General features: G+C 42.0%; 7 protein-coding genes, 1 long non-coding RNA gene and 1 pseudogene across 10 annotated transcripts in view; 5 read left to right on the top strand and 4 right to left on the bottom strand.

Annotated features, from left to right (window-relative positions):
- Window positions 1-8652: 8652 nt before the first annotated feature.
- LOC111974351 (cell division control protein 45 homolog) lies at window positions 8653-19322 on the bottom strand (annotated as a pseudogene).
- Window positions 19323-19547: 225 nt separating this feature from the next.
- On the top strand, window positions 19548-23382 carry LOC111974322 (ubiquitin recognition factor in ER-associated degradation protein 1). Its single transcript, XM_024002044.2, has 12 exons — window positions 19548-19716; window positions 20169-20301; window positions 20520-20552; window positions 20656-20777; window positions 21039-21169; window positions 21285-21357; window positions 21525-21593; window positions 21707-21775; window positions 21863-21913; window positions 22051-22139; window positions 22368-22452; window positions 22612-23382. Exons 1-12 carry the CDS (start codon window positions 19711-19713, stop codon window positions 22681-22683), a joined length of 933 nt encoding a protein of 310 aa, XP_023857812.1. The 5' UTR covers window positions 19548-19710; the 3' UTR covers window positions 22684-23382.
- Window positions 23383-23827: 445 nt separating this feature from the next.
- Window positions 23828-29299, top strand: lg15h22orf39 (linkage group 15 C22orf39 homolog). The gene is made up of 3 exons (XM_024002045.2): window positions 23828-23938; window positions 28075-28242; window positions 28464-29299. The coding sequence occupies exons 1-3, from the start codon at window positions 23909-23911 to the stop codon at window positions 28599-28601; spliced, it is 336 nt and encodes a 111-aa protein (XP_023857813.1). The 5' UTR covers window positions 23828-23908; the 3' UTR covers window positions 28602-29299.
- A 478-nt stretch (window positions 29300-29777) lies between these two features.
- LOC111974326 (uncharacterized) lies at window positions 29778-31063 on the bottom strand. The gene is made up of 3 exons (XR_002878699.2): window positions 30975-31063; window positions 30229-30310; window positions 29778-30045 (listed from the first exon to the last, which is right to left on the bottom strand). It is a non-coding gene; the product is annotated as an uncharacterized lncRNA (long non-coding RNA).
- Window positions 31064-31243: 180 nt separating this feature from the next.
- On the top strand, window positions 31244-35057 carry LOC111974321 (3-ketoacyl-CoA thiolase, mitochondrial). The gene is made up of 10 exons (XM_024002043.2): window positions 31244-31354; window positions 31980-32146; window positions 32239-32367; window positions 32848-32964; window positions 33106-33253; window positions 33454-33629; window positions 33836-33965; window positions 34094-34164; window positions 34374-34528; window positions 34764-35057. The coding sequence occupies exons 1-10, from the start codon at window positions 31339-31341 to the stop codon at window positions 34846-34848; spliced, it is 1194 nt and encodes a 397-aa protein (XP_023857811.1). The 5' UTR covers window positions 31244-31338; the 3' UTR covers window positions 34849-35057.
- A 1445-nt stretch (window positions 35058-36502) lies between these two features.
- LOC111973898 (large ribosomal subunit protein eL6) lies at window positions 36503-40721 on the top strand. The gene is made up of 7 exons (XM_024001345.2): window positions 36503-36578; window positions 37482-37631; window positions 37745-37843; window positions 38086-38229; window positions 39096-39144; window positions 39379-39563; window positions 40541-40721. The coding sequence occupies exons 2-7, from the start codon at window positions 37482-37484 to the stop codon at window positions 40691-40693; spliced, it is 780 nt and encodes a 259-aa protein (XP_023857113.1). The 5' UTR covers window positions 36503-36578; the 3' UTR covers window positions 40694-40721.
- A 1102-nt stretch (window positions 40722-41823) lies between these two features.
- Window positions 41824-48179, bottom strand: dynll1 (dynein, light chain, LC8-type 1). Its single transcript, XM_024001347.2, has 3 exons — window positions 48069-48179; window positions 42626-42764; window positions 41824-42202 (listed from the first exon to the last, which is right to left on the bottom strand). Exons 2-3 carry the CDS (start codon window positions 42755-42757, stop codon window positions 42065-42067), a joined length of 270 nt encoding a protein of 89 aa, XP_023857115.1. The 5' UTR covers window positions 42758-42764; window positions 48069-48179; the 3' UTR covers window positions 41824-42064.
- Window positions 48180-49816: 1637 nt separating this feature from the next.
- On the bottom strand, window positions 49817-57521 carry LOC111974593 (polymerase (DNA directed), beta). Its single transcript, XM_024002436.2, has 14 exons — window positions 57333-57521; window positions 56795-56852; window positions 56543-56609; window positions 56292-56366; window positions 56051-56109; window positions 55849-55898; window positions 54040-54091; window positions 53832-53886; window positions 53645-53717; window positions 53399-53469; window positions 52297-52383; window positions 51932-51999; window positions 51634-51773; window positions 49817-49925 (listed from the first exon to the last, which is right to left on the bottom strand). The coding sequence occupies exons 1-14, from the start codon at window positions 57391-57393 to the stop codon at window positions 49831-49833; spliced, it is 1011 nt and encodes a 336-aa protein (XP_023858204.1). The 5' UTR covers window positions 57394-57521; the 3' UTR covers window positions 49817-49830.
- A 5692-nt stretch (window positions 57522-63213) lies between these two features.
- The window catches only part of LOC111973756 (voltage-dependent anion-selective channel protein 2), a 13939-nt gene continuing 6109 nt past the window's right edge, over window positions 63214-71043 (top strand). The window contains exons 1-4 of one of the 3 annotated variants that reach the window (XM_024001146.2): window positions 63214-63323; window positions 68435-68550; window positions 70104-70175; window positions 70752-70801. In XM_024001146.2, the coding sequence (XP_023856914.1) occupies window positions 68439-68550; window positions 70104-70175; window positions 70752-70801 (234 nt within the window). In that variant the 5' untranslated portion in view covers window positions 63214-63323; window positions 68435-68438. The remainder of the gene's footprint in view (window positions 63324-68434; window positions 68551-70103; window positions 70176-70751; window positions 70802-71043) is intronic. The other 2 variants (XM_070447062.1, XM_070447061.1) reach the window with 2 other exon arrangements.

The following is a 71043-nucleotide window of genomic DNA, read 5'->3' on the forward strand; positions in this document are numbered from 1 at the left end:
TCCCACCCAAGACATTCCTGCTTTTGTCATCTAGATGGAACAACATGTTGTTCCTTTACACTAGAATAAGGAATCAAGTCTCCAGTGAGGAGGTTATCAATTGCATTACAAAATATTAACATAGAGTGAAAAGATTTTGAGAATGGGAGTTTTATCCAATTTTCCACTCCACCAATCATCCAGAATAGATTAACAGATTCTAAACACCAGTCTGCCTACTGTATAGTACACCAATACAACACCAGTCTGCCTACTGTATAGTACACCAATACAACACCAGTCTGCCTACTGTATAGTACACCAATACAGTCTGCCTACTGTATAGTACACCAATACAACAACATCAGGCCACAACACAAAAAACAACCCTGTTAAACACTGAAACAAACATGCCACAGAACAGACAACACATCCAAGAAACCACAAGGCAGCCGGACCAGACAAAGGCCTGACAGCTCTCTGCTGAGATGAAGGAGAGGGCCTGCAGGTTGTGGAATGTCAGAGTCGGCTCAGGAGACATTTTCTGAGTCTCTCTTCTTGTATGTCTGTCAACCTTTTCAGCTAAGAACCCACATTTGGGGGGAGGGGGGTTGTAGTGACCAATCAAGTAAACCAAACTATAACCCAGGAATTACATACAACACATCATTTGGAGAAACAGTGAGTGTCCTAAGGAAAGCTGCCCCTAACCCCTAAGGTGTGAGTGCATGCCATGCCAGCGGTCCTCTATCTACTCTGTCTACATTCGTTGCTGAAAGTTTTGAGAATGAGACAAATATTAATTTTCACAAAGTCTGCTGCCTCAGTTTGTATGATGGTAATTTGCTWATACTCCAGAATGTTATGAAGAGTGATCAGATGAATTGCAATTCATTGCAAAATCCCTCTTTGCCATGCAAATGAACTGAATCCCKAAAAACATTTCCACTGCATTATAGCCCTGCCACAAAAGGACCAGCTGACATCATGTCAGTGATTCTCTCGTTAACACAGGTGTGAGTGTTGATGAGGACAAGGCTGGAGATCACTCTGTCATGCTGATTGAGTTCGAATAACAGACTGGAAGCTTCAAAAGGAGGGTGGTGCTTGGAATCATTGTTCTTCCTCTGTCAACCAAGGTTACCTACAAGGAAACACGTGCTGTCATCATTACTTTGCACCAAAAGGGCTTCACAGGCAAGGATATTGCTGCCAGTAAGATTGCACCTAAATCAACAATTTATCGGATCATCAAGAACTTCAAGGAGAGCGGTTCAATTGTGGTGAAGAAGGCTTCAGGGCGCCCAAGAAAGTCCAMCAAGCGCCAGAACCGTCTCCTAAAGTTAATTCAGCTGCGGGATCGGGGCACCACCAGTACAGAGCTTGCTCAGGAATGGCAGCAGGCAGGTGTGAGTGCATCTGCACGCACAGTGAGGCGAAGACTTTTGGAGGATGGCCTGGTGTCAAGAAGGGCAGCAAAGAATCCCCTTCTCTCCAGGAAAAACATCAGGGACAGACTGATATTCTGCAAAAGGTACAGGGATTGGACTGCTGAGGACTGGGGTAAAGTAATTTTCTCTGATGAATCCCCTTTCTGATTGTTTGGGGCATCCGGAAAAAAGCTTGTCCAGAGAAGACAAGGTGAGCGCTACCATCAGTCCTGTGTCATGCCAACAGTAAAGCATCCTGAGACCATTCATGTTTGGGGTTGCTTCTCAGCCAAGGGAGTGGGCTCACTCACAATTTTGCCTAAGAACACAGCCATGATTAAAGAATGGTACCAACACATCCTCCGAGAGCAACTTCTCCCAGCCATCCAGGAACAGTTTGGTGACGAACAATGCCTTTTCCAGCATGATGGAGCACCTTGCCATAAGGCAAAAGTGATAACTAAGTGACTCGGGGAACAAAACATCAATATTTTGGGTCCATGGCCAGGAAACTCCCCAGACCTTAATCCCATTGAGAACTTGTGGTCAATCCTCAAGAGGTGGGTGGACAAACAAAACCCCACAAATTCTGACAAACTCCAAGCATTGATTATGCAAGAATGGGCTGCCATCAGTCAGGATGTGGCCCAGAAGTTAATTGACAGCATGCCAGGGTAGATTGCAGAGGTCTTGAAAAAGAAGGGTCAACACTGCAACTATTGACTCTTTACATCAACTTCATGTAATTGTCAATAAAAGCCTTTGACACTTATGAAATGCTTGTAATTATACTTCAGTATTCCATAGTAACATCTGACAAAATATCTAAAGACACTGAAGCAGCAAACTTTGTGGAAATTAATATTTGTGTCATTTTCAAAACTTTTGGCCACGACTGTAGTCAACCCAAGGTCTTTCTTATTAATGGACGAGGCTGGTTTTAGTATCAGCTGGGCCTGTTGGCCCACATATTTACATGGGAAATGGCAATCAGTACAAGGGTAAATAAACAAACAAGTTACAACACACACACACAGGATCCTGAGGAGAGCATTGTTTTGACACTAATTGCGTCTTGCAGGAAACTCTGTGTTGCTTATTCCAGGCACTGGTGTGGATTTTCTCTGTTGACTGATGCTCACAACAGCACAGCTTGGGAAAAATAAACAACAAACTATTTGTTTAGGATTAAATTAGTGTTGAGATAATTCCTATGAGTGTGTGAGCCCCTATCAAAGTTTATCTTGGTACTAAGTAGCAGAAACAGTATGGTTCGAAARCCTCCCACTGGGCACTGATGTCAGTTCATGTCTAGTTTTGATTTACATTTGGTTGAGTTGTCAACTAACGTGAAACCAACAAACAATGTCACCATGGCATTGGATATAGGTTATAAGTTGGGTGAAAATAAATATGAAATTCCCTTACGTTGATGACTTCTAAAAAATCCAATCAGTTTTCCACATTTTATTCAACGTCATCACATTTAATTTTGGGGTTGAAATGACATGGAAACAATGTTGACTCAACCAGTTTTGGCCCAGTGGATTCTGTTTTGAATACCCTCAGGACTGGACTAGGATAGTGTAAAGAATGTCCTTCCTTCTCTGTGAGGTTTCCAGGAAGTGCAGTGTGTCCCTTCTCATGAAAGGCTTTAATTGGCCTCAGGTCTGGCCTTCTGTGAGGCTGCCCAGTCATCTGAGACACTGGCCTCTCCATGCCGTGTATGTGTCTAWGCATTCGGTATAGTCACAGATCCATGACGGMGGATAGGTGGTTAGACTTTCAGAAAGCAGTGGCAGTGGTAGGTCCTTTGTTCCCAACATGGTCTGTAGTTCGATGGCATCTTGGTTTTAAGAAGGAAAGAATAAAAGCATGCACTGTAGTCAGGTTCATTGCTACAATACCAAATAAAAAATAAGAAAAATGCACATCAACATTTATACTCTGTTTCAAGTGCGTTTAGAAAGAGGGTAGTGATGCCAGCTTTCGAGGCTGAACCTATAACTGTGAGAGGTCAGAGGTCACTAGGATTAAGGGTCAAAATGTAAAGGGCATCTGTAGACCCCAGCTGAAGTTTTGGGGAGCTAGTGACGATTGGCTCAGTAAATCCAGCACTGTGGAAGGGCAACTTTTTTTGTGTGTGTGTGTGTGTGTGTGTGTAACCCACTCACCCTCCTCAGCAGTGACTCGGTGAGACGGGCGACAGGGAGTGGGAGTCAGCTGTGGGCTTTGGTCCCTGGTCGTCCAGCCTGGCTAATCCCATCAGGAATCTGGGATTGTTAAATCGAGAAAGAAAGAGGAAGAAAAATAGTGAAACGGCTTTAGATGGAGAGGGTTATGTGCGAGAAGTGATTGAGACATGCTGTAAATATGTATGTGCCTGAATGCTTCACAGCCACTGTAAAAAAACATTAAAGTAAACTGCCGAAGAGACCACAACTCATCTCCTTCACTCTGAAAGTGAGTTTGAGAGAATGTTCATCATTAAGCAACATTTTAAYTTTGAAAATGTTTTCCCTAAAACTTTCAAACATCTCTTTAAGTCTTTCTAACCAATAAACAAATATGTAATACTATATGAATAAAGAGGTAAAGAGCTGCAACGGTATTGACACAGTGACKCATACACACACTGGTACACAGTGCTCTTGGGTAAAGTAGTCACTGGGGTCCTTCTGTGAACAAAGTAGCTAAACCCTAAGGYGTAAAGGCAACACGAGTGTGTGAGACTGTAGGGTCATCTAATACCCTCTGTCCCACACCCTACCCCTCTCCTGCCACGTGTGTGTGTGTGTCGTGGCGATCCAACCAGGGGAGTGTGTCATAATCCTCTGGAACAGAGCAGCGGAAAGACCGATGGCTACACATCACTGGTGGTTGGATGGGTGGAAGATGGGAATCAATAAATATGGTGGGGTTTGAGGGGTGAGGTGGTTTGGTTTAAAGGTGGATTGAAATGATGGCGAGATGGAGATTGTTTGGAGATGAAGTAAAGATGGGTTAGGACTGGAGAGGTACAATTGAGGTTGCATCCCACGACACCCTATTCCCTATAAAGTGCACTATTGGACCCTGGTCAGATGTCAGGGGAAGCTCACCCGGGTAGAAACTTTGTCTTTACACAGAATTCTGCTAATTCCCAACTTTTGCAACAGAGACCACGAGTGACGTTTCCCCCGAAGAATGGCCAGTGGGAGGGATACCATAATTGACTGGATAGAATTCACAATCTCTTCACATTTCAATGGCATCTGAGAGATGTGACCTCTGTATAGATTGGGGTGAGGCTATGAGAAGGTAAAAGGGTATGGGGGTGTTGAGATGGGGCACAAACATGCTGTGACTTGGTGAAAAGGCAGACAGGAAAACCGCCAGAACGTTCCTTGATAAGGATGAAGTTCACAATGTAAAGGAATAGTGGAATAGCGAAACCAGACCCTGACCAGGGAAGTCATGGCTGTGAAGTCCCACATCACAGTGGCCAAGTTCAAGAGARAATCTTCTCCCAAAGTAGAAGTAAACAATAATTTGTCTCTGTAAGCTCACTTTAGGTAATAACATCACTAGAAAATAAACAGGTTCCACCCAGTAATTGGTGGGGTGGTGTGTGTGTGTGTGTATATACAGTTGAAGTCAGAAGTTAACATACACCTTAGCCAAATACATTTAAACTCAGTTTTTTACAATTCCTGACATTTAATCCTAGTAAAAAATCCCTGTTTTAGGTCAGTTAGGATCACGACTTTATTGTAAGAATGTGAAATGTCAGAATAATAGTAGAAATAATTATTTATTTCAGATTTGATTTCTTTCAACACATTCCCAGTGGGTCGGAAGATTACATACACTCAATTAGTATTTGGTAGCATTGCCTTTAAATTGTTTAACTTGGGTCAAACGTTTTGGGTAGCCCTCCACAAGCTTTCCACAATAAGTTGGGTGAATTTTGGCCCATTCCTCCTGACAGAGCTGGTGTAACTGAGTCAGGTTTGTAGGCCTCCTTGCTCACACACGCTTTTTCAGTTCTGCCCACAGATTTTATAGGATTGAGGTCAGGGCTTTGTGATGGCCACTCCAGTACATTGACTTTGTTGTCCTTAAGCCATTTTGCCAGAACTTTGGAAGTATGCTTGAGGTCCTTGTCCACTTGGAAGACCCATTTGAACCAAGCTTTACTTCCTGACTGATGTCTTGAAATGTTGCTTCAATTTATCCACATAATTGTCCTTCCTCATGACGCCATCTATTTTGTGTGCATTTTAAGTGCACCAGTCCCTCTGCAGCAAAGCACCCCCACAACTTGATGCGGCCACCCCCGTGCTTCATGGTTGGGATGGTGTTCTTCGGCTTGAAGCCTCCCCCTTTTTCCTCCAAACATAACGATGGTCATTATGGCCAACAGTTCTATTTTTGTTTCATCAGACCAGAGGACAGTTCTCCAAAAGTACGATCTTTGTCCCCATGTGCGGTTGCAAACTATAGTCTGGCTTTTTTATGGCAGTTTTGGAGCAGTGGCTTCTTCCTTGCTGAGCGGCCTTCAGGTTATGTCGATATAGGACTCGTTTTACTGTGGATATAGATACTTTTGTACCGTTTCAGCCAGAATCTTCACAAGGTCCTTTGCTGTTGTTTTGGGATTGATTTAAACTTTTCGCACCAAAGTATGTTAATCTCTAGGAAACAGAACGCGTCTCCTTCCTGAGCGGTATGACGGCTGCGTGTCCCATGGTGTTTATACTATTGTTTGTACAGATGACGCGTGGTACCTTCAGGCATTTGAAATTGCTCCCAAGGATGACCCAGACTTGTGGTGGTCTATAATTGTTTTTCTGAGGTCTTAAAGCTGATTTCTTTTGATTTCCCATGATGTCAAGCAAAGAGGCACTGAGTTTGAAGGTAGGCCTTGAAAAACATTCACAGGTCCACCTCCAATTGACGTCAATTAGCCTATCAGAAGCTTCTAAAGCCATGACATCATTTTCTGGAATTTTCCAAACTGTTTAAAAGGCACAGTCAACTTAGTGCATGTAGACTTCTGACCCACTGGAATTGTGATACAGTGAATTATAAGTGATAATCTGTCTGTAAACAATTGTTGGAAAATTTACTTGTGTCATGCACAAAGTAGATGTCTAACAGACTTGCCAAAACTATAGTTTGTTAACAAGAAATTTGTGGGGTGATTGAAAAACAGTTTTAATGACTCCAACCTAAGCATATGTAAACTTCCGACTTCAACTTTTATATACAGTCGTGGCCAAAAGTTTGAGAATGAACAAATATTAATTTTCACAAAGTCTGCTGCCTCAGTTTGTATGATGGCAATTTGCTATACTCCAGAATGTTATGAAGGTGATCAGATGAATTGCAATTCATTGCAAATTCTTTGCCATGCAATGAACTGAATCCCCAAAAACATTTCCACTGCATTTCAGCCCTGCCACAAAAGGACCAGCTGACATCATGTCAGTGATTCTCTCGTTAACACAGGTGTGAGTGTTGACGAGGACAAGGCTGGAGATCACTCTGTCATGCTGATTGAGTTCGAATAACAGACTGGAAGCTTCAAAAGGAGGGTGGTGCTTGGAATCTATTGTTCTTCCTCTGTCAACCAAGGTTACCTCAAGGAAACGCGTGCGTCATCATTGCTTTGCACAAAAAGGGCTTCACAGGCAAGGATATTGCTGCAGTAAGATTGCACCTAAATCAACAATTATCGGATATCAAGAACTTCAAGGAGAGCGGTTCATTTGTTGTGAAGGCTTCAGGCGCCCAAGAAAGTCCAGCAAGCGCCAGATCGTCTCCTAAAGTTGATTCAGCTGCGGGATCGGCCCCACCAGTACAGAGCTTGCTCAGGAATGGCAGCAGGCAGTGTGAGTGCATCTGCACGCACAGTGAGGCGAAGACTTTTGGAGGATGGCCTGGTGTCAAGAAGGGCAGCAAAAAGCCACTTCTCTCCAGGAAAAACATCAGGGACAGACTGATATTCTGCAAAAGGTACAGGATTGGACTGCTGAGGACTGGGGTAAGTATTTTCTCTGATTAATCCCCTTTCCGATTGTTTGGGGCATCTGTAAAAAAGCTTGTCCGGAGAAGAAGGTGAGCGCTACCATCAGTCCTGTGTCATGCCAACATAAAGCATCCTGAGACCATTATGTGTGGGGTTGCTTCTCAGCCAAGGGAGTGGGCTCACACAATTTTGCCTAAGAACAAACCATGAATAAAGAATGGTACCACACAATCCTCCGAGAGCAACTTCTCCACCATCCAGGAACAGTTTGGTGACAAACAATGCCTTTCCAGCATGATGGAGCACTTGCCATAAGGCAAAAGTTATAACTAAGTGCTCGGGAACAAAACATCATATTTTGGGTCCATGGCCAGGAAACTCCCAGACCTTAACCATTGAGAACTTGTGGTCAATCCTCAAGATGCGGGGGACAAACAAAACACAAATTCTGACAAACTCCAAGCATTGATTATGCAAGAATGGGCTGCCATCGTCAGGATGTGGCCCAGAGTTAATTGACAGCATGCCAGGGTAGATTGCAGAGGTCTTGAAAAAGAAGGGTCAACACTGCAACTATTGACTCTTCATCAACTTCATGTAATTGTCAATAAAAGCCTTTGACATACTTATGAAATGCTTGTAATTATACTTCAGTATTCCATAGTAACATCTGCAAAATATCTAAGAACACTGAAGCAGCAAACTTTGTGGAAATTAATATTTTGTCATTTCAAAACTTTTGGCCACGACTGTCACATGTGTGTTCAGAGAAATGAAATGCTAAACAATAGAACTATACACTTTCTAGCATTGAGTTGCACTGCACCAGAGCTCAGTAAGCAAGATGCTCCTTCTGGCATGTTTCATCTCTACTGTGGAGAGCAGATCAGCCTTTCCTGTGAAACCGCCAGCACCCTCTGCTCTGTGGGTCGTGGCTGCAGATTGATCAGAGAGAGATAAGGGGCTCACAGAGCGGGGCTTGTAGCACACCCATCCATCCAGCACAGTAATGACAAGCCCAAACTAAAACCAGGAAACTGGGGTTATATTCCGCTATGTGGGCTAACGTGTATTAACCCATGCTCCAGATCAATAGACTGGGGGAGAAGGTTTTAACCATCACAGTTTCTATGGTCCATATCACATACTGAAATGTTTTATTACACACCCTATTACAATGTTTCAAACGTATCCTTCCTTCTCCTAGTAGATGGTAGCTTCAACAATTATACGTGGCTAAAATATTATTTATTAAGTGTTACATAAAATTWWWAAAAACAAAGACAACAGAAGAAAAAAAACTATTTACATGAGATTAAAAACATTTACAAAAAAACTGTACAATATACACWTGGAATTGGCATCAAAGTGTCCAGAGCTGAATAGACAAAACATTGGAAATACTGTTCGCTGAATAAAAGAGGTGAAGCACACAATCGAGATCTTCATCACATTGGGCATGAATCTAATTGTAATGTCAGTCTCTTCCAGCATTGACAGCTTTCATCTTTCACTTTCAGGAACTTTACCCAAACATCAATGTGCCTTAGGACAGCAGGGTGATGAGGGCATTCAGAAACGTAGTCCTGTCCTCCATCTTTAGCTCAATGACTGCAAAGGGAAAACACAGGTAAGGATGTGTGTGTGTGTCTGTTTCCATGGGGAAATGGTTAACACCTGATGATGTAATGCTTACACCTGTAAGAATGACTTGAGGCATCTGATGAGATCCAAAATCAAGTATTGAACTGTGTGTAAGAAAAAAAAAAAAGTGTACAGGTTCCATCTGTAATGTGTCATGTCTGCTCTCTTGTGGCCAATATATACAATGACAAGAACATTTTACTTACTAAAGGTGTCGAAGTGGTTGTGGAGAGTTCTGGAGCTGGTGCTKTCTACTGCATTCTCAAACGCACGGCCAATGAAACTATTGGAGGGGGAGAGGGTGAGAGAAATTAGAGGCAGAGCAAATGAAAGGAAACAATTTGCAATGGTKATTTTTGGTTTTCCCACAAAACACAACCAAGAACATTCAAGTGCTGTAATCTTGCACACGACCGACGCACGTTATGGACTCACTTCTTCTTGTCGGATGTCTCAGACTCAAGTCAGATGCCCAGAACGATGACAGTTCCCTTCAACTCCCATGTGTGTGTACCTGGAGAGGAAGTCAAGGGCCTTGAGGAAGTTGTCGCCAGGGCTCTCATCCTTCTCAGTGTTCTCCAGCAGGGCGACAACAGCGTGCACCACATCATTGGCCAGGAAACGATTCTTGAAGCCAAAGTGAACGCCGAACGTCTGGATACAGATGTCCGTCATAGTGAAGGAACAGTGATAAAAGCATTTAAAATGATAGTTATTGGGTATATTAAGAGAGGAGAATATTGTATTCATCATATACAGTCAGACGGAGGATCCCAGAGTCATTGATACTGGGGATTATTTACAGATTSAGGTAACTGGCAAAATAAATTGACCACCAGCATAAAGTGTCTTTAATAGGCACTGGGCCACCACGTGCCAGAACAGCTTCAATGCACCTTGACATAGATTCTACAAGTTTCGGGAACTCTATTGGAGATGTGACACCATTCTTCCACGAGAAATTCCATAATTTGGTGTTATGTTGATGGAAAATGCTGTCTCAGGCGCCGCTCCAGAATCTCCCAMAAGCGTTCAATTGGGTTGAGGTCTGGTAACTGGGACGGCCATGGCATACATCGTTTTCATGTTCATCAAACCAATCAGTGACTACTCGTGTCCTGTGGAGAGGCATTGTCATCCTATGGGGATGTTTTTGCTCTCATAGCTTTGGTAGCCAAAWTAATGGTCTGCACAGGACTTTTATACACGACCCTAAGCTTGGGTTTTTACTGCTTAATTAACTCAGGAACCACACCTGTGTGGAAGCACCTGCTTTTAATACACTTTGTATCCCTCATTTACTCAAGTGTTTCCATATATTGATGCACTAGAACAGACACTCTTACCTGTATTTGTTGGACGATTCTTCTATGACTTCTCGCAGATTGTCTTTGATTGACATGTCCATGGAGTTCAACTTCTGCTTCACCTGCTTCAGGGGCAGGCTGGACAACACAAACAGAAAGAATCTTTAATAATCATTCAAACAACCCATTATCATCAATAAATCAATTGACAAACTGCTGCTCATTACTCTTGATGAAGTGACATTTGTCCTTCAGAGGCCACTGACTAATTGATTAGTAAATTATACTCAAGAATTTGAGTCCCGCATGTCCCTAGAGTGATAATTTGAATCAGATGATTCTAGTTGATAGTCAAAACTTGAGGATAGCATACCCCATGTCAGCAAGGAACTCTTGGAGTTTCTTCTGGCTGTGCATGGACCAGAGCTTGAAGTTGCAGGAGGTGTAAGAGGAGTTACATATACAGAAACCAGTGTTGGTACAGGGCCAGACGCAGACTGAGACAGTGTTTCAAGGGGTTAACACACAAAGAACGCAGGACAGAGAGCAGAGGGTGACAAGCAGGACAGCATACACACAACCAGCCACAAAAATGTGGCAACGCTTAAGGTGTCAGCATACAGTGCATTCGGAAAGTATCCAGGCCCCTTCACTTTTCCCACATTGTTACGTTAGCCTTATAAAATGTTCCTCAAACTACACATAATAGCCCATAACGGCAAAGCCAAAACATGTTCAGACATTTTAGCAAATGTGAAATGAAAAACAGGAAATACCTTATTTACATAAGTATTCAGACCCTTTGCTATGAAACTCAATTGAGCTCAGGTGCATTCTGTTTCCATAGAAACATCTCAAGGATGATCAACAATTTGGAGTCAACCTGTGGTAAATTAAATTGATTGGACATGATTTGGAAAGGTACACACCTGTCTAAATAAGGTCCCACAGTTGACAGTGCATGTCAGAGCAAAAACCAAGCCATGAGGTGGAGATGGGAGAACATTCCAGAAGGACAACCATCTCTGCAGCACTCGACCAATCAGGCTTTTAATGGTAGAGTGGCCAGATGGGCCTTTTACAGAGGAGCGGCTTCCATGAGAGCCCGCTTGGAGTTTGTCAAAAGGCACCTAAAGGACTCTCAGACCATAAGAAACAAGATTCTCTGGTCTGATGAAACCAAGCTTGAACTCTTTGGTCTGAATGCCAAGAGTCACATCTGGAAGAAACTAGGCAATGCTCATCACCTGGCCAATACCATCCCTACGTTGAAGCATGGTGGCAGCATCATGCTGTGGGAATGTTTTTCAGTGGCAGGGATTGGAAGACTATTCAAGATCGAGGGAAAGATGAACAGAGCAAAGTACAGAGAGATCCTTGATGAAAACCTGCTCCAGAGTGCACAGGACCTCAGACTGGGGCAAAGGTTCACCTTCCAATAGGACAATGACCCTTAGCACATAGCCAAGACAATGCAGGAGTCGCTTCGGGACAAGTCTCTGAATGTCCTTGAGTGGCCCAGATGTCCGTTTTTAATACATTTGCAAAAATGTCTAAACCTGTTTTTGCTTTGTCATTATGGGGTATTGTGTAGATTAATGAGGGGGAWWWWWRWWTTTTACCAATTTTAGAATAAGGCTGTAACGTAACAAAATGTGGAAAAAGTGAAGGAGTCCCAATACTTTCCGAATGCACTGTACATTCAGTTTGCTCCTAGCAAAACTAGGCAAGAAAAGACTGTGCTCGCATACTACCTTAAATACATTCGCTTGAAAAACAAGAAAAAAAGGCAGCAATATTACGGTTTGTCCCTCCTCAGACACTGTAAGCCAGTATACTTCCTCAAAATAGTCAGAATTCATCTAAAATAACTCAAGAAATCTGTAATTCATTTTGACGTTTTTGGTCTTAGTCGCGCAATTATACATCTAAGATGTTTGATGCAGTATCTCTCAATTGAAAAAAATGTGCATGAAAACTAGTCGTTGGCAGTTAAATGACAAACATTTAGTTGAAAAATCCCTACTGTTGACCAACTCACCGACGAAGGGGTGTAGACTTTGGGTACCGAACTAAGACTAGTCTAAAGAAAAAAATGCCGTGCTCGAACAGCCGAAAGAAGAAAAAAAAAAATGCAGAAAGCTATAGAATACCGAAACYAACAAACCCTCACAAAATGTAGTCATAATATATGCAAACTGTTTGTGTTGGAAAGCATTCGGTAAGCTTTAATAAAATCCTTGAAAAATAACACTTCTAACCAACAGAAAKAAACGAAACAAAAAAAATACCCAAAGGTCTCAAAAAGTAATGTCTCAAGTTCTCATGCACAAGTCTGAGCTCCCCTGGTCCTTGCTGTGTTTAGCCGGTGAAGGGAAAGGATACTCGTACTCGAAGGAGATCCTCACGCAATCGATGGAGGGAATTCTCCTCGTCCTCATTCCGGTGGTTGTGAAGAGAGACGTGGCGCTGCAGAGAAGTGATGTCTGTTACATACTTCATACTGGGAGGTAGAGCGAGAGGACAGGAACAATACAAGTTTAGTGTTAGTGTAACACAAAGCCAGCTTTGCACTTTTTGAAAACTTCCTAGATGTTGCATCAGATTTGAGGTGTCATAGAAAAAAGAGTGAAATATTCTTACTGAGTGATTTTATCATGAACCCATTGGTCAGTCAGCCCAATAATGGCCCACCTGTCAAAACATCAAAGTCAACATAATTGTAGTGTCATTGTCATCTTCTGTCCATGCAAATAAACAATTATAGAATTTCACATTTACAAAAGAAGCTGTCATATTTCTTACCACAGCATATCTTTAGTGTCCTTGGTCAGCACCCAAGCCAGCTCAAATATCACCACTGCAGCCTGACAAATTAAAAAGTTAAGTATTTGATTGCATTTTATCTACAGTATACTGAACAAAAATATAAAAAAGGCAGCATGCAACAATTTCAAAGATTTTACCCCCACCCCCCCGAACAATCCCGCAGATAAAGAGGATGGATGTGGAGGTCRTGGGCTGGTGTGGTTATAAGTGGTCTGCGGATGTGAGGCCGGTTGGACGTACTGACAAATTCCCTAAAATGACGTTGGAGGCAGCTTATGGTAGAGAAATGAACATCCAATTCTCTGGCAACAGCTCTCCTGGACATTCCGGCAGTCAGCATGCCAATTGCACACACCCTCAAAACTTGAGAACTTGAGATATCTGTGGCATTGTGTTGTGTGACAAAACTGAACATTTTAAAAAGTGGCCCACACAAGGTGCACCTGTGTAATGATCATGCTGTTTAATCATCCTCTTGATATGCTACACCTGTCAAGTGGATGGATTATTTTGGCAAAGGAGAAATGCCCACTAATAGGTATGTAAACAAATGTGTGCATGTATAGAACATTTGGGGAATTTTATTTCAGCGCATTAAACATGGGACAAACACTTTACATGTTAAGTTTATATTTTTGTTCAATATATTATTAAATTACACATACACAGTGCCTTCGGAAAGTATTCAAACCCCTTGACTTTTTCCATTTTGTTAAGTTACAGCCTTATTCTAAAATGTATTAAATACCCCCCTCCCCCCAATCTACACACAATACCCCATAATGACAAAGCTAAAACAGTTTATTTTTTATATTTACATAAGTATTCAGACCCTTCACTCAGTACTTTGTTGAAGCACCTTTGGCAGTGAATACAGCCTCGAGTCTTCTTGGGTATAACGCTACAAGCMTGGCACACCTGTATTTGAAGYGGTTTCTCCCATTCTTCTCTGCAGATCCTCTCAAGCTTTGTCAGGTTGGATGGGGAGCGTTGCTGCACAGCTTTTTTCAGGTCTCTCCAGAGATGTTCGATCAGGTTCAAGTCCAGGGCTCTGGCTGGAACACTCAAGGACATTCAGAGACTTGTCCCGAAGCCACTCCTGCTTTGTGCTTAGGGTCGTTGTCCTGTTGGAAGGTGAACCTTCACCCCAGTCTGGAGGTCCTAAGTGCTCTGGAGCAGGCTTATCAAGGAACTCTCTGTACTTTGCTGCATTCATCTTTCCCTCGATTCTGACTAGTCTCCCAATCCCTGAAAAACATCCCCATAGCATGATGCTGCCACCACCATYCTTCACAGTAGGGATAGTGCAAGGTTTCCTCCAGACGTGACACTTGGCATTCAGGCCAAAGAGTTAAACCGTGGTTTCATCAGACCAGAGAATCTTGTTTCCCATGGTCAGCGTCTTTAGGTGCCTTTTGGKAAACTCCAAGCGAGCTGTCATGTGCCTTTTAGTGAGGAATGGCTTCTGTCTGGCCACTCTACCACAAAGGCCTGATTAGTAGTGCTACAGAGATGGTTGTCCTTCTGAAAGATTCTCCCATCTCCAGAGGAACTCTAGAGCTCTGTCAGAGTGACCATTGTGTTTTTGGTCACCTCCCTGTCCAAGGCCCCTTCTTCCCCAATTGCTCAGTTTGGCCGGGCGGCCAGCTCTAGGAAGAGTCTTGGTGGTTTAAACTTCTACCATTCAAGAATGATGAAGGCCACTGTGTTCTTGGGGACCTTCAATGCTGCAGAAATGTTTTGGTACACTTCCCCAGATCTGTGCCTCAACACAATCCTGTCTCGAAGCACTACYGACAATTTCTTCAACCTTATAGCTTGGTTTTTGCTCTGACATAGACAGGTGTGTGCCTTTCCAAACATTGTCCAATCAATTGAATTTACTACAGGTTGACTCCAATCAAGTTGTAGAAACATGTCAAGGATGATCAATGGAAACAGGATGCACCTGAGCTCAATTTTGATTCTCATCGCAAAGGGTCTGAATACTTATGTAAATAAGGTATTTGTTTTTTATATTTAATACATTTGCAAAAAATTCTAAAAACCTGTTATAGCTGTGTCATTATGGGGTATTGTGTGTAGATTGCTGAGGATTTGTATTCTTTTTTAATCAATTTTGGGATAAGGCTGTAACTTAACAGAATGTTTAAAAAGTTAAGGGGTCTGAATACTTTCCCGAAGGCACTGTGTATGTGTGTGTAATATAGATACACAATACCAGTCAAAATTTGACACACCTACTCATTCAAGTAGTTTCTTCAAAGTAGCTACCCTTTGCCTTGACAGCGTCGCACACTCTTGGCATTCTCTCAACTAGCTTCATGAGGTAYTCTCCTGGAATGCATTTCAATTAACAGGTGTGCCTTGTTAAAAGTTAATTTGGGGAAATGATTTCCTTCTTAATGCGTTTGAGACAATCAGTTGTGACAAGGTAGGGATGGTATACAGAATATAGCCCTATTTGGTAAAATACCAAGTCCATATTATGGATAGAACAGCTCAAATAAGCAAAGAGAAATGACAGTCCAGTATTACTTCAAGACATGAAGGTCAGTCAATGCGATAAATGTCAAGAACTTGAAAGTTTCTTCAAGTGCAGTCGCAAAAATCATAAAGAGCTATGATGAAACTGGATCTAATGAGGACCGCCACAGGAATGGAAGACGCAGTTACCTCTGCTGCAGAGGATAAGTTAATTAGAGTTACGCGGCTCAGATTGCAACCTAAATAAATGCTTCAGAGTTCAAGTAACAGACATCTCAACATCAACTGTTCAGAGACTGCGTGAATCAGGCCTTCATGGTCGAATTGCTGCAAAGGAACAACTACTAAAGGACACCAATGAGAAGAAGAGACTTGCTTGGGCCAAGAAACACGAGCAATGGCCATTAGACCGGTGGAAATATGTCCTTTGGTCTGATGAGTCCAAATTTTCTATTTTTGGTTCCAACCGCCATGTCTTTGTGAGACGCAGAGTAGGTGAACRGATGATCTCTGCATGTGTGGTTCCCACCGTGAAGCATGGAGGAGGAGGTGTAATGGTGCTTTGCTGGTGACACTCAGTGATGATTTATTTAGAATTCAAGGCACTCTTAACCAGCATGGCTACCARAGCATTCTGCAGCGATACGCCACCCCATCTGGTTTGCGCTTAGTGGGACTATCATTTGTTATTCAACAGGACAATGACCCAACACACTTCCAGACTGTGGAAGTGCTATTTGACCAATAAGGAGAGTGGTGGAGTGCTGCATCAGATGACCTGGCCTGCACAATCACCTGACCTCAACCCAATTGAGACGGTTTGGAATGAGTTGGACCACAGAGTGAAGGAAAAGCAGCCAACAAGTGCTCTGCATATGTGGAAACTCCTTCAAGACTGCTGGYAAAGCATTCCAGGTGAAGCTGGTTGAGAGAATGCCAAGTGTGTAAGCTGTCATCAAGGCAAAGGGTGGCTACTTTGAATTATCTKAAATATATTTTGATTTGTTTAACACTTTTTTGGTTACTACATGATTCCATGTGTTATTTCATAGTTTTGATGTCTTCACCATTATTCTACAATATAGAAAATAGTAAATATAAAGAAAACCCCTTGAATGAGTAGGTGTGTCCAAACTTTTGACTGGTACTGTGAGGATTAGATAGAGAGGACCCAGTTTCAACATAATCAATATATAATCCATACTCACTGAAGTCCCACGGTATTCATATTGCTCATAGTCAAACAAGATCTCGCGTCTGAAATGAAAATGTTTCAATAGTCACAATCTGCAAACGACATCATTACTGTTTAAACTTTTAAAACTCTAAAGAACCATTCCCTTCGTGCCTCCCACTCTCTCTTTGCTCTATCCTTCTCTCCACTGCCCCCTAAAACATGGGAACATGTTGGTATAAATATCAATACATCACTGCAATATGATCGGCTTTGTCAACTATTTGTGGAATCATCATTGTCATACACACAAATCAAATTACACTGGACAATTTTRTTTAATAAGAACCATAAATATGAGAAAGATCCACCTTGGCTCAAAGGGTTATTTACGTAGAGMTGGGATGGGATCAATAGAGGGTATATTTTCTTTGTCATAACTTTTGTGACATCAATATGGTAATACCTCATCGTATCGTCTCCGTTTCCCAGAAGGCACTGAGCCTCCGTCGCTCTTATTCCCAGAGTCCTCGCTGCCTTCCTCTTCATCATCTTCATCGCGGAAGATGTCGTCGTAGGAGAGCACTCCAAGGCCATCATCCTGCTTTATCATCAGCTTCACCTTGGGGGGGTGGGGGGTTGTGGGAGATTGGGTTCAGAACACTGGTTGATGGTGGTTATGCCATCTGGACAACAACTTCTTTGCTCTTTAGCATTTCAAGGGTAGTATCCTCAAGGACTTTTCTCCTGTGAAGTCACCCAACTGCTGCCAAAGTCAATCAACCACTTGTGAAGGACTAGCCCAAACTTAGACCTCATTATTAATAATTTAATTTATTAATAATACAAGGTCTAATTGTATTCCAATAGCAAATGCTTTCGAGAACTCACAATCAAATTACTTCGTGTGTAGTGGCACATGTTCCACGTTGGAATGTATATCCATAGTCAGTAGACAGTTCTTAAAAATCCCTCCCTTACATGGCCACGCAGTGCACAAGAAACTATTAAATCCATTTGTTAGATGCTACCACCGCCCTCCAAATCAAAACCAAACATGCATTCCATGTTGTGTTCTCYCTTTGCGTGCACACCTGTCTGTTTCGCACACTGGTTTGTCCTAGCTAATCAGCCTTGCAATATAGGAGCCATGATGCCACAGACAAGAAGCAGAATGAGGCATGCACACACTGACATCAATGTTTTGTTTTGATTTGGAGGGGGTAGGGTCAACAATTGGATTTAATTATTTCCRGGGCACAACAAGGCGATGCAAACAATGCATTATGAATAGAATCCGTCCACCAAAGAGCCACAGACAAACGGCGGTAAATAAGCMGGCTAGTGTTATACGGCTAGACATAGAATATAATCTTGGTCTAGAAGCTGGGCTAGTAAAGGACCAGTGTACCCTAAATAACAGACCTTGACTATGTCRCAAATGGCACCCTATTCTCCACATAGTGCACTACTTTTGCACTTTTTACAAGAAAAGGTGTAATTTGGGAGATAGACATTGACTGCTCACCTGGGTGTCATTGTAGACATTGACTACATCCACAGGTCTGTGTGTGTCACAGATGAAGAAGATGGAGTCTTCCTCTGTCTGCAGGGGTTCCAGGAGATCAACATTTGCTCCACAGTTGATCAGGACAAAATAGTGGAACTGAAATTAGAGCAAATAACACACCTGTCATGGATGTTTGTGTTCTTGATAGTCATGTTTGACACCATAAGATTAACTCCTGGGCTATCAGGACTCGACAGGAGTCTCACACTACCTGCTCCTTGTGCTCTAGGAAGGCGGTACCAAGGTCTTGCCACCCTGTCACTGGCACCAAGGTGTACTGGACCTYGTCACAGTGAAACAGTGCCTGTGTAGAGGGTGGMGTAAGAAGCAATCAGAATACATTTGAATTACACAACTATGCAGCAGAACAGTTGACAACAAACAGTGCAGCTATGTCAGATAGTTAACTTATTTGACAGCAAACGAAAGGGCTCTAATTTACCTGTAATATCTTACAGGCGCAGAGTGCATCGATATCCGATGACACCAGGAGAGAAATTCTCTGAAAACAATGCAATGGAGGAACATAACAATTTTGAAGTCACAGAAGCTTGTAAAAGTAACATCGTATTCACTTGTTGCAAAATAGCAGGGAAATTAACGTTAGCCGACTGAAAAATAGTCCTCTCCTCTCTATTGTTAACTAAGTACGTTAACTAATTACAGTAGTCAACGTTATCTAACTAACTAGTTAGCATGCAGGAAGCTAATTTCAGTTTCAGAAGCTCTCACCTGGTTGACAACAATGTCGTAGAATTCCTTTCTTATGTCCGTAATAAACATTTCACACTATTTTCGTGAGGTTGCATAAAAATATAATATATAGCTATGCGCTATTTGTTCTTTGAGCTCAAGTTGCAACGCCAAGAGCTTTTTGTTGTATGCCCAACATTTCCTTGAGAAAATATCACGCCAAATTCGCACGTCAGCTGACGAAATTTAAACAGACAATAAAACTCCACTTTGTAGAYTTTGTGTAAAACTGAACAATAGAAATTGCATGCTGGTAGGTATCTAGCCATCCATCTCTTTGAGCCAATCGCGTAGGATGTGATCTTGTTTCGTGGATTATGATTGCTGTTCATGCTTTGTTTTGTGATATTCGTCACTTCCTGCTGTCATCGTGGCTAAGCGTAAAACAACATTGGAGTTTCAGCCAGCAACCAGTTTGCCGGAGCAGTAATAAGCTATTTAATAGAAGAAGAATAACAAACACGCTATTTATTATAGCTTTATTCAATACATTTTGATATATAACGTTTGGCGTACAGTAGCACATGATGGTAAGTACTCAATAACATTGGTTTTGACTGTTGCTTATGTCAAATAGTACCTACAATAACAACATCGCATTCGAAATTCACTAGCTAAGTTAACTACCGTTAGCGAGTAGGAAATAGGTAACGGTAGCTAGCTCGCTGGCTAGCCATTTAACTCAAATGATACATTGTCTCTATGCGATTTAAGACTAAATTAWTATCTCTACCTTGCTCAGATACTTGACTACTTTTCTTGTGAATCGTACTGCTTTAAAAAATCGTTATAAGGTGTCACTTGTCAGCTAGTTTTACATTACGCAGGCTAGCTAGTAGTTATGAAGATGTTTGAAATTAAAGATTGTTTTTTAAATAAATCAGGGTATGTTAGCTGCAGTAACCAGCTGGCTAWCTGTCTCAAAATAGCTTATTTTAACCTAACATCACTGCCTAATTGTTTTTCGAAATATATGTCACAGTTTTCCTTCAACATGTTTGATCACCCGATCCCACGGGCTTTCCAAAACCGTTTCTCCACTCAATACCGCTGCTACTCTGTGTCCATGCTGGCGGGTCCCAACGACCGGTCAGATGTGGAGAAAGGAGGAAAAAGTAAGTAATCTATGTGATGGCTGTTCTATGAATTATACATTCGAATATATCGTAACTATACAAGGAATGTATGGAGTTTAACACCTATGCTTTGCACCAGTTCCCCATACACAAGTGAGAGATTGCAGTTACCCTCATCATACTGTCAATGTAGTATTTATTATCCTGCTCTAAGTGTTCTTCAGTGCTCATATCACTGTAATTTTTTCTCCTTATAGTTATAATGCCGCCATCAGCACTTGATCAACTAAGTAAGTATACTCTTCCTACAATGTCCAGATTTAAACTCTAATCTACAAATGCCATTTACCCAGCAGATGTTTGTTTTTTACCCTTCACTCTTTTCCCCCAAAGGCAGACTTAACATTACCTACCCCATGTTGTTCAAACTGACCAACAAGAACTCAGACAGAATGACACACTGTGGTGTCTTGGAGTTTGTAGCAGATGAGGGTATTTGTTACCTGCCACACTGGGTGAGCAGGGTTGTTTTATTTCAACACTTATTTTTTATAAACTGGTGAGGTTTTAATAAACATATTCAMAGCCCCTGGCATATATCTAGTGCCATATTTCAGTTTTCTATCAAAGGATGTTTTAAATTAGGGACACACAGTGTAGGTTTATAAGTCACGCTCATTAAAATCTTTGCTCACATATAGCCAGCTCTCTGTGGTCATGACCCTTTTTGTGTAGTGTGTCTGTAGTGACATGGCTGTTTGTGTGTTTCGCTGTAGATGATGCAGAATCTCCTGCTGGAGGAAGGGGGCCTGGTCCAGGTGGAGAGCGTTAACCTCATGGTGGCAACATACTCCAAGTTCCAGCCTCAGAGCCCAGACTTCCTGGATATCACTAACCCCAAAGCAGTGTAGGTACAGTTATAGACTTATCTCTCTGCACATTTAAGTGCCATTGAAAATAGACACAAAAACMAACTAACTAACTCTAAAATTATTCTCACATTCTGCTTCTCTGTCTCATAGGTTGGAAAATGCCTTGAGAAACTTTGCCTGCTTAACCACAGGAGATGTTATTGCAATTAACTACAATGAAAAGGTAACAATTTAAAGTTATTGGTACGATGACTGGGTTACAATGCAAAACTGTAATGGAATTTGACTTTCCAGCAGAATGTTGCTTCTAAATTTAAGGTGTGGCATACAGTTGTGCCTGACCTGTATTATCTTTCTAACATCTGTTTTTTCTCTCTATACTGATTTCAGATCTATGAACTGCGAGTGATGGAGACTAAGCCAGACAAGGCAGTATCTATCATTGAATGTGATATGAATGTAAGATCCTCTGTACTATCTATCATACCATAAATGGAGACACAACACTGTAGCTTAGATTATGGTARCGAATAGCTCTACCTCACTCAGCCATACATGTTGTTGTCTCTCAGGTGGACTTTGATGCTCCGCTGGGTTACAAAGAACCAGAGAGACGTTACAAAGCACCAGAGGAGCCCACAGTAAGAACCACACATATTTAATATTTCTAATCTGGTCTCAGTGTTTATACTGTATGTTTGGATGACTCTAATCACTCCTCACAACAGGAAGAGGAAGGAGACCCCAGCACTTGGACTGACATGGACATGAGATTCAGAGTGAGTTTGCTTATATTTTTCTGACTTACTGCAGTTTATACACATACTGTATGGTTCACTTTCATTTATTTGTATGTCATACACAGTCATTTGCAATTTAACCCATGAATTAATCTATGAATACTTATTTTCTATAGGCCTTCACTGGTTCAGGCAATCGTCTGGATGGCAAAAAGAAAGGCATTGAGCCTAGCCCCGTCCCCATCGATCCCAGTGACATTAAAAGGTTGGGAGCTATGACCAGTCTAAAACCAACCCCTACTCCCTTTCCCCATATCCTGTCACTTTTGTATTTGCAGATCAGATCTGCAAATCTCCCTGAATGCACATGTGACTAGGGTTGCAAAATTCTGGGAACTTTTAAAGTTCCTGGAATTTTGCAACCCTACATGTGACATGCTATGATGACATCAGCTCTGATCTTAACCTTTAACCCCTCTCTGTCCCCATACAGAGGGATTCCTAACTACGAGTACAAGGTCGGAAGGATCACCTTCATCAGAAACTCCAGGCCTCAGCCCAGGAAAACAACAGAGGATGTAAGTACGATGGTCAAAAAAGTCAAATGTAATAAACCGCTCAATCCCTTTCCTGCAAAACTGAAATTCAGAAACGTATAAAAGCCATATTTAGACGGTTTGTATTGGATGTGCCAAATTTGAATGKATTAAGCTGAAGCTGGTCTTATTTATTTACAGGAGGATTCAGAATTCATCGCCTTTTCTGGTGAGGGACAGTCACTACGCAAGAAAGGTGGCAGAAAGCCTTGAYGCACTACAGTATTCAACTGCAGAGACTGACTGACTTACTGTAGACTCTACATACCCACACGCCTATCATAAGAAACCAATAAAAGCAAGTCATGAAAAGAGCTGGGTTAATTTTTCTGTCCCTTAGCAGGAATCAGCAAGGTTTTACTTTCCTTTGATGATATTGTAACGGTCTTTTCCATGGTCAGCATGTTAAAAGCTCTTCTAAAAAACGGAATGCTATTCGGACTGAGGTTAGTCAGTGGAGACTTCTGCGGGGAGAACGGCTCACAATAATGGCTGGAACGGAGCGAATGGAATGGCATCAAACCATGTCTTTGATGTATTTGATACCATTCAACTTGTTCCGTTCTAGCCATTACRGTCGTCCCCAATTATGGTGCCACCAACCTCCTGTGGTTAGAGTACAGGGTTGCTGGTCTGAGCCCAGCCAAAGCCAGCTACCCTTTCCTTTTGCTACAATATGATGAATATAAAAAAATTCTACCTTGTTTTCTCATAATGGGATTACCATTGTTGATAATGGAGTGGGCTAGATTTTTCTTTGAATATGTATCAAATTAATTAGGAAACGCTTCTGACATTGGAACCTGTTGAACTCYAACTTTGAGAGTGATGAGTGGCGGAGGCAGATAAGAGCCATTTCCTTTGTTTATTTATCAACTCTGAAATAAAGTACATCGTTTTGAATYAAGTGCACTCTGTATAAATCTCTGTTTATTTTTGTCTTTAAATAATTGTGTGTGGAATGATTTTAACWTTTTGGTTTATAGAGCCCAAAGTTAATGTGTATCAGCAGGTATTGAAATGGCTACATATTGTAATTCATACGTGTGTAATAAGCACAGTAAAGGGATAGAACAACTTAAACATAAATGTGAATAATTTTCTTTGCATGCAAATATCAGCTTCTTGTTCTCGAGTTCATTCATTACCGGAAGTGGGTGGGACTCCTGCTTTTGCAGTTTTCCATTAGTTACCACAGCCACAAAGTKATCGTACATTTTTTTATGAAAACAAAAATGTGATTTTTGCTCTTAATTTAGGGTTATGGATAAGGTTAGCACTGTGGTTAAGGTTAGGTTTAAAATAACATTTTAAGAAGCGGAATTACAGAAATAGGCGGGGTTTATGAATTTGTGGCTAAGGTAACTAGTGACGACCTTTTCACAGTTCTTGATTGGCTGTTTTCGTCCTCTTGTCAAAAGTCATAACAACGGAGGTGATGATGGCAGATTCTGGAGCAATGTGGAGGGTAATGTACCAAATTCATGTATTGTTTATGATAACGTAAGGTCACCGTATTTCACTAAAGGCCCTAGTCACCAATGTATCTCGTTTGTAGCTAGCTAACGTTAGCGTTACATGACTCGATAGTGTGCTCTGCTGTTCGAGGCTAAAGTGTAAATGTTAGCTAGCAAGCTAAAACCACATTGAAAGGGATAGCATGAATTTGAGCAAAGATTTTCTTCCCTTGCCTGATCCTCCGATTTGAGAGAATGTCGATGCTAGATAACCAACTAGCCATAGATTAGTTAGTATCTAGCAAATTGGCACTTTGATAGGTGTTGTTTAGTGGACGGTCAAGGCCTCACCATTATGTGCTTTTCTTGAACTCGGATTATACTGGAACGCCAGCTAGTCTTTCAGTTATCAAATGGCGATACAGCCCTAACACAATGTAATGCTGTCACATTCAGGAAATTTAGAACAATGCTCGAGGAATCGATTCATACGGTACATGTATCATCCTATGTACACTGAGCAAAAAGTAAAGAATGCAACAATTTCAAAGGTTTACTGAGTTACAGTTCATATAAGGAAATCAGTCAATTGAAATAAATTCATTAGGCCCGAATCTATGGATTTTACATGACTGGGAATACAGATATGCATCTGTTGGTCACAGATACCATTTTTAAAAAGGTAGGGGTGTGTGTTTATTTGGAATTTTAATGTTTGCTTTTCTTATAACCAATTTCTGTGTTCTTGCAAGTGGCTGACTCCAAATCACACCTATCAGTAGTTGCAATTTGGCAGTACGCCCAGAWGTTGTTTTGAGAATGAACTAAAMATATCTCAGTTTCAAMGTCTCAGRTTAGAGAGGTGTTGTTCGTCTGTCACATGTTATGAAACCGTATTGTTCGTCACATGAAACAAAATGGTAATGATTCATGAATTATGCTAAATTATGCAAATATTACTTGTCTGTATATAGCTGTATATAAGGCAACTGCTGGGTCTACCCAAGGAGAGCTCCTGATTGACATGTGTACTATGGTGTATTGAGTTGGTTGGAACCTCTCCAGCGTGCTGACAAACGATGATTCATTTAATATTGACTTCAAGTGTACCTGTGTAAGAATTGTTCCACAAAACGTGGAACAGAAAACCAGACCGTATCTGATGTGACCACCATTTGCCTCATGGAGCGCGACACATTGGAAGTTGCGAATGTAACTATGGTTCTACGAAGACCGTCAGTACGGTTGAAAGTATGGATTATATTCCTCGCGCTCTGTGCAGGTCGAGTAATAATAACAAAGTCATGCCGGTGACGTGACGGTGTGGGAGGACGTGCCCCGCGCGGTTCATATAAAACTGTATGTCAGACCACGCACCGTCTCAGAGAATCTTCTCGCCCAAAAGGTTCAGAGTGAAAGTTAAGTACTGACGGTCTTCCAGGTATTCGTAGAACCATAGTTACATTCGTAAGTTCCGTTCTACTTCATACTGTAGCGACCCGCACAGACAGCTGTGTGTTATGTGTTAGGCGAGTAGGTGGTTGTGTTGTACTGACCAGTACCCAGTGTTCGCGGGGTCCGACATGTCAATRAACCTGCTATCTGCCAATCACTGGAATGCCTGGAATGTTCTGATGCCGGGCATCCTGGCGGTTGGCGGAGTGGCGTGGAGGGGGGTTGGGCAGGGGGATGGAGCATTGGAAGTTAAGACCAGGTTTAGCCTTTGTTCTCTCTCTTTACGTCTGGGCTTCACAAGAGAAGGTCACGATTGGCTTGTGGGTTATCTGTCATTTATTTGGCGTGGGCTACGGCCAAACAGTAGCCTGTGTAAAGTTGGTTTAATAAACCGTCAATTCGCAAACTCAATCCTCTGTCTGGACAATTGTTCATTTATGATCTAGTCAGGTCATTACAATACCTTTCAGACCMTCAGTATGGTTGAAAGTATGGATGAKTCATACCAACAAGGTCACGAGGAATAGCACTACTAACTATGGTCATATAATCTAGGACTTATTTTTAACCAAATGTTGCAATTGCGATTTGACTTCCGAATTAGAGCAAAACTGTTAGAATCATGGAAACATAATGACCTTGTGCAGCGTTGCTAAGATCGGGGGGTTGGAGGGAAAGCATACAGTAGGCCCTGTGGCCACGTGTGAGCTAAAGCGTCCATGCCCAGGGGGTTCTTGGACTCTGCCAGAGAGAAACAGGGAGCCGGTTTCTGTCGTGACAAAAAATCTGCGACCTTGTTCACCTTGCTTGGGAGATGAATGGCTCGTAGGGAGGCTAGATATGGTAAGGCACATATCAAGAGTTGTTGGGCCGCCTGTAGGGACCGTTTGTGTCATTGTGTCACTTCTCTTGCGTTCAGTGCAAGCAGAGTCAGGCTATATGCAGCAGTTTGGGCCGCCTYTCTCGTTGCAAACWGTGTGAAGACCATTTCTTCKTAACAAAAAKCAMAATTAATTTGCCAGAATTTTACATAATTATGACAACAGTGAAGGTTGTGCAATGTAACAGCAATATTTAGACTTAGGGTTGCCACCCGTTCGATAAAATACCGAACTATTCCGTATTTCACTGAAAGAATAAACTTTTTGTTTTCGAAATTATAGTTTCCGGATTTGACCATATTAATGACCTAAGGCTCAAATGGTATAGAGAGAAATAGTCCTATAATAACTACAACCTAAAACTTCTTAACTGGGAATATTGAAGACTCATGTTAAAAAGAACCACCAGCTTTCATATGTTCTCATGTTCTGAGCAAGGAACTTAAACGTTAGCTTTTTTACATGGCACATATTGCACTTTTACTTTCTTCTCCTACACTGTGTTTTTGCATTATTTAAACCAAATTGAACATGTTTCATTATTTATTTGAGACTAAATWGATTTTATTGATGTATTATATTAAGTTAAAATAAGTGTTCATTCAGTATTGTTGTAATTGTCATTATTACAAATATATAAATAKAAATCGMCCGATTAATCGGTATCGGCTTTTTTTGGTCCTCCAATAATCGGTATCGGCGTTGAAAAATCATAATCGGTCGACCTCTAGACAAGACTGTAACTACCAATTGGATACCACGAAATAAGAGACAGTGCAAGGTCTGACGTAGTTTTATATGAACCGCCGCGGGGGCACGTCCTCCCATGCTGTCACGTCACCGGCTCGACCTGCGCAGAGTACGAGGGATATAATCTGTACTTTCAACCGTACTGACGTATGAAGTAGAACTTGCATAGTTTGTGGWTGTGCGAAGTTGCTGGATATTGGTGGGAACTGGAACATGTGATCGTACACGTCGATCCAGAGTATCCCAAACATGCTCAATGGGTGACGTGTCAGGTGAGTATGCAGGCCATGGAAGAACTGGGACATTTTCAGCTTCCAGGAATTGTGTACATGGGGCCGTGCAGTATGCTGAAACATGAGGTGATGGTGGCGAATGAATAGCACGACAATGGGCCTCAGGATCTTGTCACGGTATCTCTGTGCATTCAAATTACCATCGATAAAATGTAATTGTATTTGTTGTCTGTAGCTTATGTCTGCCSATACCATAACCCCACCACCACGTGGCACTCTGTTCACAACGTTGACATCCGCAAACCGCTCGACCAAACAACGCCATACACGTGGTCTGTGGTTGTGAGGCCGGTTGGACATACTGCCAAATTCTCTAAAACCACATTGGAGGTGGCTTATGGTAGAGAAATTAACATTAAATTATCTGGCAACAGCTCTGTTGGCCGTTCCTGCAGTCAGCATGCCAATTGCATGCTCCCTCAACTTGAGACATCTGTGGAATTGTGTTGTGACTAAACTGCACATTTTAAAGTGGCCTTTTATTGTCCCCAGCACAAGGTGCACCTGTTTAATGATCATGCTGTTTAATCAGCTTCTTGATATGCCACACCTGTCAGGTGGATGGATGATCTTGGCAAAGGAGAAATGCTCAATAACAGGGATGTAAACAAATTTGAGAGAAATAAGCTTTTTGTGCGTATGGAACATTTTTGGGATCTTACAACACATGTTGTTTATATTTTTGTTCAGTGTAAATATGGCAGAAGTATCAACCTCGATCACGTCATATGCTTATGTCTATTTACRTGTAATATGTGACCGCCATAGCCGCCCCGGACCTGTGATYACTACTGGAGCGAATTCAGACACTGCAAAAGCCTGTGGAACCGTTTCCATAACTACTATGCCCATGGCACATCCCCCTCCTGCGGACAGTGGAAAGAAGACTACTACTCATGTAGAGAGTGGGAGAAGAACCCAGGCCCAGAGACCAAGGTACAGTTTAGCACTCAATCATCACTTCTGCTGCGAGGGGAAATGGCCTAATCAACGTTGGAACAGCAATACTGTATTTACAGGGAAACTGCCAACAAGGTCCAGAAATGTTGTCTACAGTTTGCTTCTGTATAGGATACTACATTTGTGATATGTCTCAATTGTGAGAGATCAACCAACCAACTCGGTATGTTCTCTCTCTTATGCTGTCCCTACTGCAGGAGTCTTTACAGCAGAGTGAGAGGAACCGGGAGGCGGAGCAGAGGAAGTTCACCCCTGTGTGGGACCTGAGACGAGATCCYCCCAGAGACTGGCACATGCCCCTGCACCAGGGAAAGTCCCCAGATTCCCAGTCCTAACCATCCCCTGGGTCAATACTGCAATGGCCCTAAACATGGGCAGACCAAGGTCAATGTGGCATCTGAGATCTGTTTCACTACATAAACTTAACCAATTCTTCTGGCTTTAACTGTAGAGATTGTGGCTAGGGAGCCATGATCATGGGGTTATTCAGAGCAATCCATTGACATTAGAGCTAGAATTTTAAAGTACAAGTATTTTTGGAACAAGTCATAATTGTTCATGGCAGAATGTATGTTCTACACAATGTATTTTATCTTTATGTTCTTGAACTTTGCTGAATATGCCCCTTGCAGAGGGTGTGAAGGCTTTTGTCCCAGCTAATATGCTCTTAACCACCTGACTCTTATTGGTTCAGTTGAAACCATGTTTAGAAAGGTGTTTTAGTGCTAGGCTTGGCTGCTCTGCAGGAACAAAACCACTTTGGTGTAGATTTTTGTGTCCAATTCTCTTCACTGGTATTAGGGCGGTGTTCTCTACTGCTAGAAAGTTCTACTCTAATCAAAAACACAATTATTGATAGTGACAGAGTGCTGTGCATGCATTATACATATGTAAATGTGTGTATACTGGGAAATAATATTTTGGGGAACAGCTAAAAGAGACACTGGATTGGGAAAAGGGTAAGCGCACCATCCAGTATTCTGGCTTCCACGAGCGGTCTGACTGTTTTTGTCTAGTCATTGTGTAGAAAGAGYCTCAACTCTACCTATTGCAATTGAGGCCAGTGTTTCTGTAACACCGTTACACAGGATCTTTGCCTTTTATTATTTCACATGATACCTTATCTAGTGTTACATGCATACATAAAAATGCATTTCAAATAAAACAAATGTGAATCCTTTATTTCAACCCCCTGGTATGTTTTACTTACAGACTATTTAAACCTATGAGATCTATGAATGTAACATTACAGAGCACACACACTACAGAATGTGAATCACTTCATGAGTGTGAGTTGAAATTTGTGTATCCATGCTAGGGCAGTTGTCAATACGATGAACAGGTCATGGTCAGTAAGCAGTTAAATTACCCTTACTTTGAATGAGACATACACCCACTATTGGTGCCCGGGCCGTTGTTCTGAGCAAGCTTTAATGTCTCATCTTCTTTCATGAACATCCTCGTCAAATATTTAGTCTGTCRGTTCAAATCATGTAAAAACATGGATGTAACAACCATGTCAACACGTATWATGCCCACAATGTTAATATCCCCCACCCTCTCGCTGGGTGTAAACTTTGGTGATGTTGTATTTGCCCTCAAGTGCCTCATACTGGGCCTCGTGAAGCTGGATCCCTGGTGGTTGAAAGGGAAGAGCAGGGGGTTTGGCCTCAGTGATYCCTTGTAGAGCTCCCCTCACTGCAGCATCAGCTCCTCCAGAGCATCCCTCTTGGCCTCCACAGCCAGGCCTACTGCCTCCATCTCAACCCGGTGCTGGGTCTGCTCATAGAGGGGCAGGGTGGAAAGAAATTAAAATGTGGCACAGGAACTGGGTATAACAAAATTTCTGCAAAGAAGGTACTGTAAATTGTCTGCTCACTGTTTTTTTGCTTCTAAATAAGGATKATTAACAGGGCTGTGGTGATGAAGCTTCGACCAACATTGGCTTACAAGATCACATACCTGTTTGTAGCAGGACCACTCCTTCAGCAGTAGAGCCCGGCATTCACTCTCCTCAAAGGGAAGCCGAGGAACACAGCGCACCCTAGAGGAAATAAACAAATAGAGTAGGGACCTGTTCAGGTGTACATTAGGACAGAGCAATGCATTTGAATTGCACTAATAGTGCTCTTTACGAGGGTCCACTTTCTTCTTCTTTGGCTCCGCCCTGTAAAGGCACACATAGGCAGAATGAGTGAGAGTTGAGCCTGTAGTGCAATTATAACAAATGGTGCCTATAGCAAACAGAGTATACGACGACAACTAAAGTGCACCAGAGAACAAACTCTTTGTAGACAAGGACCTTGTCTGACTTGACCATTCACTCCAATCAAAGAGCTGTTCAGAACACAGCAAGTCAGAGGAAGGGGAGTACTAGTTCGCTAAATCTAGCCCCTGTAACAGCACTGCAGTGAATAGATAACTTAGCTAGCTAACTGGCTCAGGTGTTAGCATACAACTGGACGACAACCATGAGAGAATTAAATACAAAATGTAGCTACATGTGGAATAAAACATGTTCAACTGCTGTAACAACGTTCGCTTGCCTATACTAAACATTGCTAGCTATGCACACGGTGCATGCTACAACTCACATTGGCACTGCAGTCTGTCGGGACAATACCCTACACAGGGTACGCGATACAGCCAGATACGTGATTGCTATACTATATGACTCGTGTTTAAACACGTCAAATAACAGTTATTACCGTGTATCAACAAATGTTATCATTGTTGCCCCCTTGCTTGAAAATGGAGAGAATMAAGTACATTCATCTCGAGTTTCACATGGACACTTTCGGTAACATTGATCTGGTTACGTCAGAGATATAAAATTGGAAACATTAGAATAGACATAGCTACATCACTGAATAAATATTCTATCAGTAACCATTTAAAAATGTCCTTCCAGTACCATCTGAACATGAAACGTTCGTTGTATCGAATGTWGTTGTCTCAATGATTAGTTACACATTATTTAGGTAAAAGGTCAAGATTTGCCAGGGTTTGGCAGAAGGCGCCCTTAAATTCACACAGATTCACTGACCTTCGTGGACGTGAGGAGGAATCAATATGTCACTTATCAGAAGTAAGTTATATTTTGATATTTAGCATAAACCACGCACTSACAACGAAATGCATGCTTTTCTATGAACATGCTTTGCTTGCGCTGCAAAATAAAGGCAGCTATGCATACTGCGTGGCACACGTTAACATCTGTAAAATAATAACCAGGTGACTCCTGAAAATCGGTAAAGTTCAAGCTAGTGTTCATAGATTATCAAAACAATCAACTTAGAGCTGATTAATTTGTTCCTGTCTTTGGAGCTGTCGCTATTCAATGTACGAATGACAGCTGTCAGTCTGTCTCTACATGTAAACAAAGCTATTTAAGTGTTGTCTTGCCACATAGTTTAACAATTGTCAGTTATGCCTCTCTATCGTTACATTTCTATCGGCTAGGTGAGTTGGAGATGAATGTAGGGTAAAGGTGACAGTGACATTTCTTAGTTACATGATAATTACAATGGCACTGCAGTGGAGATTTATGATAGGACTCTAAAGCAGTGAATCTAGGCAAGGCAGCACTTTTCAAGTCAAATATTTGTATTGCTTTAGATATTCACATAGATTATGTCATCAACAACTCTAAAGCTGCAGTAAAGATGGATTAGTCACCTCACACCCAAACCCTCTTCTTTCTCTCCATCCAGGTGTGTTTATTGTGTCTGCTAAGCGGACCCCGTTTGGCACCTACGGCGGGGTTCTGAAAGACCACAGTGCAACAGACCTAGCAGAGCATGCCTCCAAGGCTGCTCTRGCCGCTGGGGGAGTGGCACCCGAGCTTGTCAACAGTGTCATCTTTGGAAACGTCATGCAGGTGTGCTTAAAACTCCAAAAAGCAAGGATAAACTCAAGGAAGGAAATGTTTGAGCTGACTATACCTCCCTCTCCCAATCTCCTTCCCTTCAGAGCTCTGCAGATGCTCCATACATCGCCCGTCACGTGGGCCTGAGGTGTGGGGTGCCCATCCCAGTGCCTGCTCTCACCGTAAACCGCCTGTGTGGGTCTGGCTTTCAGTCCATCATCAATGGAGCTCAGGTATAGTAGACATATAAACACTGAGACTACACCAGGGGTGTCAAACTCATTTTGCTACAGGTGCTGCATTAGGTCTTCAACAAGGTCCGGAGGGCTGCACTGAAAAAGGGTTTTATTTTCTTGCTSTCAAAATGTGTTAAACATAGTCCTCTATTGCTTTGGGAGTTTTCTATGCTRCCTGAGCTGAAGAGCCAAGAAACTTTGAATGTAGTTCCATTGACTGTGCACAGTGATAATTAGTGATCTGGACAGTCAATAAACGGTATGAATATAGGTCCATTATCATTTTGAGTTGTTTTTGTCATTTTAAAGTATATTGAGGTCACCCCACCCCCCCATGTGTTTTTTAATTTTTAAACTCAAACCACCATTTCATTGTTTGTAGGTCAATTGTAGGTGGATTGTTTCTGCCGATGGCATAGGAACATTAGCAGTCTTGTACTATTTGTCCTCTTTAAGACCCTGTCTGTGTCTCTGTAGGAAATCTGTCTGAAGGACTCAGAGGTGGTATTGTGTGGAGGCTCAGAGAGCATGAGCCAGGCGCCATATGCTGTCCGCAACATTCGCTTCGGAACAAAGTTCGGACTCGACCTCAAGGTATTGAATTAATAAATGAGGAGAGATAAAATACCAAATGGGTATAGATTTTGTCACTTTTGACCATAAGGGCCCTCTAACAGCTGCTCTGAACCAATGCCAAGGACTAAGCTAACGTGTTCTCTGTTGCCTTTGTCTCAGCTGGAGGATACTCTGTGGGCGGGACTTACTGACCTGCACATTAAGATCCCCATGGGCATCACAGCAGAGAACCTGGCAGTGAAATACGAGATCAGCAGAGACGACTGTGACAAATACGCACACCAGACACAGCAGAGGTGGAAGGCAGGTCAGAAGTCAACCCTTACCCTAACTAAGCTCACATGTTTACAATCTCTGCCTTGATTAATCAGGGATTCCTGATTATCTGCCCTCAGAAATATTATGACAGTGAACTGCATATTACCATGACAATAAACAGTTTTTCCAGATWTCCATCTGAATGCTGACCACATCCCTGAGTTTGTCTGTGTGCTCTCTAAACCTTAGCTCACGAGGCGGGCCACTACACGGCAGAGATCGCACCCATCGATGTGAAGGCTAAGAAGGGCAAGGTACCCATGACCCAGGACGAGCACCCTCGTCCCCAGACCACCCTGGAGCAGATGGCTAGGCTAACTCCTGTCTTCAAGAAGGAAGGAACGGTCACTGCTGCCAATGCATCAGTGAGTACTAAATAAGACTGATTCAATTCTGAACCCAAGCTCTTCCACCCAGTTCCTACCATCTTCTGCTAACAGAGTATCACATTCAATCTGTCCCCAAGCACACCGGTTTTAAATGGAGTGCAGATCATTTTAGTTTTCTGGGTGTAAATCCTGTGTGCTAGTTTTGAATGTACTCATCTTCATGTTCTGTTCCTATTCCACAGGGCGTGTCTGACGGAGCTGCTGCCGTGGTGATAGCCAGTGAGGAAGCTGTGAAAGAGCACAAGCTCACCCCATTGGCAAGAATAGTGGCATATCACGTCTCCGGATGTGACCCAAGCATTATGGGAATCGGTGGGTGACTGACAACAAATGGCTTATGTACTTGATGAAAACATATGATACATCCCAATATATAGGCCTTTCTAGCATGGCCATCTAGTGATTTCTGTTGGTAAGGTTCTGTCATTCTCCCCCATCAGGCCCAGTTCCAGCCATCACTGAAGCCCTGAAAAAAGCAGGTCTCACCCTCCAAGACATGGATCTGGTGGAGGTATACTCGTCTGTTTTATGTTCATAAATAGGAACTGATGCAGAAAGTGGCAGATATTTGGTTGCTCTGTTTTGGTTTACTCTGGGTCATGTAGCTTACCTGATAGAATTAACAACCTCCTTTTGTCTCCTTTTCACTTGCTCTGTCTCTCCCTCTCTTTCTCCTGCTCTTCTCCTGTCCTTCTCTCTATCCCCTCTGCTCTCTCTCAGGTGAATGAGGCGTTTGCTGCTCAGTACCTTGCGGTTTCCAAGGCTTTGGGTCTGGACCCAGAGAAGAGTAATACTGATGGGGGGGCCATTGCCATCGGTCACCCCCTGGGAGCCTCAGGAGCACGCATCACTGCGCACCTGGTSCACAAGCTCAGGTAACCCCACCACTCCAGTAGTCTTCTTACTACTCCGGATRACTTCTTATCACTCTGTAAATATGTAGACAAATATTGTCCAAAAAAATCAGAACAATTCATTGTTGTCTCATGTGAAGTAACAGGCAAATGCTTTTAACTAGAAAAAAATAAGACACAATTCAATGGCTGAGCAATTCATGTTATGTCACAGAGAAGTGGTTTAATGATTAATTTGTGTTTTTCTTTCTCTCAGGTCGATTGGGGGAAAGTATGCTGTGGGATCAGCCTGCATCGGTGGTGGACAGGGCATCGCCATCATCATAGAGAACACTCACTGAGGAAGAGACCAAACCATGCACACTCAGAAGCGTACTACTGTACCATCCCCACTCAAAAGTGTACTTTCAATACGATCCACACTCAAAAGTGTACTTTCAAATACCATCCACACTCGAAATACACCACACCCTACATACCCAATAGAGTACATGCCATATACACACTCGAATGCGACTTCAGATTTTTGTCCAATGTGGAGTTTAAACACCGAATTGCATCGACTTGAAATGTAAGAATATCCAACCCTCAATATTTTTGTATGTTTGATGCATACTTTGAAACATCCCAAGACTCTACCACCTACACTCGAAGAAATACACAAGATCTCGTCACTTGTCAATTACTCCAGAAAATGATTGCTGTTTACCTAAACACAGAAACAAGGGTGTTTTGTGTATTTAGTAACCCAAATGTCTGTGATAAACTCCCTCCTTGCATACTTCATATTCCTTTTACCTTTTCTAAATGTTTATYTCTGTATCTGCTTAAAGAGGCCTTGTGAATCTGAAGGGCTAAATCTGTTTTTTTTTGTAAGGGACTGTCTTTGTGTTTGCCTTGATGACAGTGCTAGCTCATTGGACATACTATTTACCTCTCGCTGTAGCATATTAACAATTGAGATGAGAAGTGTGGTTTGAGTTGGAGTGAAGTTGCTTTCTGTGGAAGGAGAGAAGRATCTCTGCCTCTTCCTTACAGCCTATCTCTTGCCTTGTGTTTTAATATGAATTATCACTCTGCAGGGATCACCATTGCCCTAGATATGTACGTGTGCTAACATGTAAACTGCAAGGTTGCATTTAAGATTTGTTAGATTTTTCAAAATAAAAAATTATCAATACATTTGTGTAGGATTGTTCACAATCTTTAAATAATATTATTTACTAGGCCTATTGCAATAATAGTCCCATTTTGGGATGTCATAATGCCTGGAGAAGTATTTTTCTCAGGAACCACATCAGTATAGCAATGTAGGTGACCTGGAACGCCACCGTAATCTGGGTCCTGGAAACTGACCCTTTGAGAAAAACTGATATGAGTCTCTACAGATTGGTATGGATACATACAGTATATTTTCAAAGGCAGCTCATTATTTTATCATGAGTGCTAAAAGCTAACCTAAAATGTAGATCTATAAATTACAAATAGGACTCAGTCATTAATAATTATTTTATCATACAAATAKAGCATTTACGTGTTTTAATTAAGCAATAAGGCTCAAGGAGGTGTGGTATATGGCCATATACCACGGCTAAGGGCTTTTCTTARGRACGACGCAAAGCGGAGTGCCTGGATACAGCTCTTAGCCGTGGTATATTAGCCATATATCACAAACCCTCGAGGTGCCTTATTGCTATTATAAACTGGTTACCAACATAAATAGAGCAGTAAAAATAAATGTTTTGTCATACTCGCGATATACCACGGCTGTCAGCCAAGCAGCYTTCATGTTCGATCCCTGAATGCTGATTGGCTGATATCAGACCGTATACCACGGGTATGACAAAACATGTATTCGTACTGCTCTAATTACGTTGGTAACCAGTTTATGATAGCAACTATTGCTTAAATATTTACTGATTACAAATTGTTGCATTTTATTGATTCTCTGAACTACAAGCCCCCAATAATTTTTGCGTCGTTTTTGCATCCTTACGTCGACGTGACATGCAACGTAGACMTATACGTATACGTAACTTCCCCGGATGTCGGTCTTTTTTTCATAGCAAAGGTAAGAATGGTTTCTCCCCACCCAACTGCATAAATAAAATCGGTGTTCATCTGTGCAAAATGGACTAAATAACAATTTCACATTCGCATGGGAATGTTATTTGTATCCTAAGCAGTTAATATGTATGACAATTGTTGTGTTTTGTGTGGTGACATGTAAATACATTGCTTTATGTTTTGGAAATTTAGGCCCACGGCTACATGCTAGCGCAACGCGTTGTAACTTGAGCAGATTTCACGTTTGACCAATATTACGTTTATGTACCCTAATTTATACGTTAGTGGCTTGTCKGCGGATATGACTTATCTATGTGTAATGGCATATTATAGAGAATTGCCGAAATAGTCAAAAGGTTAGCCAGCTAGGTTGCTAGATGTAGCTACCAGCTATGGTATAACGTTGTCATGCGTGCGTGTTCACTCCCAGGTTTGAGGTGTTTTGGCGAACTCTGGCTTATTGACAAGTCTGTCGTGCCTAACTAGTTAATTGACAGTTAAATTGTCAGAGTTTTACCTGCACGCTGGCATGTATTTGTTTATGTTATGCTAGCAAGTCGCAGATGGGATCTATCGAAATGTATATGGCAAACTAACTACTTAACAATGGCTAAAAGGCCACCTCCCAGTATGGGGCCTGTTGGTTATATTGTATTGGAATATGACAAACTAATATTTTGGTTACCTGTTATTGAATATCTGGAGCCACAAATCTGCCTAACTTAGTTTGCTAGCTCTCCTGACCTATGACCTGCAACCTCTGAGCATCATACCATCAAAGGATCTAGCTAGCCAGCATGATCAGTTCATGATTCACCAGTAATGCATCCAGTCATTCTATAAATATTGTTCTATACTAATTAATCCATGTGTTTTAACCCATTTGGGTCCCCTGGTCTGTCCCAAGATGGCAGAGGGAGACAAGAAGAAGGTGGCCAAGAAGGCTCATTGCAGTCGGAACCCTGTCCTGGCCAGGGGCATTGGTCGCTACTCCCGCACCGCCATGTACGCTCGCAGGGCCATGTACAAGAGGAAGACCAAGACCACTGAAACCAAGGTGAGAGAAGGGAGGCACYGTCTGGGGAAAGCCGTCCCCATGGTTCTCTACATTGGACCTGTTAGACTTCAAGTTTGTATGTGTAGTGTACTGAAGTTTCTTGCTTGTTTCAGATTGAGAAGAAGATGAAGGTCAAGACTCCATCCACAATCACCAAGACTGTTGGRGGAGACAAGAATGGAGGCACTCGTATTGTCAAGATGCGCAAGATGGTGAGTCATTGGCTCAAACAGTTTCCTTAATTGTAGTTGGTGTCATGTTGAGTTTGGATCGATGTAATTGCTCTTGGATCGACAGAATTGTCAGTGAGTTTTGCAGCTCACAATCATTCAGCAGATTACCTTTTCACCATTTCAATATACTGCAGTAAGGTCTGATTGCAAAACATGGCTGATGGTTTTAAATGGTTCTACACCTGTGAAGTAGTTTGATCCCCTGAGTCTGTGCCCCCCAGCCCCGTTACTACCCCACAGAGGATGTGCCTCGTAAGCTGAAGAACCATGGTAAGAAGGCTTTCAGCCAGCACAAGAGGAACCTGCGTGCCACCATCACCCCAGGAACCGTGCTTGTACTACTCACTGGGCGCCACCGTGGAAAGGTGAGATCACACATAGACTCGTGCGTGCACAAACGCACACATCCCCTCTGAAACAGACTCATGCACCACCCCCGGAAGAGTTCTTGTCCTGCTCACTGGACACCAGTGCAGGAAGGTGAACACTCGCATGGCTACTCATGACACTGCCATCACTCATAAATATACATTGCTTTCACATTCTCAAGCTAACTCACAGTAGCATTATTTATACGACCTATTATATTGCTGAGATGGCGTGCTGTGCACACTATTCTAAACCCTTGTTGCACTGCTACCCTCCTTAGAACTGTCGTTTGCTCTACATGCAATAAGCTGCACGGTACTCCCACACTACCAAATCAGTTTCCTTTTTTCCCACACTGAAAAACACACGTTCAAGCCTCACACAGGCATATTACGGTAYTGCCCACACACAGGACTGCGCCCACACACTGAATGCATGTAGCAGGGCCTGCTGCTATGGTTTCAGCTTTTAAGTGCTGCTCAATTGGCAGAGGACACTCACAGCGTTATATTGGAAGCACATAAATGTGTGAAGTGGAGAATTTRGAGTTGATAAACAATATCTGAACAGATTTGTTAGATTTATGTATGCGTTTCCCAATACATTTTAAATAGTCYGTGGTCTAGTACAATTTTGTTGTACTAGTGTTGTGGATATTTTTCTTACTGTAACAAGTAGATTGATCAGCTCTACATTCTAATGGAAGGCCAGCTTGTTTGGTTTCGGCTATGGCACTATTACCATTGGTTTTTCGAAGTCTTCATAGTTTTTCAGAACCAGGATTGGTTATCACATCAGTAGCATGTTCATGTGGTAGATGTTGCCCTGTGCAATGCAGTAACTGACTCTTCTCTCCCCTCAGCGTGTTGTGTTCCTGAAGCAGCTCTCCAGTGGTCTCCTGCTTGTAACTGGTAAGAACAACCAGTGCTTTGAAACATTCCTATTAATCAGTGAATTGGCCAAACAAGTGTCGCATAGAGTAGTTCTGGTCAGAATGTCCAGTGAGATTTTATAACTCACATTCACGTCTGTGCAGCTGCAGTACCCCATCAGGTAGCCTTATCTTGGTGTGATGTTTTGAAAAGTATGCTGTTCTTGCGTTTGAGTTGTAACTCAATCACCCTCTTGCTTTCTCCATCCTCTAGGTCCCCTGGCCCTGAACCGTGTTCCCCTGCGCCGGGCACACCAGAAGTTTGTCATTGCCACAGCAACCAAGGTCGACATCTCTGGCATGAAGATCCCCAAGACTCTGTCAGATGCCTACTTCAAGAAGAAGAGGCTGAGGAGACCCCGCCACCAGGAAGGAGAGATCTTTGACACAGAGAAAGAGGTCAACCCCAGACTACTAGATATACACAAGCTATACACACTTCAAAACCCTCCTGGGATTTAGAATAGTGGGGGGGGGGGGAGTAATGGTTACTATTGAGTGCTGTTATTGGACAAGTAACATAAAAACCATGGTGCATTAATCCTACATTCCTTAGAATGTTATTTGGAGAATGCAGTCATTAACCACCTTTCCATCCACTAGAAAAGTCATACCATATATTTAAAAAAGGAATCATACAAAATCYGGACTGCTGTGATAGGAAACAGGAAGTGTCGGCACAATTTTATAAATGCCAACGTTTGTTCGACATGGTGGGATCATTTTGATGGTAAAATGATGCGAGCAATGGCACAAATATTTATATAATAACATGTCGAAGTAAACTGAGTCACGCGATGACATGGTGTGTGGTCCTCCCACTACGACTCYGTTAGGCTACAGATAAATGTCGATGGTCCTATTCTGGTGACATGATCGATGCTTGACAGCCGTCTGACAAGAAAAATATTCTCGCTCTTATCCATAATAATCTCGTGTTGTAGACTAACCTACCTGTATCTGTCTGTGAGCTGTTGGCTAGAGTGTACGTGCCAAGACTGGAGTAGGCACATTTGCTATTTAACGCAAGCAATTGTTTGGTAGAGTTGAAAATGCGATGGAAACGCATTGAACATTACATTTTTATTCGGTACGGGAAAACTGAAGTGAAAAGGTATGTTTTGTGTACACTCATCACGCACTGATTTTTATCCGCCGCAATTCKGTTTGGTGGAAAGACCACTGGTGGGAGAATGTGCATAATTTATGCAGATTTTTGAATATTCACATTAATCTGTCCCAATTGGTTGGAAATCTAGCTAYTGTCCTGACTGCTCAAATCTTTTGATTGGGAGTGGGTCTTTTGCTTAATATAGCATGCTTTTAACTGGGATGTCACATGCTATCTGAAACTCTTACCTCTCCCCCCTCTACAGAAGTACCAGTTGACAGTGCAGAGGAAGGAGGACCAGAAGGCTGTGGACTCTCAGCTTCTACCCCTCATTAAGAAGGTTCCCCAGCTGAAGGGCTACTTGCGATCCTCTTTCTGCCTCTCCAATGGGGTCTACCCTCACAAACTGGTTTTCTAAATGTATTGTAATAAAGAGTACCACCACAGTCCTGTCTCACCTTGTGATTGTGTGTAAATGGGCTGATTGCGTTTCAAATACACAAAGCATTTGGGGACTTCGTTGTAGTTCAGTAGCTCCCCTTAATGGGGTTCTATTGCAGCCTGTGCTGTCAAAGGCATTCAGGACACATTKGGTGTTTGGTTGCTGCTATTGTATTGACAAATCAGTTTCCTATTGGCTCACATCCACCCCTACACTTACAGAATGAGTCTGTCTTCACTGACATTTAAGCTTTAAGCCATTCGGCTTGTATTTACGATGGAACAGTTTGGTAGGTTGTGCTAGACTAGTCATACGACGTTGCCAGTTGCATGAAAATGCTCAGCATACAGCTGCATTGACAGTAAGTTACTATCTTTTGTAGTAGAAAGGGGGGCCATTTTTAGCATGGGCCAGACCATAGATTTATGATCCCTGGACCAGTTTTTTTTTCATCAAATAAAGGGGTCACTACCGGTCACTTGGCTGCATTGCCTAAAGTACTTTAATTTTCCACTACATTCCAAAAGAAAATGTACTTTTGGGTGTCAGGGATGTGTTCCATTGACAAATTCACACTTAATATCCCTGGTCATCCCAACTGCTTCTGATCTGGCRGACRCACGAGTGTGRCCCTGGCTATCAGTCTTATGGTGCASTCTGGTTTGCTTAATATAAGGAACTTTTACTTGATACTTAAGTACATTTGAGCAATTCCATTTACTTTTTGACTTTCTCTTACCATTTGGAGTCATTTTCTATTAATGTATCTTTACTTTTACTCAAGTATGCCAGCTGGGTACTTTTCACCACTGCCCACAAGTCCTGTTTGCCGTTCTAGCTATAATTGACWCATGCCATCTAAAGTTTTGGCAATGTGAATTATTTGGACGATTATCACCTTTTCATTGTGACCAATATTTACCTGGGCTAATGTAATTCATTTTCAAGTGGGATGAGAATATATTTAAAGCCTGGTCCCACACGCAGTTTCTGGTTATCACAATCAGTGCTGTCATTCAATACATTTGGATGATGGACCTCAAGATGCTTCATAGTAGGTGAACACAAATAGCTAAAATAAACTACAACYGGTAAACCCAGAAAGCTAAATGATATCGCTTTTATTTAAAATCAAATTAGTGACAATCTACTGCAATAGAAAACATAAATACAAGTGTTTCATTTCTCTCACATGGCCAGGTATTTTCTTTAAACAAAGAGGAACAAAATGGTAGAAAGCAGCACAGAAAGGCGGTTCCCGTTGACCAGGAATGATAGAGCCTTTCTGTCGAGTCAGTCAATATTTAATGGTCAGTTGATGTTAAAGGGGCTGGGGCGGCTGGCTCCTCAGCCAGACTTGAAGAGCAGGATGGCCACCTGGCCCAAGTAGAAGTAGATGAAATGCTTGGTCTCATGGGTCACGTAGCTGCCAAAGTTCCTCCCTACAATGCAATGCCAGGTGGGGTTGTACTTCTTGTCAAACTCCTGGGAGGGGCGGAGACAGGAATGCATGATTAACAGGGATCAACAAGACAGCAGTGTTKATTTTTTACAATCCAGTGACCCTGCACCACTGTAGTAAATGTCATACAATTTGACTTAGATTTATAGTTAACCYGTAAATCAGGTAGCTAACATTATTTAGAATGAAGGTCGGACTACTTGAACTCAATGTTATACCAAAGCCTGGGGATAACATSCCTTTCCCCATGTATGCAATTCAACAAATCGTTTGAGCATTGAACGATATTTTAGACAATCSTAAAATATGGATAGCCACAGAATGAATCAATCCCCCCAGAGAGTAACTTTTGGCAAGAGTCACACTGCTCTGTATGGGGAATAGGCAGGGAGTCATTCAGCCACAGACCATGATAGTTATTGAATAGGTAAGTCTCGGGTGGGTACCTTCTTGATGTATGCGGCGATGTCTTTCTCGATGTTGTACTTCTCCAGAGCCTGCGTGGCGCACTCCACTGCATCCTGCTGCATCTCCTCTGACATGTCGGCATTTTTTATGACTGCTTTTCTGTCAGACATGGTTGCCCTAGGAAACGAAAACATCACGGTATTAACCAACAGCACAGAATGATAGGGTTCAACCTGGGCTCACCCAGCATTTTAAACGCTACTCACTAAACACTTCTAGAAAGAACTTGGCGTGTTAAGACTCATCATCCACTAGCTAACATCTTCAGATCAGCGCTTAACACACCAAGCAATAGCCAGAATAGATTCCGAACCCCACGCTTGCTTACTGGGGCCAGCAAGACACCGCAGAGCAGGATATGGCTCGGAAAACATACCTCACTCAACCCAGGGGTGAGAAATTAGGTGTACTCCGAATTGTCCCATTACTCCAACTGTTACACAGAAGATAAAACGACTGCTAGAGTAGCATTCATTCAATCTTCTCGGTGTAACAGTGAATTGGACAAATCGGAGTACACCGCATTTCGCATCCCTGGATTGAGGTACGTTTTCCGAGCCATGTCTTGAGCCAGCTCCGCGGTGTCTTAATCTAAACATGCAGCCTGTCCGAACCTTAGCGCAGCTGTAAGCAAGAGTAGGGTCGGAATTCATTCTGGCTAACCAACCGTGGCTTACTGCTGTGCAAATACCAGTTAAATAATGACTGGCACATGGCATGGCAACCGCGCTCTGTGTAGTTTCTATGGATACACTTCTAATAGAGTGGTGAGGAGGAAGGGGAGCTCTGGACCCTTAGTGTCCGGAAGTAATTTAGCCATTCATTGTAGTAAATGCGATCTGCATAGTTTATATATTTTCTCGAGATCTCATGTCAATTAACTCGTGACATTTCTYGATTACTCATTAATAAATGTCAGATTTAATCAACAAATACAATGGTAAGTTGAAAAAAGGTTACAAGTACAAGACTGTACACATCTGGCTGTGTCGGCAAAGCAATGATATCTTTCGCTACTGTTGTCTTAGGACATTTATCTCAAAACAGTCATGACTATTCAACAAAACAATATATAATTGTAAAGTTTCTTTCCAGGTAATTTCTTAATTACATGATCGTATAACTACCAAAGGAGTTTTGAAGTTGAGGGTGCAGCATTTATGAAGTTTGACAATGAGGATGAAAACTAGCAGAGTTCAGCAAGCCAGCTAGTTTAGCCAGGGAAAACGAGCTCGGGCGTAGTGCACATGTGAGCAGTAGGCTAATCAGGAGCTGGTTGCAAAATGTTTGATTAAACAATTCAGAGTCTAAWACGAATAAATCAGATGACACACACGTATATATTATATATACATAAACATATAGTATATGGACACCCCTTCAAATTAGTGGATTCATCCATTTCAGCCACACCCGTTGCRGACCGGTGTATAAAATCGAGCACACAGCCATGCAATCTCCATAGCKAAACATTGGCAGTAGAATGGCCTTACTGAAGCTCTCAGTGARTTTCACCATGGCATCGTCATAGGATGCCACCTTTCCAGAAAGTCAGTTGGTCAAATTTCTGCACCGCTAGAGCTGCCCCAGTCAACTGTAGTGCTGTTATTGTGACGTGGAAACATATAGGAGCKACAACGGCTCAGCCACAAAGTGGCAGGCCACACAAGCCCACAGAACAGGACCGCAGAGTGCTGAAGCGCATAAAAATAGTATGTCCTCGGTTGCAACACTCACTACCGAGTTCAAACTTGCCTCTGGAAGCAACATCAACAAAACAACAGTTCCTCGAGAGCTTCATGAAATGGGTTTCCATGGCCGAGCAGCCACACACAAGCCTAAGATCACCACGCGCAATGCCAAGCGTCGGCTGTGGTTGGTGGAAACGCGTTCTCTGGAGTGATTAATCACGCTTCACTATCTGGGTTTGGCACATGCCAGGAGAACCCTACCTGCCCCAATGCATAGTGCCTACTGTAACGTTTGGTGGAGAAACAGTAATGTTCTAGGGCTTTTTCATGGTTCGGGCTAGGCCCCTTAGTTCCAGTGAAGAGAAATCTTATTGCTACAGCATACAATTACATTCTAAACYATTCTGTGTATCCAATTTTGTGGCAACAGTTTGAGGAAGGCTCTTTCCTGTTTCAGCATGTCAATGTCCCCGATCACAAAGCGTGGTCCATGCAGAAATGGTTTGTCAAGATCGGTGTGGAAGAACTTCACTGGCCTGCACAGAGCCCTGACCTCAACCCCATCAAACACCTTTGGGATGAATTGGAACGCCAACTGCGAGCCAGGCCTAAATCGCCCAACATCAGTGCCAGACCTTTCTAACGCTCGTGCCTGAATGGAAGCAAGTCCCCGCAGCAATGTTCCAACTAGAGGTCGACCGATTATGATTTTTCAACGCCGATACCGATTATTGGAGGACCAAAAAAGCCGATACCGATTAATCGGCCGATTTTTTAAAATGTATTTGTAATAATGACAATTACAACAATACTGAATGAACACTTAATATAATACATCAATAAAAACAATTTAGCCTCAAATAAATAATGAAACATATTCAATTTGGTTAAAATAATGCAAAAACAAAGTATTGGAGAAGAAAGTAAAAGTGCAATATGTGCCATGTAAGAAAGCTAACGTTTAAGTTCCTTGCTCAGAACATGAGAACATATGAAAGCTGGTGGTTCCTTTTAACATGAGTCTTCAATATTCCCAGGTAAGAAGTTTTAGGTTGTAGTTATTATAGGAATTATAGGACTATTTCTCTCTATACCATTTGTATTTCATTAACCTTTGACTATTGGATGTTCTTATAGGCACTTTAGTATTGCCAGTGTAACAGTATAGCTTCCATCCCTCTCCTCGCTCCTACTTGGGCTCGAACCAGGAACACAACGACAACAGCCACCCTCGAAGCAGCGTTACCCATGCAGAGCAAGGGGAATAACTACTCCAAGTCTCAGAGCGAGTGACGTTTGAAACGCTATTAGCACGCACCCCGCTAACTAGCTAGCCATTTCACATCGGTTACACCAGCCTAATCTCGGGAGTTGATAGGCTTGAAGCACAGCGAAGAGCTTCTGGCAAAACGCAGGAAAGTGCTGTTTGAATGAATGCTTACGAGCCTGCTGCTGCCTACCACCGCTCAGTCAGACTGCTCTATCAAATCATAGACTTAGTTATAACATAATAACACACAGAAATACGAGCCTTAGGTCATTAATATGGTCGAATCCGGAAACTATCATCTCGAAAACACGACGTTTATTCTTTCAGTGAAATACGGAACCGTTCCGTATTTTATCTAACGGGTGGCATCCATAAGTCTGTTACATTGCACAACCTTCAATGTTATGTCATAATTATGTAAAATTCTGGCAAATTAGGCGGCCCAAACTGTTGCATATACACTGACTCTGCGTGCAATGAACGCAAGAGAAGTGACACAATTTCACCTGGTTAATATTGCCTGCCAACCTAGCATTTCTTTTAGCTAAATATGCAGGTTTAAAAATATATACTTCTGTGTATTGATTTTAAGAAAGGCATTGATGTTTATGGGTAGGTACACATTGGAGCAACGATACGCACCGCATCGATTATATGCAACGCAGGACACGCTAGATAAACTAGTAATATCATCAACCATGTGTAGTTAACTAGTGATTATGATTGATTGATTGTTTTTTATAAGATAGGTTTAATGCTAGCTAGCAACTTACCTTGGCTTCTACTGCATTCGCGTAGAAGGCAGGCTCCTCGCGGAGTGCAATGTAATCAGGTGGTTAGAGCGTTGGACTAGTTAACTGTAATGTTTCAAGATTGAATCCCCCGAGCTGACATGGTAAAAATCTGTCGTTCTGCCCCTGAACGAGGCAGTAAACCCACCGTTCCTAGGCCGTCATTGAAAATAAGAATGTGTTCTTAACTGACTTGCCTAGTTAAATAAAGATTAAATAAAGGTGTAAAACAATATATATATATATATATATTTTTTTTAAATCGGCCAAATCGGCGTCCAAAAACACAGATTTCCGATTGTTATGAAAAGTTGAAAATCGGCCCTAATTAAATCGGCCATTCCGATTAATCGGTCGACCTCTAGTTCCAACATCTAGTGGAAAGCCTTCCCAAAAGAGCAGAGGCTGTTAAAGCAGCAAAAGGGGACCAACTCCATATGAATGCCCATGATTTTGGAATGAGATGATAGACAAGCAGGTGTCCACATACTTTTGGTCATGTTGTGTATTTAATTAAGGAYAGCAAATCTATATACAATCTCGAAATCAGCTGTTACTCTCAATCGTAAAACGATGTTTGAGTGTACCCTGAATAGAGAAAATMAATGGTGAAATCGCATCCGGACACGGTAGACTCCTCCTCACCACTATTGTGTAGCTAGAATTCTCATCTTCTCCAATCTATTCAAGTTGTCAAGCAACATTTTTGCTATTTCAAACGAAACAAAAACCATAACTCACCATTTCCCGAAATTAGTCAAGTTAAAATTAGRATAATAATTTACACTTTGCAAGCTGCAAACAGCAATGTTTTCCTTTYAATTCGTAAGACAGGTGCTATCATAAAATTAGGAATTACAATACTAGAAATGGGCTTTAACCGTCTTATGATGGGCTAAAAGTCAGTCATTTTGGTCAGGGAGTTGCTAACTGGTTGCACATGGCAAGTGTATATGTACATGCAGTTAGCAAGTTGGACATTTGAGTTTCCGAGATCCAACTAGCATATGAAAGCAGCACTGGACAAGTTGTAAAATAATGCAACAAGTACTGGTGTTGTATCATAATAAACACACACCTTTCTAAGAAGACAAATGTATCCATTTATGGTCTGTCGATAGACATACACACACAAAGTGTAGATATAAAACCTGTATGATTTTTCTATTAACTTACAATATTTTAGGTTGACACATTTTATTACACAATTTATATCGCATGCTTTACTTTTATTTTCCTGCATAAGTAAAAGCAGGAGGATTATGCCTCTGCCATTCATTACAATTAGACTGGMTTTGATTTCTCCCTGACCAATATGGCTGCCATTTTTCAACACATTCTGGAACTTCTTGGGATTCACATGCCCCCTCTAGTAATTTAATAGGATCTCCATGGMTGCCACCTTGCAAACAAGTCATTAATGATATTATGTTAGATGTRGTAATGTAACTTGATATCGGGCTGGCAATCTAACATGAACTAGCTAGCTGCCGTTAGTGGGCTAGCTTGTAGAAGATTAATTAATGACGCCTGTTGTGTGCCACTCAGACGCAAATAGCTAGCGGGTTCAACTGTACTTATCAAACCAGATCGCAAATTATTCTTAGACCACCTACACTAACTAAAAAAATTAAGGAGAGTTCATAATAGCCTAGCATTTTTTTTTTACCTTATTATCCAACGCCGGTTGTCTCCGCTATATGGACGCTTGATTTCACAGCTACAACTCCCGCTAAGTGGTGGACAAAAAGTAATGTGGGTGTGTAACTGACAGAAGACACGATCGCACATATCTCTTATTGGCTAACCGTTATGCACACGGTGTAGTTATTGGTCAATCTCTCGCAGCTTTTGCTGGTATTTCTTGCTGCATTTTATTTCAGCCCATCATGCRTTGCGGTTCACACGTCGTTGGTTTCCCTGGCAACCGCTGTGTAATTGTAAACAACATTAGCAAAGACAGTACTATTATGCTTCTGCTAATGCTTAGCAGTACAGAGTCAAAGGCATGTAGCTAGCTAGTTAAATAGAAGCCTTTTTTTATTTGTATTACTCATAATATGGATTTATTACACACAAACCGGAATATACGTTTTGTACGTCCATTGTGGCTGGCCTGAAAAAGTGTGCCCAGTCTTCAGTTGTCCAGACCTATCGAAATAGATAATATTTTTTATGCACAGACAGACCCAGGTACCCATTTAGTAAATTGCCTATCTCCTTTACTCAAATAAAGGTAATTTACTTTGACAGGGTGATCTTTTAATGAGTCCTGGAGAGGAAAATATACATTTTCTGTAAATGTCTTTATTTCACTCACCCATCATTATAAACAATGGAACACATTACTTAAATACATCTAAGTATCTATACCTATAGTGACAGGATCATCATAACATATACAACACATGCACCATTCTCTTGATTTCTAACATGGGTTACTAAAAACACAAAAGAAATAGTTTGCTGTTAGCTAGCAGTACCAATAACACCTTTCTCGAAAATCTTCAGGTTTGGGGGGGGATTCCACAAGGGTAGTTACTTTACCTTTCCATGTCCAGCTTTACTCAGAATAATAGTACAAAAGTTAGGCCATCTCGACATGTTTATGGGCACCATTTATTCCCTAGAAATCATGAGGATAGAGCTCAATTACAAACAGTGTTACATTTCCACCCATAAAATTAATTTTAAAAATCTGGACTCCAACTGCTCACGGGTACGTCTGGTTCTAAAAAGACAGAACTATATGTAACATAATATCCATTAATCACTCCAAGTGTTTTCATCTTGGAAGTAACTTCATCTCAAAAGCATGATTCATGTCTCCCAGACATAATACATATACAACTTGACAGTGAGTGAAGGAAACATCAATGTACAAAAGATGCRGCAGGAGTGACTAGTCAGGCATACTAAAAGATCTGGTATTGTCAWAACAGTAGCCCTATGCTTTAGCCTGGTAGCCAGTCTATTGCTGCAGTCAAGGTAACATTGTTGCCTAGCTAGCCAAACAAGACAGTGACAAAGCAGTAACAGACTGCYTTGCTGTTCGATACACAAATGATTTTAGCACAATAAAAATATATTTGGATGAGTCTGCTGACAGACAGCAATGTAAACAAATAATTCTGTCTTGGCATTGTCAGAGAGTAGAAATCTCTYGTGATGTCGTCAAAAAAAACAGATCACGCATATCACAAGAGTTAGAGTGTTTGCAAGTATATTTTAAGTAGACATGTTCTGTCAATCTATGGGAGAAACCAACTTCAAAAAGACCAACAAGGTTGTGCTATTTTTACCTCCTGGGAAAACAGACACCAAAATAAAAAMAAAACCTAAGACACATAGATAAACACAAACATACACAATTTTCAGCCTTGTTGGCAGTTAAATCACGTGGGGATAAAAAGTGTCTTTCATCCCTTCTTTCACTCGCTGCGTTCTTTGGGCTCTCTGTATTTCCATTGGATGTAGTCAAAGACATCCTTCTCACTGTCCACCATCAGAGGTTCCCCGGCCATACCTACAACCACAGAAACACAGACATGAACTAACCTTGCTGTTTAAACTGACTTTACACAGTTGGCTAACCCAACTGTGACAGTGAGATGGATACATTGCTGAAGTTCAGTAAATAAGATACAGATGCCTAATCATTTTTTTAAATATATATTAAAAAAAAATCAACCTCCAGACACTTTGATCTGAAGGATTCATTGCATGCCTTCCGAAAGTATTCACTGGCATAGACACAATACCCCATAATGTCAAAGTGGAATTATGTTTTTAGAACATTTTCCAAATTAAATGAAAATGAAAATCTGAAATGTCTTGAGTCAATAAGTATTCAACCCCTTTGTTATGGCAAGCCTAAATAAGTTCAGGAGTAAAAATGTGCTTAACAAGTCACTATTACATGCCGCGTGCAATAGTGTTTAACATGATTTTATGACTACCTCATCTCTGTACCCCACACATACAAATATCTGGAAGGTCACTCAGTCGAGCAGTACATTTCAAACACTGATTCAACCACAAAGACCAGGAAGTTTACAATGCCTGGCAAAGAAGGGCACCTATTGGTAGATGGGTAAAAATAAAAAAAGCAGACATTGAATATCCCTTTGAGCATGGTGAAGTTATTAATGACCCTTCGGATGGTGTATCAATACACCCAGTCGCTACAAAGATACAGGTGTCTTTCCTAAGTAGGTTGCCGGTTGCCGGAGAGGAAGGAAACTGCTCAGGGATTTCACCATGAGGCCAATGGTGATTTTAAAACAGTTAAYAGTTAAATGGCTGTGATAGGAAAAAACTGAGGATGGATCAACAACATAGTAGTCACTCCACAACACTAACCTAAATGACAGAGTAAAAAGAAGGAGGCCTGTACATAATACAAATATTTCAAAACATGCATCCGGTTTGCAAAAAGACACACACACAAAACAAAAGTCTACAATAAGACACTAAAAAACTGCAAAAAATGTGTCTAAGAAATGAACGCTRTGTATTCTGAACATAGTTATGTTTGGAGCAAATCCAACACATCACTGAGTACACCACTTCATATTTTCAAGCATGGTGGTGGTTGCATCATGTTATTGGTATGCTTTTCATCATTTCCAACAGACACTGGGAGGCAAATTCACCTTTCAGCAGGGAATAACCTAAAACACAAGGCCAAATATATACTGGAGTTGCTTACCAAGATGACATTGAATGTTCCTGAGTGGCCTAGTTAAAGTTGACAACAAAAAATTGTCTTGAAAATCTTTGGCATGACTTGAAAATGGCTGTCTAYCAATGAACAACCAACTTGACAGAGCTTTAAGAATTTAAAAWAGAATAATGTGCAAATATTGTACAATCCAGGTGTGTAAAGCTCATGGAGACTTACCCAAAAAGACTCACAGCTGTAATCACTGCCAAAGATGGTTCTAACATGTACTCAGGGGTGTGAATACTTACGTAAATTAGATATTTATGCATTTCATTCTGTATTCACCGAGGTCCATAGGGCCGCACAATTGTTTTTAAAGATTTCCTCACCGTCAAAATGTGTAAATATTTTCCCCCCAAAATGATTTTGATTATATCTAGATTACATTTTTTTTACTAAAAACGTGAGTCACATTGAATRGGCTCACGGGCCCGTATGTTTGACACCCTGGTCTAGGAATAGGGGCAAGGGGTTGATTTTGAACTGCTGATATTTTAGCGTGACTCACCAGTGACCCCCACTGGACGGATGGTGTACTCGTTGAGGGTGAAGCCTTTCTCCAGAGCGTGAGTTCTCATGTTCTTATTGAAGATGTCACTGCCAGTGAAATACAGCACACCACAGTAATACTGGTCCTTAGGAATTAACCTGCAGTGAGATAAGGGAAATTGTATTTCTGTTATAGCAAGGTGAAGGAAAAGATAATCAAATGTCGTTGAAAGTGCTCTATCTGACCATCCTCCAGGCAACAGAGTCATAAGAACCACGTGATTAGGTGCGTTTATGGAGGGTAACTAGCTACCCACCTGATATCAATGCGTCTGTGAAGATATTCCTCCTCGTCTTCATCATTCCGCTGCAGRTGGCAGACTCCCTAGAAACATATTAATGACCATGTGGTAGAGGGGTAGGACACTTTTATAGCTAAATAAAGACTGAATAGATAAACTTTCTGACTGATGAAACTAATTCTGCTGACAGACCTCCTAGAGAGAGAGCAACAATCACATAAATAACCAGTGAGCCATCTGCTTGAATGGTTGCTTCCGATTTAGTAAAGTATAGACCCTCCCTGCACAAAATACATCACCAATGACAACATAAAACATCTTAGTTACTAGACAGATTAAGCAACATTCCTTGCAGCTTGCTAGCCACAAAAGGTCCTCACCATGTATTTGGTGTCTCCCTTGGACAGTGTGTCTGTAATGAACCCAATGGATTCAAAATGCTCCACCACGGCATGGAGAAGTTTGGGCTGGAAGAGGAAGAGCAAAGAATTATGTTATGAGCATATGCGAGTCATAACAGTTATCTTCTGTTGAATGCAATGATGTTGGAACATTGCTGCGGGGACTTGCTTCCATTCAGCAACAAGAGTATTAGTGAGGTRGGCGATTAGGCCTGGCACGCAGCCGGGAATTCCAATTCATCCCAACGGTGTTAGATGGAGTTAAGGTCAGGGCTCTGTGCCGGCCAGTCAACTTCTTCCACAACGATCTCGACAAACCATTTCTGTATGGACCTCACTTTCTGCACAGGGGCATTGTCATGCCGAAACAGGAAAGGTCCTTCCCCAAACTGTTGCCACAAAGTTGGAAGCACAGAATCGTCTAGAATGTCATTGTYTGCTGTAGCGTTAATATTTCCCTTCACTGGAACTAAGGGGCCTAGAACGAACCATGAAAAACAGCCCCAGACCAWTATTCCTCCTCCACCAAACTATGCATTCTCCTGGCATCCGCCAAAACTTTTGAATCAACTACTCACCACATTTTATGCACTACAGTGCTAGCAAARTGTAGCTTATGCTTTCAGTACTAGATTCATTCTCTGATCCTTTGATTGGGTGGACAACACGTCAGTTCATGCTGCAAGAGCTCTAATAGGTTGGAGGATGTCCTCCAGAAGTTGTCACAATTACTGTGTAAGTCTATGGAAGAGGGTGAGAACCATGAGCATCCTAGGTTTTGTACTGAAGTCAATGTACCCAGAGGAGGGCGGAAGCTAGCTGTCCTCCGTCTAAACACCATGGTTCTACCCTACAGAGTGCTGTTGAGGCTACTGCAGACCTTCATTGCAAAACTGTGTGTTTAATCAATTATTTGGTGACATTAATATATTTTGAATAGTTTTATCTAAAAAGGATACATTTTTAAATGTTTCACTGTTTTTATGAAATTGACTGAGGAGGATGGTCCTCCCCTGCTTAATATATATTAAATCAATACAGTGCCAAAGCAGCAGTTGGCATTGTGGAGTTTGGTGGTTACCTGTTTCTCATCCACAGAGGTGTAGTTTGGGTGGGTCAGTAAGATATCAATATCCCCACTGGATTCAGCACCTGCAGGAGGGAATGCAGGAACAGTTAAATAATGAAGAAATTACCTAAAGAAATTATGACATGCATAAAAATCTGTCTTCCAGTGCAATCACTTCCTTGATACAACATGACATTGCAAATATAAACACTACACAGTTAGTAATAGTAAAAACCACCAAGTACATGGTGGACTCACCTCTCCTGTAGCTTCCACAGATTGTCCCAATGTACTCAGTATCCACCAACTCCAGCTCCTGCAGAATGAGAGTCTGGACAAACACACAAGAAGCATAAGACAGAGGTAAGAGTAAATACATGCCATTCTAACCACTTTAAAAAAATTACATCCGAATTATCTCTCTCACAATAGTAATTTCACTCACCTCCATCTTCGTCATCTCAGTTCGTGGAATCCTCTTCTCAAACTCCTCAAAGTACCTACAGCGGGCACAGGGCAGCGCCACCAAGCATGCAAAGGAAACTTACATTGGAATGTATGAGTCACCAACCAATGATGCACATACAACATTYGCAAAACACTTACATTGGTGCATGCTGACTGAGCCACTGACATAGGAAATTCATACTTACTTGAGTCCAATCTGCTGATGATGATTGAGCTTGTGTTCGATTTTCTTCAGATCTAAAAGCACAACAGTGTTGATGTAGTCTAATAACAATTGAAGTTACTTTTGAAATTGTATGGCATTCCTACATACAGTGGGGCAAAAAAGTATTTAGTCAGCCACCAATTGTGCAAGTTCTCCCACTTAAAAAGATAGAGAGGCCTGTAATTTTCATCATAGGTACACTTCAACTATGACAGACAAAACGAGAAAAGAAAATCCAGAAAATCACCATTGTAGGATTTTTAATGAATTTATTTTGCAAATTATGGTGGGAAAAAAGTATTTGGTCAATAAAAACGTTTCTCAATACTTTGTTATATACCCTTTGTTGGCAATGACAGAGGTCAAACGTTTTCTGTAAGTCTTCACAAGGTTTTTCACACACTGTTTCTGGTATTTTGGCCCATTCCTCCATGCAGATCTCCTCCAGAGCAGTGATTGTTTGGGGCTGTTGCTGGGCAACACGGACATTCAACTCCCTCCAAAGATTTTCTATGGGTTGAGATCTGGAGACTGGCTAGGCCACTCCAGGACCTTGAAATGCTTCTTACGAAGCCACTCCTTCGTTGCGGGCGGTGTGTTTGGGATCATTGTCATGCTGAAAGACCCAGCCACGTTTCATCTTCAATGCCCTTGCTGATGGAAGGAGGTTTTCACTCAAAATCTCACGATACATGGCCCCATTCATTCTTTCCTTTACACGGATCAGTCGTCCTGGTCCCTTTGCAGAAAAACAGCCCCAAAGCATGATGTTTCCACCCCCATGCTTCACAGTAGGTATGGTGTTCTTTGGATGCAACTCAGCATTCTTTGTCCTCCAAACACGACGAGTTGAGTTTTTTACAAAAAGTTATATTTTGGTTTCATCTGACCATAGACATTCTCCCAATCTTCTTCTGGATCATCCAAATGCTCTCTAGCAAACTTCAGACGGGGCTGACATGTACTGGCTTAAGCAGGGGACACGTCTGGCACTGCAGGATTTGAGTCCCTGGCGGCGTAGTGTGTACTGATGTAGGCTTTGTTACTTTGTTCCCAGCTCTCTGCAGGTCATTCACTAGGTCCCCCGTGTGGTTCTGGGATTTTTGCTCACCGTTCTTGTGATCATTTTGACCCCACGGGGTGAGATCTTGCGTGGAGCCCCAGATCGAGGGAGATTATCAGTGGTCTTGTTGTCTTCCATTTCCTAATAATTGCTTCCACAGTTGATTTCTTCAAACCAAGCTGCTTACCTATTGCAGATTCAGTCTTCCCAGCCTGGTGCAGGTCTACAATTTTGTTTCTGGTGTCCTTTGACAGCTCTTTGGTCTTGGCCATAGTGGAGTTTGGAGTGTGACTGTTTGAGGTTGTGGACAGGTGTCTTTTATACTGATAACAAGTTCAAACAGGTGCCATTAATACAGGTAACGAGTGGAGGACAGAGGAACCTCTTAAAGAAGAAGTTTACAGGTCTGTGAGAGCCAGAAATCTTGCTTGTTTGTAGGTGACCAAATACTTATTTTCCACCATAATTTGCAAATAAATTCATTAAAAATCCTACAATGTGATTTTCTGGATTTTCTTTTCTCGTTTTGTCTGTCATAGTTGAAGTGTACCTATGATGAAAATTACAGGCCTCTCTCATCTTTTTAAGTGGGAGAACTTGCACAATTGGTGGCTGACTAAATACTTTTTTGCCCCACTGTATACTCAACCCTTCACCATATGCACTGCAGGCTACTCTGGTATCTTCTTCTAAATGTAAAAAAATWGCTTTAAAAGCTGAGCAAACCTTCCAGAGTCTTCACTCCCTCATCAAAGAACTTTCTGGCAGCAGCAGGACTAGCGGAGGAGAAAGAAAGAGTTAACTGCTCAGGTGTCTTAAAGAAGGGCTGGAACAAAATCATGCAGAACAGTAGCTCTCCACGAGAAGGGTTTGCCACCCAGGGGCTAGGGTCAGGGATTGGGTTTAACAAACAATGCAGAAGACATACCCAATACCAGTGACTCTGGTAAGGAAATTGATGGAGGAGCTGGTGTCATCATTACGAATCTGGGAAGATAAACACAATCCATTAGCCTGCATCAAACTGAGTGAAATTAATAATATAATTATCAACTTTAAAAAGGTTATTTGTGCATTTTGTATTGTGGTCACAGGGGACAAAGAAGTGACAGACTGCAGAGCTCACTGTCCTTGCGTTAAGTTTTACATGTCATCCCTCAAACACTTACCTTTTCTAACTTCTTAAGTGTTCCTGTTTGTAAAAACTCATCTATCTTCTTAGCGATCTCTTTTCCAACGCCATCCTATTTAAAATAGATGAACACAATAGAAAGTATAATGATATATTGTTATAGTAAGTCACTGGTGAGCATTGGCTGTCATCAGATGAGCTTTCAAGTCAATCAACTACAGTCGACCACCGCTATAACAGCACTGTACTGTCTGTGACATCTTTCTCTCTCATCACTTATYCCCTCACCAATTTCTTGGCCTCTTCCCCATTTTTGATCTTCTGGGGGTACTTGGAGATCACTGAAGCTGCTTTCCTGAAGAACACAGTGGCACAACACAGATAAAGTTACTTACAGTAAATGAGGGAGTAAACGGGGCGTAAACAAACAAAACATATGTTCSTATGACCAAGGACTGAATGAGCCAGACAAATAACTTAAACAGATGTTTGTTGTGAAGGGACACTCACATCCCTCACTACACTACTCCCATCTCTTACCTGTAGGTATTGTACTTGTGTATAGCTCTGTTTACATTCCTCTCATAGTTGGCCAATTCTGGGAGAAAGAAACAGATACAAAAGCACACTCACTCACAGGCTTCGCATATGGAAGAAACAAACTCTAACAGAATATTGGAGAGATTAACAGGCTATTAACCATGCACATTCTACCTCACCAATGACAGGCTGTGTAAAGTTTATTTTTTCAATGTGTGATTGGTTTGATACAGCCATCATCATCATCATCATCATCATCATCATCATCACACACACACACACACACACACACACACACACACACTTACAAGGACGACGGTGTTAGATTTTAAAGATCGAACTAATAGCTAAATCTAGCTACCATACAACCAGCAAGTTTGCATTCGTGTTTCATTGCTAGCTAGTAAAAAGCTATCAATATTAAGTTGCGATGTTTGGGTGCAAATGAAGATAGCTAATGTTAGCTAGCTAAACTATCTATTATGTGCTAGCCAGCTGTCGTTAGCTAGCTAGCTAGCCTTCAAGTCTTTTGGCTTACCGGTAAGAAAGTCTGTTATTCCCTCGTTTGGGGATTCCTGTGGCGCTTTCCTTTTACTCATCTCTGTATTCAAGCTTTTCCAAAATTATATTGTATTGTATTCTTATTTTACGTGCTTGCAAGTAGTGTAGCTAACACTGCCTTTCTTCTGCTTCTTCTTCTTCTGATGGTTTTACCGCGGACTACAACCCCAAAATGAGTATTGCTGCCACCAAGTGGACGGTTGAAAAACCAAAACAAGGTAAAAAGAAAATCCATATCCACCCAAATAAAATAGTACATTGACAAAAACAAAACAAAACTRCCACTTCTTCCTTCTTTCAAATCTCGATATCTRCCTTCTCAGGCTCTAGGGCTGCTCTGCTGAGAAATATTGCCGCATCCACAATATCTATCTTCCTGGACCTTCTCTCCACCAGCTATAAAGGCCTCAAAGTCCACCTTCTTAACCTTTAACATGTCAGGGTCCTGCTGGTGAAACACATATGCTGCATATGAAATGCTCTGGACAGCACTGACTTTGGACATCTCATTCTCTTTAACCCTTGTCGGGCAATTGAAATATGTAGCTTTTTGGTTCCAACCACATTTGCAACATGTCACATGAGCAAAAGCTTTACAATGATCACACTGCATTGGTCTTTGGATAAATGCTCTGACTCTGTAGTTTATATACCCCAACTGCACTTGAGTAGGAAGAGACTCCATATAAAAGAACAGATAGACTTAACTTTTTCACCATTCACCATACGATTCATCCAACYTGCATCAATCACTCCAGGAATATTTTTAATCTCTTCAAAATCGACTTCCCACAAGACGTCAGATATAACCCCCTTGAGGGGTGCCCTGTTCCAAAYAAACACACATGACACTTCAAACTTATCAAATTGGGTGAGACGCAACAAARGTTCCTTCTGATCCGCAGAAGCACAAAAAATCAAACCRAGCACTCTCTCCACCAGTTTGGATAACTCAAATGATTTCTTCAAGATTGGTCATCTGCTCAGCTGCTCCTCATTAACAAACCATACTCCTACTAGATATGAAGGGACATTCTCATCACTGTACACTACTTTGCTCCGTTTTCCATTCATTTGGACCAGTGGTTCCCAAACTTTTTATAGTCCCGTACCCCTTCAAACATTCAACCTCCAGCAGWGTACCCCRTCTAGCACCAGGGTCAGCGCACTCTCAAATGTTGTTACATTTATTAAACATAAGAATGAGTGAGTTTGTCACAAACCGGCTTGTGGGAAGTGAAAAAGAGCTCTTATAGGACCAGGGCACAAATAATAATATAATCAATAATTTTGGTCTTTATTTAACCATCTTACATATAAAACCTTATTTGTTCATTGAAAATTGAGAATAACTRACCACAGGTTAATGAGAAGGGTGTGCTTGAAAGGATGTACATAACTCTGCATTTTTGGATTGTATTGGAGAGAGTCTCAGTCTTAAATCATTTTCCACACACAGTATGTGCCTGTATTTAGTTTTCATGCTAGTGAGGGCCGAGAATCCACTCTCACATAGGTACGTGGTTGCAAAGGGCATCAGTGTCTTKACAGCGCGATTTGCCAATGGTAGGATACTCTGAGCGCAGCCCAATCCAGAAATCTGGCAGTGGCTTCTGATTAAATACAATTTTCACAGAACCYTTTGTTGCAATTTCGATGAGTCTCTCTTGTTCAGATATCGGTAAATGGACTGGAGGCAGGGCATGAAAGGGATAACGAATCCAGTTGTTTGTGTCATCTATTTCGGGAAAGTACCTGCGTAATTGCGCACCCAACTCACTCAGGTGCTTCGCTATATCACATTTGACATTGTCCGTAAGCTTGAGTTCATTTGCACACAAAAAATCATACAATGATGGAAAGACCTGTGTGTTGTCCTTGTTAATGCAGACAGAGAAGGGCTCCAACTTCTTAATCATAGCCTTAATTTTGTCCCGCACATTGTAAATAGTTACGGAGAGTCCCTGTAATCCTAGATTCAGATCATTCAGGTGAGAAAAAACATCACCCAGATAGGCCAGTCGTGTGAGAAACTTGTCATCATTCAAGTGATCAGACAAGTGAAAATCATGGTCAGTAAAGAAAACTTTAAGCTCGTCTCTCAATTTAAAAAAACGTGTCAATACTTTGCCCTTTGATAACGAGCGCACTTCTGTCTGTTGTAAAAGCGTTTACATGGTCYCTGCCCATATCATTGCATAATGCAGAAAATACARGAGAGTTCAGGGGCCTTGCTTTAACAAAGTTAACCATTTTCACTGTAGTGTCCAAAAAGTATTTAAAGCTGTCWGGCATTCCKTTGGCAGCAAGAGCCTCTCGGTGGATGCTGCAGTGTATCCAAGTGGCGTTGGGAGCAACTGCTTGCACGCGTGTTACCACTCCACTATGTCTCCTTGTCATGGCTTTTGCGCCATCAGTACAGATATCATCATGAGCAGCAGCTACGTTTGGCTACATACGGACCATTAGTGGAATTCCRGCYAGAYAGTAACGGTTAATGTGATTGGATGTTAATTATTTGACTAGGCTACCTGTATTTGACATTGTGTTGTTATTTCGATGAACACTAGATGGTTACATTTTATTTTTGGCAGTGAAACGAGGCTACTCAGGCGAGAAAAAAACCTCACCCAAATGTTTAGCCCCTTRGGAAAATATAAATGTTTGAAAATGTGAAGAGAAWWWWWWAWWTATTTATATATAAAAWAAAYAAAATGTGAATCACATTTMTATTTGGCGRACCCCRGACYGCATTGCGCATACCCCAGTTTGGGAATACCTGTTTTGGACAATACTCAAATTCGCCTTGATTCTACCGCAATTGTATTGAGAATCCACTCCACTTAAGCATGCATTTGGGCTCATCATCAATCAATCAAATGTATTTTATAAAACCCTTTTACATCAGTTGTCACAGTGCTTTACAGGTACCCAGCCTAAAACCCCAAAGAGCAAGTAATGCACATGTAGAAGCACAATGGCTAGGAAAAACTCCCTACAAGGCAGGAACCTAGGAAGAAACATAAAGAGGAACCAGACTCAGAGGGGTGGCCAGTCCTCTTCTGGCTGTGCCGGGTGGAGATTTAAGAGTACATGTGGCCATTTAAGATCGCAATCCCAGACGTTTATAGATGACCAGCAGGGCAAATAATAACTGTGGTGGCTATAGAGGGTGCAACAGTTCAATAACTTAGGAGTTAATGTCAGTTGGCTTTTCATAACCAGGCATTCTGAGAATCAAGGTCAAAASAGCAAGTCAGAGAGAGAGAGAYACATTTATGTTCAACATGGTCCTTAGCGGAAAACAGACAGAGTACARAAGAGATGCTCAGCCACATTTGGAGGAAAATGTAAGTTGAATAATATGRGTCTCTTTGTTATCAAAAACCTTCAGCTGTGGAGGAAGATATGCCAATACACAGCTAATATCCTCATTGGAGGAATACATGTTTACATTTGAGCTGGAGTCAAAGTTCATCCATTCGTTCAATCAGAGGCTATTTTAAGGTGCCTATCTCACCTGTAAACCCTGGTTCCCTGTATGGTTTTGGGTGGCTGGACGAAGTGAGGGGGATCTCCCTCACCCGACGTACGTTCTCTTTTCCGTAGTCACYCACCAGCTGCTCTGTGGGACAAACCGAGATTACATGGAACGTGAGAGAGGTACCACAGTCTAACCGTGTCTGTTTAACCTTTTGAATATATTTTCCTGTATATTAAACAACAGCCACCACCCTTGCATATAATGTACTACAATGAGATAAAGTCTAACTATTCTAAGCATGCACTCCAACCACAGATGTGGCTTTGAATTTGACATGGCGTTGAGAAAGAGGGAGAACCCCTCCAGTTTGAGCAGGGCCCCTGTCACCCCTCTCTGGCCCCTRTCCAGGATGTGTGTGGCGTTAGGGCTAATTCATTGGTGCTGAGGGATGGGTGTGCTGTAGKAGCCTGAGTACAACACAGGGTCCGGGGTAAGGGGACCAGAGAGAAAGGCTGGACTCCCATCAGCGTTCCCCTCCAGACGACCCCTAGCTGGGATAAGACTCYTCCACAGAAGGATGGGAGTGTAAGGAAGACAATGAACAGTAAGACACTGGGTGACATGTTGTACCAACAATTATTGGGATTTTTAAAAGCTGTACATGTTAGCTATCTTACCAGAGACAGGACGTTTGTAGTATTTGGGGAAAAAGGAGTGCTCTGGGGGTATGTGCTCAGATATAATGGAGGGACCCTCACACATCCCTGAACACCTGTTGCAACACAGAGACCAATACAGCAATTCTAAATTGGGTTAGCTAGCTAGCTAGAGGTTTTTCACTGAGTTCACATMTCAGAAAGTAACGTTATCATGTCAGTAAAAAAGTAGCTAGCTTGCTAGCCAGTTAGAAAAAAAACACTCCGACCATGACCTGCTGTTAGAGAAAATGTGGTTGTTAGCTCTTAAATGTTAAGTCCGCTATTTAGCACTACGGTGTTGAACACTAAGCTGTAGTCGGTGAACAGCATTCTCACATACAGTTGAAGTAGGAAGTTTACATACACCTTAGCCAAATACATTTAAACTCAGTTTTCACAATTCCTGACATTTAATCCAAGTAAAAKTCCCCTGTTTTAGGTCAGTAAGGATCACCACTATATTTTAAGAATGTGAAATGTCAGAATAATAGTAGAGAGAATGATTTATTTCAGCTTTTATTTATTTCATCACATTCCCACTGGGTCAGAAGTTTACATACACTCAATTAGTATATAGTAGCATTGCCTTTAAATTGTTTAACCTGGGTCAAATGTTTCGGGTAGCCTTCCACAAGCTTCCCACAATAAGTTGGGTGAATTTTGGCCCATTCCTCCTGACAGAGCTGCTGTAACTGAGTCAGGTTTGTAGGCCTCCTTGCTCGCACACGCTTTTTCAGTTCTGCCCACAAATTTTCTATGGGATTGAGGTCAGGGCTTTGTGATGGCCACTCCAATGCCTTGACTTTGTTGTCCTTAAGCCATTTTGCCACAACTTTGGAAGTATGTTTGGGGTCATTGTCCATTTGGAAGACCCGTTTGCGACCAAGCTTTAACTTCCTGATTGATGTCTTGAGGGTTTTTAAATAGTATAGGAATGCAGTTAATGAGCTTCAACTTTAKCTAAGACCCGTACTAAGGCCCTTGACTCGCTCAGGCAGAACAAACTTGAACRTTTTTTCAATGCTGATTTGAATGTRATTGAGAAAACAGAAAGGTGTCAAAGAAATCCTTTCTGAGTTTAACAGTGCAATATGCAGAAATCACTCCACCGTTTCCTGGTTGCAAAAATTCTAATAGCCTAATTTCAGTTTATGGGATAAAATTAGCAATGTATACTGTAGAGAATCATTGTACCATCTAAACCACTGTGAAATGTATTTCAATAACCCAAAATATTGTATTTTCAGCTGGTTGAAGTTGGTGTCCAAAACCGAAAGTAAAAGACAAAAAAATGAAATTTAAGAACGGGAAGGATAAAAATAGTGCACATAGAATAGATCTACCGTTTCTTAGACTTACTTTCAATGAGAATGACCGATCTATAACTCAATTTGGTCTTGTCARCCAAAAAGTTACATATTGCAGCTTTAAAAGTAATCCTAGAAGTAATCATCTATTTTTTTCTCAAAAGTATCTGTAATCTGATTACAATATCTTTGCGGGTAAAGTAATGGATTACAGTTACAGTTTATTTATTTGTTTTGTAATCTGTTACTCCRCAGCCCTGAGCTTGAAGGCTACTGCAAACCATAAACATAAACAAGCTTTCGAAAACAGTTATTGGCTACTTCTCTCTTTGTTCAATGACAATTACACAATGACCCCGCCTTTTGTGTCAGAATGATTGCGCCTGCTCAGTCCGCAACTCTGTGCTTTCTCCTTCACTGTGCCCTATTGCGCGAGACACAGAACGTTCTGAAACTTCGCTCATCGCCCCTCAAATAAGGTAGGAAATTCATGGCACCTTCAGGGATATTTTATTGTGAAAAGCCTGTCTATTGGATTGATACTGAAAATATATTTGACTTATTTGATTGTTCTTTAGATGGCTTAGACGCGTAAAGTGTGGAAGCGAGAATACAGTGTGGTAGGCCACAACATAGTAGGGCTGCAGGACATACAGGCCTGTCTGTTTAAAAACGGTAGATATCMCAACGCTTTAGGGATATTTAAGAATTATTCGGACAAATTAGATTCCTATAACACTAGACTATGCAGGTTGACTATAAGCTATATAATTAATTATGGGCTATACAACCTAAAATAAACAGATTTGATTGCTAACTAGTGCGCATTACGCACAGTATTTAACTTTTGCCAATTACATGTAGTCTCTGAATTTCAGCAGGATATTKAAATGGTTAAGAGTTATTTTCAATTTTATTGTAGATTTTGTAATTATTTCGAGAGACTGTCTATAGTTCTAGCGCTATAGATTTTTGTAAACAGAGCAATGCATTGAACTATGAACAATGGAGACCTAGGCTAGCCATTTGTCTATTCCAAAGGGCAATATATGTCATCCCATAAATTACACCCTATATGATAGTGTCCGTGTTTTTGTAAAATGTTTTGTAAAGTTGAAGGCCCATTAACAGCATGGTTTGTGCTGCAGAAACAAGGAGGGTTAGGTTTATCTTCGGGTTGGCACGGTGGACTTTACGCACGCTGGTTCTGGTGTAACATGCAGCAAATAAATAATCCACTCTCGATTGTTGGAGCCACCTGACCTTCTACTATGTTCATTCATGAGGGTAGTAGACGGTCGGCCCACCAACAGGAATGAAGGTGAAAAAGATTGGGGATTTCAAGTGAATGTGAAAACATTGTGTGATGGCACAATAGGTGTTTTGCTCTTTTTGAACCTTTGTTGCTCTCCGAAGTTCTGGAATCCTATTGCGCCGCCGCCTATGGACAACAGAGAATGATACAAACCTTGCTTATTATTGTGGTAGTAGTGTCTGAAGCAGTAGGCCTAGGCCTAGTAATACGCCTGATGAGAGAAGGCCTATAGATACTTCTAGTAGGTTCAAGTTTAGACTCGTTAAAAGAATGCTATTAATCACAATCTAGGCAGTGGTGTAAAGTACTTAAGTAAAAGATACTTTAAAGTACTACTTAAGTCGTTTTTTCCGTATATATAGGTCCATGTACACAGGCTGAATATCAACCCCTATAGGAACATGGCTGTCCTGAAGTGCCTGGCGTTGGGTGGAAGGAATGCACTGTTGAGTAGGTCAAGATGTGATGCCACATGGCCGGACCGCTCATTAGGCAGGATTAGGCACRCGCCTATGGCTGCAGATTGACAAGGGCAGCATTTTCTGAGCTAAACTGGCCAAGGCGCACCTCCAACAACAAGAATAATTCTGCTCAAAACAATGACAATTTCTCTCAACACGTGGCATATGGGCTTTTTAGGTGAGCACTGATGCCGCCCTTTGATAAGCAGTGCCCARTTTGTCAAAGGCAGGGGTGCAAAATATTTTGCMTGTCAATTCCCAGCACACCTCTCCAGGGTGCTGTTGGAGAGACGCATCTCTGCAGTGCTCCACCAACGTTCCCTCAATTACAACAAAAATCTAACAGAAATCATGTAACAGATATAGGATATGGTAGAAATAGTATGTGGCCTTTTCTGTAGCCTACAGGCTGGACATAAAATGTATGACAGTGTAATTAGACAGACACTTTTTTTACCAAATGCAGGTTTCTCTGATCAAATAGCCTAACCTAACTGCCGCTCAATCAAATAGAAAATTTGTTGACATGTTAACAAACAACATATCCTAAKAACAGGACAGGTCAAAGAAAAATGGACAATGTAGAATGGACAATCACAACAGTGAGTTTCACCCCATTGTCATGATCAGTGGTTTCAAGTTTGTGTCCGTCAATTTTTGACAAGCTGATCATAGCAAAAAATAAAATATTTCTGCATTTCCCGTTGTGTAAACACATTGCAAATAGACTCGTGATAACTCCTGATAAAGTTGGGTAGCTGATATTCAGAGCTTAAATAGCCAAATRGATTAGTCACAGGAATCAGGACTAATATAGCCAATGCAATGGCCTGTTTAAAAAACGGTGGGCCTAACACCACATGGATGGGCATTCATAAAGTTCCATTGAGGGCCAACATGGTAGGCTACACCACAGTAAGCACGAGCCGACGTCTTTTTTTGGTCCTGTCTGGGTGTCGTTTTTTTGTTACAAACGGTAGGCTTACAACAAAAAATTAAATTTCAGGCAACGCTGTAMGCTACACCTCAGTAAGCACGGACCAACGCCGACACCTTTTGGACGTCTTTTTTGTTGTTGGTGCAATTCCGGACCGGCCATGATTTCCACATCCACAGACATTGGTCTCGCCTATGGCGGCAGAACGGCAAGTGCATGGGTAGCCATAGCTAACCCATGCACCACTGTACATTCAGAAGTTCACAAGGTGTAACTTCACTTCCCCCGACCTTATCTCACACATTCCACTACCAACATGCCACATAGGCCCGTCTGGGTTACACTGCATGTGAAGATCTGTTTTATTAATTGCTGAACATTATCAGCCTACATCGTTTGTTAAACATTGGATTAAAAATAGACCAAGGTAATATGGTTTAAAAAATGTTTACTTCTGAGTAACAAGCATATAATAATGGTTTGTACGCCGTATATAAGCAGACCTTAAGTAAAGCGTCACCCTCGCCTGTCCCTAGTCAGTCTCCATCACCAAACCAGTTTCTTTGAGCTGACATGATAATTTTTGCAGCTAACTGATCTCCCCAACAATGATGCTTATTTTTGTTTGAATGGCATAAAGACTAAGGACTACTATGGTGAATGATGTCTGGTTGGTAACTACATTTCCCAGGATCCCACTGGATGTGTTATGCCTATCTGTTTTCAGTTGTTTTCCTGTCCTGTGCGTAGCTGATTTATGAATGTCGTTGTGACCCCTAGAGCTCAGTGAATGTGTTTGACATTGTTTGGTGGACAGGCTAGTGAAGTTGTCAGAGAGGGGGCTGTGCGTGGGGAGTGAGGAATGGGGGTGTGGGGGGGATCAAGGTAGAGGAAAGTAGGGGTCGAGAGGATTTATGGGGGTGGGAGTTGGGCGYGAGTGACGAGGTGTGTGAGGTTAGGGTTGCAAGAGGTAGAGGAGTAAAGCACCCATTTCAAAATGGCGTGGCCATATGTGGTATGGTGTTGAGTTCACCTGGGTTATTTATAGAACAGAGGTTAGGGGGGGAGGAGGAGAGGGAAGAAGGGGGGAGGAGAGGTGAGGAAGCTGGAAGAAGGAACTGAGTAAGGAGGGAAGAAAGGGGCAGGGTGTGTGTCGGTGGGGGTTGGGGGGGGTGATTGACAAAGACAGATTCCACACCATGCTGAGTCTGCAGAATGCCCCCCTTGCATCAGTCAGCTGACTATCATAAAGCCTTTGAGCATAGACAACAGCACTGAGACAGGCATAGAGGACAAAAGGTGCGTCCGTGTGTATGTTTGTGCCTGTGTGCTAAATTCCCATGTGTGCGAGGTGTGTGCGTATGTTTGTGCATTTGTGCTAYATTCCCAGTGACACCAGGGTAATCACCACGAAAGCAAATCATCCACCTCACCGCTGTGTCCCCAAATCACCAGATGCTCTCGGTACCACAGTATTGTATGTGTGTGTGTTACCAGATCACTATGTTCTCATAGATGGGCGTGTGCTTGTCATCTATAGAGCCTATGGCTTTGYGTGATAAACATGTCAGCCAACATGTCAGTCATACGGGCCATAGAACAGTGTTATTGTTTTTATTTTTAATAGKTTTTTACCKATTTTTCTCCCCAATTTTCGTGATATCCAATTGGTAGTTACAGTCTTGTCCCATCGCTGCAACTCCCGTTACGGACTCGGGAGAGACGAAGGTCGAYAYCCATGAGTCCTCCGAAACACCACCCTGCCAAGCCGCACTGCTTCTTGACACACTGCTCGCTTAACCCGGGAATTGTATTTATTTAATCTTTARMTAACTAGGCAAGTCAATTAAGAACATTCTTATTTACAATGACGGCCTACCAAAAGGCAAAAGGCCTCCTGCAAGGAAGCGGGCTGGGATTAAAAATATAAAATAAAWATATAGGACAAAAAACACATCACGACGAGAGAGACACTACATAAAGAGAGACCTAAGGCAACTATATTGCATGGCAGCAACGCAAAACAACACAGCATGGTAGCAACACAACATGACAACAACATGGTAGCAGCACAACACATGGTACAAACATTATTGGGCACAGACAACAGCACAAAGGGCAAGAAGGWAGAGACAACAATACATCACGCGAAGCAGCCACAACAGTCAGTAAGAGTGTCTGGAAGCCAGCCGCACCAATGTGTTGGAGAAAACAACATACAACTGGAGACCGGAYTCAGCMAGCATGCGCCCGYCCCTCCACAAGGAGTCGCTAGAGCACAATGGGACAAGGACATCCCGACCGGCCAAACCGTCCCCTAACCCGGACCACGCTGGGCCAATTGTGCACAGCCTGGGATCGAACCCGGGTCTGTAGTGACACCTCAAGCACTGCACTGCAACAGTGCCTTAGACCGCTGCGCCACTCGGGAGGCCCCATAGAGCACTGCTTTATCAGTGTTGAGGACACACCCTTTGGTTCACACACCCAATATTAGAGTAATAGTTGCAGGCCCTGCCCTGGAGACYCGCTCATGGGGAATTGATCATGTGTTCTGCCAATTGTGAAGAGCTCAGAGGAAAGGAACTGTTTGATTGCTTGATTGCATACGTGGCTTTAGAGTCACAGTGCTACATGGACTGTGATGATCACCATGCCGGTATAGCGCATGCAACTAAGAGAACTTAAAGAGACTGCTTCGGCTATCCTTTCCAAAACCACTTCCAACAAAAGGCAGCACCTAAAACTCAATACAAATTCACAAAGATATCCAGTCCAGTTAAGCTGAAACAGACCAAGTACAGACACCACCAGCATTGTTGTGAAAACAGAGATTGCATGCCTAAGTCGTCTGTCCTTCCTTCCCCACATCTGAAGAGTCATGTCAGACAAAGGCGGAGAGAAGGCGAGCCTGGTGAGGAAGGAGGGGGAGAGTCCAGCAGCACAGGCCAGTCAGAACAAAGGAGCTCACTGTGTGCCATGTTGCCACAAGGGTGAGTGAGGGATGTGAGGGAGGGAAGGAGGGAGGGAGGGAGGGAAGGAGGTGGGGGAGATACAGAGGTGGGTGAGAGAGGGAGGTGCGGAGACAAAGATGTTATCAGGGTCCCCTCGACTATCTGAATCGATTGATCAATCTACCTGTATCTATCATTCCAGAGAGTAGGCTTTGTCCTAACAGTCTTAGACCGCCTTGTCCCTGTCTCCATTCCTTCATGACTTCTGATTTGAAAGGACTTGATCGGTCACATGATATGTTCAATATGACAAGCCACTAATCTGAAAGGTAGGAAGGTATGTAGGAGGGTTGGGACACAGCCCCTGGACACCAGCAAGAGCACAAAGAGACACACTGCCATGGCAAAGTCACCTTCATGCACGCATGCACACACCGGTAATTTATCCTAGCAGAGACTCAGGGGACCCTGGTGACATCATAAAAGCTAGCGTAGTGCAGTTGTGTGCAGTGGTGATAGTTGCTGACCAGCCAAACCCTGGCTTAGGCTTACTGTCGCTCAACAGCACATAGTAGAGCGAATGCTGTGGCGTATACTGTGATTGCTATATGGCATACATCTTCTTCCACTTCACGCTAACCGTTTCATTCCCAGGCAGCTAGTTACTAACAATGCTGACTTAGGCAAAAGAAGTGGCAAGATTTTAAAGGCACAGTTCACCCCAAAATCAACACACTTTAATCATACCATGGCCCCATTCAGGCTGTCCCTAATATGGTGCCATGTGGTTTCCTGTTTAGAGAGATGATTACCTGGTATACCAGTGGTCAAAACACAAGTCAATAACATTAAGTTAAACCATGCTAGCTAGCGGTTCACTAATGGACTGATGCCAGGAATAAATGGAGTTAAACTAATTGGCTGGGCTAAAGTGGGGATGTAGGGGAAAGCGACAGGCAATATATCACAGGCCCAGTAGACCAGACCAGGCAGGGCCAGTGTAGCTGGCAAGGCCGTCAGTACTTCACAGTACGTTGGCTTTACAAAACACACCTTAATAAAGGCTTCAACAAAACTTTGGATACTACTTTAGTATGAAGCAATGTATTGACCATTCATACTGAATAGCCTAGTATGCTAGTGTGGATATTATTTAGGACACAGTCAAGGAATGTACGAGGGACTTACCAAGGGTAAGGTATTAGTGGGCCTGTAGATCCTCTAGTTAGTAGACGCTGTGTGGTGTGTATGTTGGTGTGTGTTTGCTTCTGTTGAAAACCTTTCTAGAGCAGCGTGAGGTGTGTGTGTGTGACTGTGAACGCATAGATGGACGCTGTGTTGACACTGTGTGTAGGCCTAGATGCTGTGTGTGTTTGCTTCAGTTCAAAMCCACTTCACTATAACACAGCAGTGTTCTGTGTGAAGTCATAGGTAGGTACTGTGTTGGACCTATTTTGCATAGAAGTAATGTGATGTTTTGCTTGTGTGCTGGAYGCCGTGCTCCATTTGTACAGCATTTTTCCTCCTGTGACTCAGAGAAGTGATGTTGTAGTYTCAGAGATACACCCAAACCTGTCTCTCTCTCTCCACAGTCACCATGGCTGTTCCTCCTGCATACTCAGACCTGGGAAAAGCCGCCAAAGACATCTTCAGCAAAGGCTATGGTAAGTCAGTAAATCCTCCAGCCCCCCACCCACCACCACCACACGCAAGGAGAAAGGGAGGACACAATTACATATTTCATGTGTCTGTAAGCTCTTAGGATCACTCCAACCTATGTCTCTCTCCTCTCTTTCTCTCCTCTCTTTATTTATTTCTCTCTCTCTTGCTCTCTCCCTCTGAGAACCTAAACCTCAGCTGGTCATCAAGGACTCTGTGACCTCTAACCTTATTTATGGCCCCATGGGTCAGCGGATGGGGGTAGGGACTCAGTGTGTGTGTGTTTTTAGACTTGTTTCATGCTCATTTATATTGAGTCAAACAGTGCCTCTTGTCATCTTTGTTTCATACKATTAGATCTACTTTTCTGCAAATGTTCTGGTTTCACAACCGTAAAGCTTGGATGACCCTCAATGAAGACCCTCAATGAAAACCGTCATGTGAATGATGTATCCAATAACGAAGGGCTACAGAGAAGTATCCCAAATCAAAATGGGGTCTGCTCCTCTATTTTTTTTATGAAAAGAGACATGATTTTTCTTTTCCCCCTCTCTTCCTTCTCTTTCTCTTTTCCCCTCCAGGCTTTGGAATCGTGAAACTGGACCTAAAGACCAAGGCCCAGAGTGGAGTTGTAAGTACAACCTCTCTCTCTAGCTCTCTCTTTCACATTTATTGAATTCCTCCTCTGTTTTATACATTATACCAAATGTTTCTTGGAGTTTGGTGAGAGCGTGGTTGTCCTATGTTTATTTTGCATACAACCTTCCCACAACTTTCTGGGAATGGTGCAGGATACCCAGCTAGCACATGACGTTCTGAGAATCTTAAGTGGGAATTTCAGTACTACAGCATAACATTTTCTGCAGGTTTCCT

This window comes from Salvelinus sp. IW2-2015, linkage group LG15, assembly GCF_002910315.2.
Source record: "Salvelinus sp. IW2-2015 linkage group LG15, ASM291031v2, whole genome shotgun sequence".
In the NCBI taxonomy this organism is placed as follows: Eukaryota; Metazoa; Chordata; class Actinopteri; order Salmoniformes; family Salmonidae; genus Salvelinus; species Salvelinus sp. IW2-2015.

What these genes read in the sequence shown, in the direction of transcription:
- LOC111974322 (XM_024002044.2), top strand. An exon ending in TCATTGAATGTGATATGAAT is followed by an intron (nt 21,594 to 21,706) that starts GTAAGATCCTCT and finishes GTTGTCTCTCAG; the next exon opens with GTGGACTTTGATGCTCCGCT. An exon ending in GATCCCAGTGACATTAAAAG is followed by an intron (nt 22,140 to 22,367) that starts GTTGGGAGCTAT and finishes GTCCCCATACAG; the next exon opens with AGGGATTCCTAACTACGAGT.
- dynll1 (XM_024001347.2), bottom strand. Translation starts at nt 42,757, where the DNA reads ATGTCTGACAGAAAAGCAGTCATAAAAAATGCCGACATGTCAGAGGAG. An exon ending in TCGCCGCATACATCAAGAAG is followed by an intron (nt 42,203 to 42,625) that starts GTACCCACCCGA and finishes CGCCCCTCCCAG; the next exon opens with GAGTTTGACAAGAAGTACAA.